The sequence below is a fragment of the Akebia trifoliata genome, chromosome 5 (assembly GCF_017979445.1).
Source record: "Akebia trifoliata isolate Shusen 1 chromosome 5, ASM1797944v1, whole genome shotgun sequence".
NCBI lineage: Eukaryota > Viridiplantae > Streptophyta > Magnoliopsida > Ranunculales > Lardizabalaceae > Akebia > Akebia trifoliata.
In genome coordinates, this window is record NC_141379.1 from 5417546 (window position 1) to 5475178 (window position 57633).

At 35.0% G+C, this 57633-nt stretch overlaps 5 protein-coding genes and 1 long non-coding RNA gene across 12 annotated transcripts; 3 read left to right on the plus strand and 3 right to left on the minus strand.

The window, feature by feature from the left end:
• Positions 1 to 3046: 3046 nt before the first annotated feature.
• On the plus strand, positions 3047 to 9575 carry LOC147401209 (serine/threonine-protein kinase PBL34-like). Of its 2 annotated transcripts, none has more exons than XM_086442391.1 (6): positions 3047 to 4066; positions 4641 to 4975; positions 5074 to 5209; positions 7277 to 7416; positions 7500 to 7623; positions 8695 to 9575. In XM_086442391.1, the coding sequence occupies exons 1-6, from the start codon at positions 3868 to 3870 to the stop codon at positions 9231 to 9233; spliced, it is 1473 nt and encodes a 490-aa protein (XP_086298517.1). In that variant the 5' UTR covers positions 3047 to 3867; the 3' UTR covers positions 9234 to 9575. The 2 variants fall into 2 exon arrangements, with proteins under 2 accessions (XP_086298517.1, XP_086298518.1); XM_086442392.1 differs by having other exon boundaries at positions 3049 to 4066; positions 7280 to 7416.
• Positions 9576 to 11926: 2351 nt separating this feature from the next.
• Positions 11927 to 18668, minus strand: LOC147401210 (plant/protein). Of its 2 annotated transcripts, none has more exons than XM_086442394.1 (7): positions 18539 to 18668; positions 17104 to 17253; positions 16773 to 16991; positions 15155 to 15276; positions 14736 to 14899; positions 13233 to 13387; positions 11927 to 12298 (listed from the first exon to the last, which is right to left on the minus strand). In XM_086442394.1, the coding sequence occupies exons 2-7, from the start codon at positions 17215 to 17217 to the stop codon at positions 12200 to 12202; spliced, it is 873 nt and encodes a 290-aa protein (XP_086298520.1). In that variant the 5' UTR covers positions 17218 to 17253; positions 18539 to 18668; the 3' UTR covers positions 11927 to 12199. The 2 variants fall into 2 exon arrangements, with proteins under 2 accessions (XP_086298520.1, XP_086298519.1); XM_086442393.1 differs by having other exon boundaries at positions 18343 to 18656.
• Positions 18669 to 22916: 4248 nt separating this feature from the next.
• On the plus strand, positions 22917 to 23750 carry LOC147401211 (uncharacterized). Its single transcript, XR_015178360.1, has 2 exons — positions 22917 to 23213; positions 23331 to 23750. It is a non-coding gene; the product is annotated as an uncharacterized LOC147401211 (long non-coding RNA).
• A 586-nt stretch (positions 23751 to 24336) lies between these two features.
• Positions 24337 to 32152, minus strand: LOC147401212 (mitochondrial outer membrane protein porin of 36 kDa-like). Its single transcript, XM_086442395.1, has 6 exons — positions 31994 to 32152; positions 31832 to 31899; positions 29234 to 29344; positions 28731 to 28817; positions 27884 to 28092; positions 24337 to 24980 (listed from the first exon to the last, which is right to left on the minus strand). The coding sequence occupies exons 1-6, from the start codon at positions 32040 to 32042 to the stop codon at positions 24674 to 24676; spliced, it is 831 nt and encodes a 276-aa protein (XP_086298521.1). The 5' UTR covers positions 32043 to 32152; the 3' UTR covers positions 24337 to 24673.
• An 8208-nt stretch (positions 32153 to 40360) lies between these two features.
• On the plus strand, positions 40361 to 50882 carry LOC147401213 (alpha-amylase 3, chloroplastic-like). Of its 5 annotated transcripts, XM_086442396.1 has the most exons (13): positions 40382 to 40858; positions 40978 to 41108; positions 41800 to 41857; positions 41944 to 42066; positions 42160 to 42280; positions 43712 to 44067; positions 44503 to 45158; positions 45709 to 45898; positions 46940 to 47046; positions 48789 to 49038; positions 49389 to 49511; positions 49916 to 50083; positions 50386 to 50882. In XM_086442396.1, the coding sequence occupies exons 1-13, from the start codon at positions 40562 to 40564 to the stop codon at positions 50542 to 50544; spliced, it is 2739 nt and encodes a 912-aa protein (XP_086298522.1). In that variant the 5' UTR covers positions 40382 to 40561; the 3' UTR covers positions 50545 to 50882. The 5 variants fall into 5 exon arrangements, 3 of the variants coding, with proteins under 3 accessions (XP_086298525.1, XP_086298524.1, XP_086298522.1); XR_015178362.1 differs by lacking the exon at positions 50386 to 50882 and having other exon boundaries at positions 40363 to 40858; positions 48789 to 49048; positions 49916 to 50086; XR_015178361.1 differs by lacking the exon at positions 49389 to 49511 and having other exon boundaries at positions 40364 to 40858; positions 48789 to 49048; positions 50386 to 50528.
• Positions 50883 to 50975: 93 nt separating this feature from the next.
• LOC147401214 (uncharacterized) lies at positions 50976 to 54243 on the minus strand. Its single transcript, XM_086442400.1, has 2 exons — positions 52045 to 54243; positions 50976 to 51722 (listed from the first exon to the last, which is right to left on the minus strand). Exons 1-2 carry the CDS (start codon positions 52178 to 52180, stop codon positions 51142 to 51144), a joined length of 717 nt encoding a protein of 238 aa, XP_086298526.1. The 5' UTR covers positions 52181 to 54243; the 3' UTR covers positions 50976 to 51141.
• Between the last annotated feature and the right edge of the window lie 3390 nt (positions 54244 to 57633).

Here is a 57633-nt window from a genome sequence, read left to right on the forward strand (position 1 = left end):
TTTGGCAGCGAGCTTATGAGAAGGATGGATCGCAAAGTGATGCTCAGGTCTCTTCTATGTCAACCCCTTGTCAGGAATGGAAAAAGCTCTGCTATAGGTAATAAATTGGTCAATTCCCTTGTTGAAGATGGGGTTAGAAGTTTTGGAATGGATTGATCATCCTTACAAAAAAATCAATCCATTCTAAAACTTCTAACTTATATATGACAAAACACGTTAACTATGTTATTGGCTCTTGAACTTGATCTTATATATGTATAATTATCCTCAATGATAACATATAATAAATGGATGATATAAGATAAATTTTATTTTTTAAGAAAAATAATTCAAATGTTAGAGATTGGAAAGGTTTCATTTTCATTTTACATATAATCCAATTCACCTTAATTTACAATAAGATTTAAATACAAATAAAATAGTCATTAATTATTATATTTAGAGAGATTCTATTGGCATACAAACTTTTACTTATAACACACCAATCCCTTAGAATTACATGTAGATGGTGTGCTATAAGTAAAAGTTAGTGCGTTAATAGAAGCTCTCTATATTTAAAGATATGGAATTTTATACTTTGAGTGTCATTTCACTCTCATTCTGTCTTATCCATTACAAACATTAAATGAAATGAATTCTTTATAATATCATAAGGTTAGTTCATCATTGTCACTATTATGATGGTAATTATTATTAATAATTGCTCTTATACATATTATTATATACATAATATGACCAGTTGATTCATAAAAAGACACAAATTTCTGATTATTAAAGTATTTAATACAACAATTGTAATTATCCTAGGAATGTAATCTATTTCTCAGACAATTTTAACCAATTTTTTTAGGGTAAATTACACCTTGACCCCTTGTGACTCGGCATAATTCCATGTTGACCACCTTTTAAAAAGTAAAAGACTATTTTACCCTTTTTAAAATATTATACTTTTTATAAACAAAATATCATGTGAAAAAAAAAGGATTTATTTGTGAATGCATAGATAAAATGAAAGGGTAAAATAGTAAAATAACATCTAGGCTTTAACATGGCGGGTGTGAAAGGGGAGGTAAGTGCAATTGTCAAAATGTTAGGGGGTCAGCATAGATTATGCCAAACCACAAAGGGGTCAAAGTGTAATTTATCATATATATATTTTTTATATTACGTCAACAATCAACATCAATAACATGAAATCCTTAAATATCAAATCCTATTGCATCTCGAGTGTGAAGATTTCGTGTTTTTTCATTTGTAATTTGTCAGCCACTGTATCCAATCCTATTACATATTAGGGTTGTCAGTAGATTAGATCTTGCATGAAATTGGATTCGTTCCATTCAGATGACTATTAGCTCAAATGAAGGATTTGAGTTCCAATAAGAAGACAATCCGTTTTGGATTGATCATCTTCCAGATCGATTTGGGTTAAAAACTAGGATCAATTCGAAAGTATTGTTTTTAGGGATTGGGTTTGCAATAATTCATTTCATATCGAATCAAGTTTGGGCTTGCAAATGACGAATCAAATCGAGTCTAATAAATTCATTATTGGATCAGTACCAATTTGCTACTAACCGGATCCAAACCTAATCCATTGATAAGCCTAATTTAACTCTCATTTTACTAGATTAGCATAAGAGTAGCTAATTAAAAATTAATATAATCAAGGAATAATGGATTCAATTTCCCTAAAAAAATTGTTTCAAGGAGTACAAAACAATTGTTATTTAAAATCTATAGTTGTAAGCTTTTTATATTATAAAACCATTATTTTAAATTTAAAATTAGTTAGGTGATTATTTTAGATATCTCACATTTTCAAATTGATGACATAACTTGATGACATACCTCCTTGACAATTGGTCTCAGCCTCATAAGATACTAATAGAAAATGACCTAAATGCCCTCATCTTCACCTTCTCGTAAAAAATGCTTGATTCTTTTCCTCAAAACCAATTACCTTCAACTCTGTAAGATTATTTTTTCCCCCTCATCTCGAACTTTAAAAACTTACATGATCTCATGGATAAAATAGGATTTTCTAAAAAGTAGAAAATGAGGGATTTTATTCAAGAGGTTGATGATGAACATATGGTGAGGCAGAATATGTTAAAAATAATTTACTTCTGAGGTTAAAAAGCTTGAAGACGACGAATTTTTGGGACATGGGTGGAGTTAGTAAGGAGATAGTGGGGGCAATTGCCCCCACAAAACTTTGAGATACCAGTGTATTTTCAGCTAATTGTATATCCCATTCTTCCCCACTCCCTCACCTCCCTCCAATTTTTGCCCCCTCCATCCTTTTTTTACTTGATTCGGCTTTTCTCATTGGCTAATTGAAAATGATCTAAATATCCTTTTATTCAACTTTCAATAAAAAAACTGATGAATTTCTCTTCAAAATCATTCATCTTCAAGCTTTTTCAATTGTACCATTAACTATACCCCTCCCCCCTCTCACACACACACACATGCGCGCGAAAACCTTGACTCCACCCTTAAGGTAAGGGTATTTATGTTATTTTATTAGTCTTCCCAAGTAGACTAAGGTAAAGGGTTATGTCATCATTTTGAAAATACAGTATTATCTTAACGAAACGTGGAAGGGTAGAAAAAATATATTGCATTTGAATGTGTCAAAATCTACTTTCATGCATTGACCAATCATCACTAAATTTAAATTTGTATATTATAAAACAAATAAATACCCATTATTTAAAAAAAGAATTAAATGAGAATTATAATTATAATATATTTATAAAAAAAAAAATTCAGAGATCAGTGAATCAAAATAACAGTTTAATAAATACAAATTTTCAAAAAAAAAACAAAAACAAATAAAACCAAACAGTGCATAGAGAAGTTACGATCTGGTTGTACATCCGAATGTATTTCATTAGATGTTCCTCGAGATTTGCACTATTGAGAGTAGTCCAAACACCTGAAACTTAGGGAGGACGACTGTCCGGCCACATAGTATCAACTATTACTTAGAGTTGTTTTTTTCTCCAGATTCACAATTGTTGAAAATGGAGCAGAGCTGAACGATCTGAAAATTAGGGAGGACGTGCTCCTGAGATAATATTAATTATGCCTTTCTAAATTCCCCAATTCCTCTGCTGCCCGCATTTTCCAATTCTATCTGCCCGGACTGCCCGTTCTTACCTTTCTCCTCGCTCTGGTTCTCACTCTTTCTTTCTCAGAAACACAGACATCTCTCTCCTCCTCTCTCTGCGCTTTATTTGTCTTCTTCTATATATTCTTCGTCAATGGCTTTGAAAGCTATTTGCACGCTCAGCTCTCTGTGTGTGGGCTCTCAGGCAGATGGATTTATCTGCCCATGTGATTTATAACAGAATTCTGGGTAGATTTCGCCTCTCAACCATCGATCCCTTTCAGTTCATTTCAAGGGTTTTTGTTTTGGAGTTTCAGAGGAGATTTTGAGTTGATTTTACTGGTATTTGGTTTGAAACAGTATTCTCTGATTTGAGGTTTTTTTTTTTTTTTCCTCCACTTGTTGATTTGGTGGGATTTGAGACTTCTCTAACTAATTTATGTCACTGAGGTCAACGGTTTTTATTGCTGATTTGAAGTATCTGAAGAAAGGGGTTTTGAAAGTGATGTTTTGATTTTTGGGGGCGATTTGAGTTTTATGGTCTTTGTTGTTTTATAGGGTTTGAGGGGGTTTCAACTCTGATTCTGTAATAGAGGATTTTCTTGGCAGATTTTGTTTGTATTTTCTGGTTATGGAACATTTTAGGGTTTAGCTTGTAAGACAGATTCAAAAAGGTGGGAACTTGGTGTTGGTTTCAGTGATTTTTGGGATTTTGGAGATATGGGTTTGTTGAGTTAAGATATTCAAAGATGGGGTTAGGTGCTGAAACTATTCAGGTGGAGGCATGGGATGTTGGAAAGTCGAAAGGGAAGAAAGAGAAGAAGGAGGAGAAAGATGGAGTGGCAGTAAAGGAGGCTGGGTGTTGGATTAAGTTTAGGTTTATAGGTAGCTGTATCTCTTCAAGATCCAAAGTTGATAGCTCTATAAGTGGCACCAGTACTCATAATGGTAATCTTTTATTTTAAAGAATATCGTTCTTTCGTCGATGTTGTCTACAATTCCCCTAATTCAGCTGTTTTTGCTTGGCTTCATTTGTTTGTCGGATGGATATATGAGTTTATGATGTATTCTTTATGTTTATGTTTGTTTGATGTTGTTTTCATGAACTTTTTTTTTTTATTATCTTTGTTTATCAGCATTATTTGTTGATGGTAACTAGTTTGTCTTTTTTCTTAGTGAAAAAGATTTCAAATTTCAGAAATTCACTCATTAGCTAGTCTTCATTTTATTGGAAATTCGAAATTCTATGAATTGGTCACTCAACAAATGAAGGTCATTTCTTGAAAATTTGGGATATTCTAGTTGTTTTACTAAACTCCTTGCAAGAAATAAATGTGGGTTATTATTAAATTTTCATATTTCTATCATTCTCAAATTTTAGCCTGTGATATATAATATAAATTATGATTCATCTACATTTTGGAAACAATGACTGCTTCACCACGAAAAATTACTGAATAATTCATTAATTATTGTGATTTGTAAGAAAACATTGTGATATGAGATTCTTCATGTGGACCAGCCGAAAGTAAATCAACAAATGACAGCAGAGACCAACCGGTGGGCCCAGTAATATCTTCTTCAACGACTAGTAATGCAGAGAGTAACCCTTCAACTCCAAAAGTAGGTGAGGAGCTGAAAGTTGCTTCGCAGCTTCGAAAATTCTCGTTTAACGAGCTAAAGGCAGCCACACGGAATTTTAGACCAGAGAGTCTTCTTGGAGAGGGTGGTTTTGGTTGTGTGTTCAAAGGGTGGATTGAGGAGAATGGAACTGCTCCGGTAAAACCTGGCACAGGGCTTACGGTTGCAGTTAAAACACTTAACCATGATGGACTTCAAGGTCATAAAGAGTGGCTGGTATGAGCTTTTCTTTGTTTATTTTTATTTTGATCTTTTGAGATTTTAGCCAACTTATATACCTTTTTTAATTCTCATATATGTCCCAATTTTGGCAGGCTGAAGTTAATTTTCTCGGTGACCTCCTCCATCCTAATTTGGTTAAATTAATTGGTTGCTGCATCGAAGATGATCAAAGGTTGCTAGTATATGAGTTCATGCCTCGAGGAAGCTTGGAGAACCACCTCTTTAGGAGTATGTAATTTCCAACTATTTGGTCCTTTGCAATTAGCTTGTTGTATCTTGAAATTCTAAATTGTTAACTTAAAACTTTCTATATTGAAGTATCTAAAGGTATGAGGTACTTATGGTTTAAATTTCATTTGATTTTGGTCTGTCTTGGCCGAGTCATCTGGGAATTTGGCATTGCTGAAAGTGAACAAGTCATGAATTTTGTTTGTTTGTTTGTGTTGGAATGTTTCTTTTTAACTCAATTTGTATAGGCAAGACTAATTGTGGCAATTGGAATAGCAAGTCATTCAGGAGGAATAAAAAACTATATAAAAAAATTTCATGGCTTGAAATCAAACAATAATACTGATTCATGATGTGTAGATGCACCAGGAAGTGGGCCAACCATTCATACTGTAGTTAATCTCAGAAAGAGCCCACTGTTTCTCATTAAACATATATATATTTTTTACTATGATAGATAAATAGAGAAGTATATCCTATGAGAGCCAATACCAAAATCATCTGATTAAAATTCATATATCTTCTCCATTATGTGATGGATATTTGGTAGCTTTCTAAGCATTAATTATATTTATGTACAACTTTTCTTTGTGTCTTCTTAGTGTACCGGTGTATAGGTGTTGGTGTGAAAAATGTGTTCCTTTTAAATAATAGTTCTGAAGATGTTAACTAACTGTAAATTTTGACCGGAATGATAAAATTGTAATTATAAAAATGCTAGATTTTGGTCGAAATATTTTAATGAACAGTAAATTTCAATAAATTTTTTATTTTTTTGAAAACTATTGTAAAGATATTCATAAATTTTAGAATAACTAGAATATATAAAGTGCTTGTAAAAGGGACTTATAAATTAACTATAATATTTATTCATTAGTAGAAAGGAATTCCGATTGATAAAGGTGCCACCTTGGTGAGGTGGTACAGTCTGTGTTGGTAATAGGCATGGCTGGGATCAAAACCCTTCCTTCACATATAAATGTATTAAAAAAAAAAAAGGAATTATGATTAGGTATTATCAATTTATTTTGTTGTATGCAAAGTGTGTTGGTAGTTTAGCATGCAGCAATAAGCATGCTTTAGACATTATTTCATGTCTAATTAGTTGGATGTATTACTGGTGTATGGATAGATATTTAAGAAATGGAAAATGAGGCTTGAATGTAGTCTTTAATTGTTACTTAAATATATATATATAGTCTTTAATTGTTTGTTCATTTAAACTAGTTTTTTGTATACTAAGGTGTATATAGTTTATGTGACATGATTTTTTTTCCCCACATAAAAATAGGGTTTTTTGGCTTTTAAGCTCTATACCCACACCTGTGTTATATCAACAAAATGTTCCTCGACATTTCCATCAATTCTACACTATTTACATCATATTCATGAACATTGTCTTAATTTCCACACTGGTCGAAGCGTTTTGTGAATTATTTACATTTCCAGACTGACCAAAATAGATGCTAAAATTGAACACCCCGTTTCCATTCTCCTCTGAATTTCTCACCAAGTATTAAGTGAAAGGCATCCACAAATTTTATTCCTGTAACCCTAGCATCCGTTTTTTTTTTTGATAAATATAAATTTTATTAATGAAAGAAAAAGGAGAATAGGAGGCTGAGATAGCCCCCAATCAACAAGACAAGAAAAAACAAGGGAAAAAAATACACGCCTGGCTTGGGGCTACTGGTAACAAACGGTTTCCCAGTTAAAAACAAAATCTTGGAAGCACACTCCCTCAAAATCTTTACTCATCTTTGACCAAAAGAAAAGAAACCCCAAAGTCTCTAAAATCACCGTGTGAGACGAGCTCTCCTTGCTATGGAACACCCTAGCATCCGTTTTATCATTCAAGTATTGTAAAGAGTGTGAACATCATTACAGGATAAAACAAAACATCGGATTTACCATTAGTCCTTTAATAATTTATTGTCACATGTGGAGTTTGTTAGGCAACCTTGTTATTTGCAAGTTGCTTGTCACATTAATGACACCGTCTGTTAGACATTTGCCTTCTACATCAGATGTTTTAATGTTCTCTGGTAACAACCATGTTATATGCAGAAGGGTCCCTACCTCTTCCGTGGTCCGTCAGAATGAAAATTGCGCTAGGTGCTGCAAAGGGCCTTGCTTTTCTTCACGAGGAAGCGGAAAGGCCAGTTATATATCGTGATTTTAAAACATCTAACATCCTCTTAGATGCGGTATGTGGCTACATCGTGGCTTGATAGTTTACATTTTTTTTTCCTTTGTATTGGTCTTATTTTTATGAAAATATGTCTTTCAGGACTACAATGCCAAGCTCTCTGACTTTGGACTTGCCAAAGATGGCCCTGAAGGAGATAATACTCATGTATCCACTAGAGTTATGGGAACTTATGGCTATGCAGCCCCGGAGTATGTGATGACAGGTGTGTGGTTAAATTTAGCTACAAGACTTTGAACAATTTATTTTACTTTCACTATTTTATTAACCTTCTTGGACTAGAGTCAGTCATGGACTGAAATTAGTTTATATCATTGCTGATAAATACTTTAATGAACAAAATGTTCAGCTATTGCATTCGCTATCAGCTAATAATAAAACCATTGGCAACAAATGAACCACAATGTTGAAGACACAATATATCATAGGAATAGCTGCAACATTCCAATTAGGGAAACCTTCCTCCCAACTGATCTTTAATTGTCTCATTTATTGAGAAAAACATTGATAAAACCAAAGAAGTACCCAATGAGGATGGTTAACCTTTGTTATTGGTACTAGGGGGTTGAGTAGTTCTAGAAGACTTCACATAAATAAATAGAAGGACAAAGGCACAAGTCTACCATGCTGTCTTGTCACCACTATGGATTTTGTTCTTACTGATGATCCAAGCAAAGAATGAAGATTGTTCTCTGGAAATCGAGTGCAATTCCATAAGGTGTAATTTGTTCCTGACTCGTTATGATGTTTCAGAAATAGAATTAGTTCATAAAATTATATAAGATACAGATGAAAGTGGTTAATTAAATTATTTAATCATAAAATTATAAAAGATACAGGTGAAAGTGGTTAATTAAATTATTTAATCACACAATTTGCAAACTATATGCCCATTAATGAATCATTATTAGTTCATAATAGTTTTGAGATAAATTTTGTCTTTACTGAGGTTTTTTATCGAGACAAGTAGTTGCCTAATGTGTGTATATAAGGGTTCTAACGGGGAATGATTCTTTAAAGAGCGCTCCATCTCATGGATCTCTTCCTTCTTGAATGTGCTGAGAAGAATATCTTCTCCAATAACTTTGACCTTCGTCTTTATAGTACCTTTTCCATCATAAATTTGAGGTTTACTATTTTTCCAACTCTTGTAGATTTGCTCAACATAACTCGATTTTCTTTACTTTCCCATTGATTTGTTTTGATATATCTTTTAGAACATCGAATGATCTCTTTGAACTTGTTTCTTTAGTCTAATCCAATCAATCTGTCTCAGGGCATCTGACTTCAAAGAGCGATGTCTATAGCTTTGGGGTAGTCTTACTTGAAATGCTGACTGGCCGTAGATCCATGGACAAAAACCGACCAAATGGGGAGCACAACCTAGTCGAATGGGCAAGGCCACATCTAGGGGAAAGGCGGCGGTTTTACCGTCTTATAGATCCTCGTCTTGAAGGTCACTTCTCGATCAAAGGTGCACAAAAGTCTGCCCAACTGGCACACCACTGTCTTAGCCGTGACCCAAAAGCCAGACCTCTCATGAGTGAAGTTGTCGAAGTCCTCAAGCCATTATTGAATCTCAAGGACATGGCCAGCTCTTCCTACTATTTCCAGACCATGCAAGCAGAGCGCACAGGGGCCAACCTCAGCAACCCAAATGCCAGAAATATGCTAAGAACACAGGGAGGGTTTGTAACAAGGAATGGGCAGCCAATGAGAAGCCTATCAATTCCAAATGGTTCTCTTGCTTCTCCATCCCCAAAGCAGGGTTACCCCCATCCATCCCCAAAGCAGGGTGGTGATAAACATCCATAGCATTCAGTTCTCGTTCGTCACCTTCCCTCGGTTCTTTTTCTATTATTTTTCTTTCTTTCTTTTATATTATATATGAATGAATATATATTTTCCACGGGGCATTCTGAGTCTTGGGAGACTGGAGAAACATTGGAGCGGTATGTTTATGTGATCATAATTTAGAGTGGTGAGAAGGGTTGGTGGGCATTTTGGAGAGAACTATTAGGCCACCTTATGATGCTTACAATTTGTCTGGAAATATGAAATGGTGGTAAATAGAATACTTGAATAACTAATGATAATGTTTCATTGCCCATCTTTTCTTCTAATTATACGAGTAATTGAACGACTAATGATGTTTCATTTCCCCGCGCACCATCTTGTTATGATAATGTATTATCATTTAGAATGCTTTATAATTTGTTGAAGGCTTGAGATAATTAATTCCAATATGTACACATTTTTGCAATAAAAATCCCTTAAGAAAAATCTTGTCTAGAGCATTATAATGGTATCTAATATTAATTTTTGTTATTATTTAAAATACATGCACTAAGTGAAAGCCAATGATTCTTGTATAGAAACTAGAAAGGGAATGCAGCTTTCATCAATGTAATTACTATTTTACTGTTGTTACTTGTAAGCAAAGTAAGCAACAAGGTTCAAACTCTAGTCTTCTCGAGTCTCTGCACAATATGTGCAAGAGGTCTATTACAAACCTTCATGATAATTTTTCCATTTCAGATGCACTATTGTCAACTAGTTTCAATCCGAATTTGGAGATTCTGCGTTGCAGATGGCTTTCTGGGTTAATTGATCCTTGAAGATGCTCTTGAAAATCTTGTCAGCCTTTCTAACATCGAAACCATCACGCCTGTGGAACTCATCAATCTGTGTAGCTCAAAAAGGAGAGGAAAACCATAACCTACTTTTTAGATAATAGTAGATAGAAACCATGTTCAGGGAGTCCTATTGAAACTAAGAAATGTATCCCTTCGTGCCATCCACACCAGAATAGATGTAGTTTTCCGAAAAAATAGGGCAAAAGAGAGCCAGGTACCGGAAACTGATTAGAGCTGGATCTAAAATGGAACCAAACCGATAGGAACCCAAACGGTTGGGATAAATCCGACAGGTACCCGGAACTGATTTATTTTGTAGTTTATTTTTTTAATATTATAGATGATTTAAGGTATTCTTTTATTTCAAAATTTAAGTTCTTCAATTGTTCATATAAACTATGGATTGATGATTAAAATGAACTCTCTTCTAAAAATTTATTACTACTAAGGTAAGAAATTTTTATTTTTGAAAAAAATCAATGTCTTATATCGAATATAACAAATTATAAATAAGTTAATTATTTTGTAGATAATATGTTAATTTTTTGAAAGTTTTTTTTTTTTTTTTTTAAATAATGTGATACATTTTTTATCATTCAATTCTTGAGAGTAGGAACCGATGGGTACCCGTGTTTTTTGGCAATTCTGATTTTGATTCCATTTATTTTGAAATTGGAATTGACAAGAATTGGAACCCAAAAAAATGTTATGATTCTAAGTGCCTTATGAATCGGACTGGAACCGGCCCATTGACACCCCTAGGTAAAATACCAATTTTGCTACTCTTAGAGGTGTCCTTGGGCACCCATTTAATCGGAGCCGAAAACCCTGGTTTTGATTCCCTTTTTGTTGGAAGTGATTAGAGTCAGGTCTAAAATTGTATAGAACAGATAGGAGTAGGAACTATTAGGTTCTATCCGATGGGTATCTGCTGGTGCTAGAACCAATTTATTTTGTCATACTTTTTATATTATAATGATTTGAGATTTTTAACATTTTTACAATTAATACATTTTAAATTAAAGTTCTTCATTTTTTTTTCATATAAATTATGTATTGGAGCTTAAAATGGGTCATTTCTTCTAAAAGTTTATTACTTGTAAAGAAGAAAGATTTTAATTTTTAAAAATTCATTAACTCTAATATTTTTTATAGAACAAATTGTAATTAAATCAATATTTTTGTAGATTATATGTTAATGTTTTAAAAGGAAAAAATGTTTTATAATGATTTGAAATATTTTTTTTTTCATTCAATTTTTGAGAACCGAAACTGACAGGAACTTGTATTTCTTGGCGATTTCAGTTCCACTTATTTTAGAATCGAAACTAGAACCAACAAAAATTGAAACCAAAAAACTATGATGATTCCGGTTCTAAATACCATAGGATCTGGACCGGAACTGACCAATTGACACCAATTTTTGTAAATATTTTTCATTAGTTGGTAAAATTTACTTATTTTAAAAAAATTATGGAAAAAGGATCAAAGTCTTTAGTTACTTATCGAAAAGATAATAATTTTTAAAAAATTACCAAGAACAACCTAAATAGTTGGCCCGTCTAGCGTTCTAGTAACTCGTTGTACAATTCACTCTGTTTTATGTTATTTTATGAAATAAATGACGAAAATATCCTTTGAAGGCCTTAATGGTAGAGGAACATTTTTGGCGATTTAGTGTAAAATCAAATTTTTTACAATCCGGTGATTTAAGTTGTTTTTGATAATTAAATTTTTTATTTTATTTTATATATAATTAATTAAGACTTTAATTTTATTTTATTTTATGTGATAATTTTCCCATTTATTTTCTATATGATTACTAAGAAGGGCCTTAATTTAATTCTGGTTGATAATTAGGAAGCAAAATCATCAGCAAGGTTCAAGTTCTTTATTCTGTTGAGCCCGTCGTGCACAATTCATACAGGAAGTATACTACAAACCATACAGGAGGTGTACTACAATTCATACAAGTTCTTTATCCCGTTGAGCCCGTCGTGCACAATTCATACAGGAGATCTAGTACAAACCATTTCAGATGCATAACTGGCTACCCAGTTTTTGTTTTTTTGTTTTTGATAGGTAAAAGTAGTGGTGAATTTATCTTGCTATGGTGAATTTAGCTACAACACAATACTCTTTCTCTCAAATGGCTTTCCTGGTCAATTGATCCTTCGAAGTGCTCTCGAAAATCTTATCAGCATTTCCAACCTCGAAACCATCACGCCTATGGTACTCCTCAATCTGTACAGTTCAATAACCCAGAAAAACCATAACCAAATAGAAAACAATGTGGGCTTTGCTGGTTAAAGCTTCAACATGAGCGTAGAACTAGGGCTGTCAATGGATCAGATCAGACCTGGATTCCGATCCGTTTCAATAACTTTGGGTCTGGATCAACCATGTCCCGATCCGATAAGGATCGGATAATATGTTAGAAAGTATATAAATTATGTTATATATTTGTTGAGATGTATGAAGTTTATTTAGATTTTGTATATTTGGGTTTGGCCCGATCAAGGTCTGATCCGATTGTTAATGGATGGGTTTGGATCTTAATATTGAGTTCTGGTTTAACCGATCCAATAAGGGTCCGATCCAAAACTTATCAGATCAGTACCGGATCCGATCTGATTCGTATTGGATCGGTACCACAAATCAACACTAATCTGATCCATTGACAGCTCTACATAGAACAAATTTACTTTCCAAGTTTATGTGTAAATGATAAAGCATACTCTGTTTTAAACTACTAAGGTAGTAAATGTGCATTTCTGGATATAAGGTCTTGGGGAACGTATCACAACCAGTATGATATATTATTGTGGATATGACATGGGTCTGATTTATCAAAATGGAAAAAAGAAATTCAGGTATCATGTCTGTCGCACTCGCATCAAAGGATCATATATATAAGTGTCCTGATAATATGACTCACCAGGTGGCATACTCAATTGACTCCCTGACGTGACAAGTTCGGGAACCGTAGATCTGTATGCCTTGGGATACACGACTGCACTTCCCCATAAAGTGTTTCCCGAGGGAACCATGTATCCTGAGGCATACAGATCTATGGTTCCCAAATTTGTCACGTCAGGGAGTCGATTGAGTATGCCACCTGGCGAGTTATAATATCACGACTATATATAAATCAAATTGTAAGTAGAAATATAGATACCTCATTTTCAGGGAGATTTTTATATGAGGGCAAAACAAGACGTTCTGCAAACTCGATGTACGACCGTGGAACAGGTTCAGTGATACCATCAGCAAAATGAAAAGTTGTCGAGTCAGCAACAGTTGAACTTTGCAACAGAAGACCATCAGGGCTCACTGTTTGCAGCAGAAAAAAAAATGTTTACACCAGTAAAAAGGAATAAAGCCATTAGATACTTGAAATAATGTTGAAATTGGTCTTATCTGACATTTAACTTCAATCAGTTAAATATGAAGACGAACAAAAGATATCTGTCTTACGCAAAAACTGGTTCAAATGTAGGAAACTGTTACCTTGCATGCCAATAAACTGTTAGAATTCTATGTCGTGTGGCCCAATTCACCTCACAGTTTTGTTTTTTTTAGTTGCACAAGGATTCTATAAACATTATAGATATCAATATTTAAAGAATCCCCATATCGTTAGAATTATGAATATTCTTTATCTATAGAAGGGGATCGGCGACCCCATATTAGAATGTAAAGAGTTCATAAGAGTGATATCCATCAATCACTAATACCTAGCCGACCTACATAGAGAAAAGGGGGAAGGTGAGTCTAGAAGAAAGAATCAATTTGATTGGGGTTTTGAAAACTTTGGGAACATATTGATCGAAAGGCACACCTCCAACGTTTTGAATCAACAATTTCACAATGGCACAAGGTAAGTACCATTAACTCAATTTATATTGAATGAATAGCATGTTTGAGATATGTGAGAGATTAGATCCTACTGGGAAAAATCAAAGTATGTTAAAGTTATGTTTCAGGATTTTGAATGCGTAAAATCTACCAAATACATGATTTCTATGAGTTCCTATTTTGCAAAATATTTCGACAGAGAGTTTTTTTTTTATCCCTTCTTTTTTCCCTAGGTAGCTGGGATTGAACCCATGACCTCATGGTTGAGGTTCAATAAGTAAGCCAATTGAGCTACACCAAGTTTATGTCTATAAATATGTGATTGGAGACTACTGAAGTCGGTAGTTCCAGTGACATTGGCTCAAGTGAGTCAAAACCAAGCCTACAACTTTCATACTGCAAGTCAAGCAATGATGTAACTGAAAAACAAATTGTACTCTCAACTAGTTTTAATGCATTTCCTATGCAATTGAAATGCTCGGGGCGAACAAAGGAGAGGATCACTGCCTTTTTAGATTATTTGCTCTTTGGGCCTAATATCTTTTGATATTGTCCTAGGTCAATATTACAATTGTCAGAGATAGGCATAGCTCACATTTTGCATTTGTATCGAAGTCAACTTAAAGTATAAAAAGTGTGTGTGTGTGATTTGGGAGGGGAGGGGGGAGTATCCTACATTCCTACCACATTTCTCAGAGAGAGCAACCTTTGTGAGAGTAATTATGATACACCATAGTTCTGGCTTTTCCTTGAACAAGTTGTCATATCTTTAAAAAGAAAAAAACTAACAGGAATTCAATGAAGGGGCAGGGTAGTAATGAACCTTTAAGGACCCCTCCTTCAGAATTCAACTTGAATCCATTTTCTTCAATGAATTGGTTGAGACTCTTGATGTTTTTCAATTGAGATTTTAGCCGATGAGTAGAAATAGTGACATGGTTCAATGCATAGCCATTGACAAGAGTCCATGCAGCATATTCACTCTCCCTGCGAACCCAAAAACCAAATAGTAAGAATCCCATAGTGGGAGTTTCTATACCTGTTGAGTGAGATATGCAGTTGGCTTAGAGCCTCAGTAATACAGAAAGAATACAGCTCAGAAGAAAGAAGAAAAAAAATGTGTCCAATTTACCCAGGACAGAAACCAACAGTTTTTTCATTCCTTTTTTAATTTTCTAATAGCCAATCAGTGTAAGTTGGATATATCACTTGTTCATAGAAAAAAGAAACTCAGAGAAGTACCTAGCCAATTCCTGGAAGTCAGAAAATAAGGGATTTCCCCATGTTAAAGATCCCAATGCACTTGCAAGAGTTGCATGTTTACTTCCATCACCAGATACTTTAGTATATTTTCTAATTATTTCCTGCATGAGTTAAATCTTTAAAACTTTATTGACGTTCAGATAAACATGCATTAGGATTATAAATACACCGTAAATGGTCTAAGTTGCTTCAATTTCAAAAAAATAAATATGTAGAGAAAACAGCATATCCTTGCATTTAGTAGAGCAATCATGTCGTACACTCACTCATAAAACTTTGAAAACATTTAGTAGAGCAATCATGTTGTACACTCACCTCATAAAACTTTGAAAACATTTAGTAGAGCAATCATGTTGTACACTCACCTCATAAAACTTTGAAAACATTTAGTAGAGCAATCATGTCATACACTCACTCATAAAACTTTGAAATATACTTGATAGCTAGGTCAAGACAAGAGAAAGCATATCATGTTAGTTGTGTCAGAACTCTTCTAATTGTGAGCTTTCTCACACACCATCTCAATCAGTTGTGAAAATTGCAATTAAAGTTATAACCAATTTGGCTAATTCCCAACCCTATCAGGTCCTTCCAGTGGTTCTGCTCATGGAAGCACTGGGGATGAGGACATAAATACAAAGAGCATCCTCAAGTTCAAACCTTTCTAAGGGAAAGCACTTCTATCAAGATTAGGATCCCTGGTGTACCATTATATGGAAAGAGATAAGAAGACATAGCTGAATCATTGCTTAGAGCTTTTTAGTGACGAATCTCAAACAGGGTTTCCAGGCTTATTATATGTAGTTTCTTACTCAGATCGACTTGTTGGGTCAAAATACTTACAATCCCCATAAAATGTTTTTTCCTACAACAGGACATAGGCCATGACACTGAAAAGCTTGATTTCCAAGGAAGGCACTAAGTTTTAAGATGTCCATTGGATTTTCCTGATGGAGTGACTCGATGAATCCAACCAATAAGTTCAAATAGTGATTTTCAGATTAAACATTGAATCTGACTCCCGAAACTAGTGGCATACAAGTCTGGAGTTCTACAGCCACATTTAAGCATCCTTTTCGTGAAAACGCTATCTAACATGACTTGAGTTGTGAATTGTGATTATATTCTACTGAAAGAATCTAGTGAAAGCTTTTGTGTCAAATTTCTCTTACTTATCATCTACCTTTGGTATGTTGGCATTAACCTCCACAAGCAAGCAATGTAACAAGGAAACAACACACTTAAGATTTTTTCATGTTGGACACAACCCAACAAACATCCTCACATATGATTGTGTCACCCATCATTTTAATGATAAAATAATTTATTAAGTTGTTCAACACAACCTTGATTTGATATCAGAAACTTACTTATATTAACTATGGTGAATAGAAATGTTTTTTGTTTTACTTTTTATAAACAAACTTTTTTTTGTTATTGGTAAAGCAGAAAATGATATTAATAAAGAGAAGAAAGGGAAGCTATACAGCAACAACTCACACCTCACATAATACAAACTTTTAATTTAAACATAGCTCAAACATTATTGGGAAATTTTAACTTCCATGGAAAGTTAGGGTATTTTAACATAACACACCTGAGCTCGAGGACTCATCTCATCTACGAGAAGCTCTGATATAAAAACTCTAGGCAGGGGCCCATTAACACCACTCCCATTATCTGCATGGATGGTAGAGGGAGGAGGAGCAAACCACAATGCTTTCAACTTTTTTGCAGGAAATCTCAATTCTTCCCGAGTTGTATAACCAAAGCCCAGGAAAAAGTCGGAAAGGGCGTTAATCCCATAACCATCCACCTATCGAGTCTCAAAAAAGTTGGGTTCAAGGCAATTCATCTTACAACATTTGTTACATAAGTTATCTTAATTTGAGAAACTAAAAGATGTGCAAAATGAAAAGAAATTATACCCCAAATGTTCTAAATGCAAGATGATCATAGCAAATTTGAGCCTCATTACTTGAGTGAACAAGTTCCAAAATGGCATTTGCAGTTGGATTCCTGCTTAAATAGACCTTCTCCATACTTGTAAGTACATCCCTAAGGAATGATTCAGCACCCTGAACAAAGAAACGTCAGGAATTAATTTTTATTCCAAAAACTTGAAATTTAAGGAAGGGGTATTTATGAAAAAGTGATCAACTTTTGACGAATTTACGATTCCGGCTCACTGTTCATTTTAATTACCAAAACATGAACGATAACTAATTCGGAGCACTGTTTTTTATGTTCAAAGTGTATCTTGTCTTTACCACGAATTATGGTCCTTGGTTAACACTAATTGTTGTTTTGCCAATATTTGCAGGTTCTTCAATTTTCTTTCTCGGGCAATTCTGATCAGTCAATAAAAATATATTTCAATGCTATTTCTTTTTTGTTTTTCCTTAGTTTAGCCAATCTATCATGAAAGGGAAAAAAAGGCTTAGCCAATCTATCATGAAAGCAAAGCTTCTTTCATTTTGTTTGGTCAATAACTAAAAATCCTAACTATGGGTCGGCTAGAATCTCAGCTTTCTTTGAATAGAAACTCTATTCATATAAGTCTTTCTGGTAACTATCCTTAATTCTCTCATTTCTTGAACCTATTTGGTATTCTCGGGATCAAAAAATGAAATGATCCTCCCTCGAATTCCTTCGGGTTGTGAGACACATAAACATTATAATAATAAGTATAGAATTCAATATCAATAGAATTCCCGAAAATGAAAATAAATAAATAAAAAAGCCAGGGAGTGGTCAAAGTCAAACTACTTTAATGAAAAATAAATAAAGAATAATAATTGGAATCGTCCTGAAGATGGCTGTAGCTACTGAATGGGTTTTGGAATCGTCCAAAAAAGGGTTCTGCTAATACTCCTGCTGGTACTGAAACGATTAAAATAACCCCTCTTTCACTCTCATGTCACGTCGAGTTACTGCAGAAGAAAAAACTGCAAAATCCGATCCAATTTTTTTTTAAAGTCACTATTTGTTATACGGCGATTTACAGGGAGAATCGAAATTCCGCAAAACAACTACAAAAATGATCGAACATATTGAAAGAGTGATAGTTAGATCTAGGTTTAAGTTCCTGTATTTTGGTATATAAAATCATTCAAAAATATTTATCTATCTAGGTTAGATAGATAGAAGCATGAAGAGAGATGCACCTGAGAAGAAGGAGATTGAAATTGACCCATTTTAGATCCAGAAATGGCGCAGATATCTCGATTTATGTTGTTGTTGTTAGAGATCGAATTGCAGGGAAATAAGTTTCTCTTGATGGGAACGAAATTTCTTGATTGGATTTGGATGAGAGACAACGAACAAGAAGAAGAAGCAAGAAAAAGCAAGGAGGACGGATACCTGGTTTTGATCGAGACTTGCATGGACAACATCGCCAACCAAATCTCTCTCTCTCTCTCTCTCTCTCTCTCTCTCTCACACACACACACACACACAGATGACAAACACGCATGGATTCTTCAGAAAACGATGACTCAGGAAGCACGCGAGCATGCAATTTATGGATGTGAGGCTATCATCACCATCAACGTGTCAAATTTCTATGACTGATGGATGTATGGATTAAGCTCCACGTAATTTAATCTGACGGTTGAGAAAGCGCCACGTCATAAAAACCAAAATCCTTAATTTGAAATATTGGAGGGCAAAAACAACCGTTCAATCATAAGTAATGATTTGCAACTAAGCAGTCAATCTCGACCCCTTTTCTTAATTTCAATACTAAAACGCATGATTAAGAAAACACCATCTCAAACTCTTGAAGGTTGCAGAGGACAAAATTCTATGAATTTTAAATAATTTTTTTTTATTATTCTTCATCGTTAAATAATAGGAGCTGTTCTCTCTATCATTTTATGGGTCTTGTTATGAACGTTAAAGTGCATTGTTTACATCTGGGAAATTGAATTTTGTATCGAAAATACCCTAAATAAATATTTGTTTTCATGAAAATACTACCCCCCCAAATGCTTGCACTTTAACTTGTGCCCCAACTAAACAAGACTCTTCTTTTGTTGAGAGATTTACGGGAAGACCTATCTATTTTATTACAAAAACTCTCTTCACTATCAACTTTGTTTTTTTTTTTTTTTTAGCAAACCTTACTTTATGAATCATATTAGCACGACTAACTTAGTAAGATTTCAAATCTTACTAAGATTTGTTGGAACCACATGAATTATTAAATTAGCAATTCAATAACACAAATTTATAGATTTTGTGAAAAAACTTAGATTTAAAATAAAATTAAAAAAAAAAAAAAAAAGAACATTTTTGAACTTGATCATAATTGTTGAAAATGGATGTCTACCGAAATCTCAAATTTAAAACTATAATTAAAGGGGGAAAATTAATTTTTTTTTTCTAATTTTTTTTTTTCAAAGTTCTTAAAATTTTATCTTGTATAATTCTCTATGCCATCAAATCATGTTTTTGAATCCGACAAATTTTAATTTTATGACGTGGATTTGGACTCCAAGGTTTTCTCTGTAACAAAATTAATAATATGAGGTTTAGTGGGTAACATACTTCATAAAGTTAGGTTCCCTTGGAGTTCTGACAACTCCAAGGGAGTTTTTGTAACAAAAATGCTACAATTTGATTTGCCCGATAAATCTCTCTATTTTGTTTATGTATAATTATTGAGTCTTTTTAATGTGTGTCCCATGAGCACACGTTAAAGTGTAATAAATACACTTTGCAAATTGATTTTCAACCAAAAATGCTTCAGAAGATTTTTTTTTTTACCAAAATTACCCCTCAAATGCCTATTTCGAAAGTGTATTTAATGCACCTAAGGGCACACGTTAACAAAACTCGTAATTATTACTTAGGGTGTGTTTGATTGCATAAAAAATCAAAATCCATAAAAAAAAAAAATAGTGAAAAAATGATTAGGATAAAAAAATTGAACACGTTGTTTGATATTATTTTTAAAAAATATCAACAAAAAAAAAAAACAAAAAAAAGAAAAAGAAGAGGGGAAGATGTAATGGTGGGGGTGACAACAAAGGTGAGGGAGGAAGAAGAAGAAGAAGAGAGAAGGATGTGGTGACGGAGGTGAAGGAAGAAAAGAGAGAGAGAAGATGAGGTGGAGGAAAAAGAAGGTGTCCAACGATAGAAATGTTGATGACGATGGTGAAGTTGAGTGCAATGGTGATTATGGTGGTGGGGAAAAAGAAGAAAAAGATATGAGTTATGATTTTAATTTGAGGATGGAAAATAAATGTGTACTTCATTTTCCCACCTTTATGGTTTGGAAAGTGAAATTTAATTTTTGTTAGACTTTTGGATGTAAGTGAGAAATGATTTTCTATGAAAAAATATAATCAAACATAAAAAATATCATTTTCCACGTGCAATCAAACATACATTTTATATTAAATTTGTGAAAGTTAGATTTTTTTTTTGTTTTGTCCAAAATTATTTGAGACACTATAAGATCAAAAGCTTTCCATCTTCATAGATTTCAATTTGTGAATTGTTAAAAATTCAATTTTTAACCATGAATTCATAACTACAAGAGATAAAGGCATTGTTTGATCCATTCGATGTACTGGTTAGGTTATTATCATATGGTACACGTCCTAGCTCAATTTTGAAAAATGGTACATCCTAGGAATCTGAAAGGAAAACTACAAGTGAAAGTTATCGTATAGTAGATCATTGTGGACATTGAAGTCTTTTTTTTTTAAAGATGTTAAGAAAGAGATGATGATACTATTGAATGATCTAATGATAATCAAATCATTCTTATAAAATTTTGATACTTAAAAAAAAAAAAAAAAATTAATTCTAAAATATTTCATAGGTTGCTAGAATTCCTCTTTACATTACATTAAAGTCGAGAAAAACATGTGAACCCCTTCATTACTAATATAGTAAGATTTTGAGACTTAAACTAAGGATCGTTTTGCTCAACTAGATTATCACATTAAAAATCCAACACCACAGAACTTTCATTGAAAAATTCAGATAAAAAAAATTTCGAACTAAATCCAAGATTTTGACAATGAGAGACCACTAAACTTCCATATAACTCCCAAACTTAAAATTGAAATAGAATGGTAAAAAAAAATCTTTTATAAATAAATTTAAAAAAATATATTAAAATTCGTAGAATTTCGCCTTCTACAATCCTAAAGCATTAGATCATGTTTTTGGATACAAGAAGTGAGCCCAAGACGCTTATTATGGGTGAAATCCTTACAAACTTATTAAGGCTAAAGGACATAAAAATAAAAAAATAAAATCTATTCAGCACACTCAACTCTATCAAAACCCACAAGATACTTTGGATAATATATCTAGTCATCGTTATCAACAAAGCCATATCCCAAAATTCGAAGTCATCCTAATAAATTATTTCCCATTCTTAAAAATTGCTGACGCTGCAACGGTCAAACAAATACTTTTTTGGAAAGTTGAAGGAAGTCAGGATTCCATTGCCTACCGCTCATTTTGTTTTTTTAAGGGTTTTTGTTAACGGCACACAAGTTAAGGTGTATTAGTTAATAGTTACACCTGTGAAATTGAATTTTGTACTGAAAATGCCCTCAAAAAATTATTTTTTTACTAAAATACCCCGACATACTTATTTCCAGGGTGTGATTAATGCACTTTAACGTATCCTCTTAATAAAACCTTTACCGTAGATCTGTGTGCTCATCGGGATACACAGGTGCACTTCCCCATAAAAAAGTGTATCTCGAGGTATGCGACTTGGGGTAATCAGATTATCACGACATTTTTTTTTTTTTTTTTAATGCATTAGAAGCGTGAAATTTATCACAATTGAGTTGGGATCCAAAGATGTACAAACGAACTCACATATGCACAAATGAGATCAGCCGTTAGACCGCAACTGATGTAATGGCTCAAATCTATTTTTTCGTTTAAATAAATAACATCTCGTTTATTATAGGGCTGTCAACGGATAGCTATCCGATCGGATACTGCTATATCCGAATTCGAATCCGAAAAAAAAAATACTATCCGAATTCGAATTCGAATCCGATCGGATATCCCTAACAAACATTCGAATTCGAATTCGAAAACTATATCGGATATCCGATAATATCCGATCCGATCCGATCGGAGTTTGCACAGTCGAAATCCATAGATTTCATCTGAAAACTCCGGCGGGTTCAGATCATAGAGAGAGAGAGAGAGAATATATATACCTGGATGCTCGTCGGCCGGATTAGACATGTCGGAGTTCGCATATTTGAAGTGAAACCCATATATTTCCTTCAAAAAATCACTTCGATTGATTAGATCGGAGGGAGAGAGAGAGAGAGAGAGAGAGAGAGAATACCTGAGGCTCGCCGGCCGGAGAAAACCGTAGTCACGGAGTTCGATCGAAATGGAAACCCACTGTTAACGTCCTCTGTTATTTGGGTTGAAGGTGGGTTCGTTTGAGAAGATAAAGATTTGAAAATAGGTTTTGTTGTATGACACGAATATTTAACACCATATATTTGCATATATAATGTTTTGTTGTACAACAGAAATACATAATATATGTATTATTTTCGGAGCGGATATTATCGAATCGGATATCGCAATATCCGAATTCGTATCCGAAACTCATTCGAATGTAAAAATGGCATCCGAATCCGAATCCGATATCCGAAAATTTCGGATAATATCCGATTTTTCGAATTCGAATTCGAATTCGAATTCGGATTTCGGCTATCCATTGACACCCTTAGTTTATTACAATGTCATCTATGAACTTGTCGTTGATTAGTGCTACTTCCCTCAACAATTTTAAACCTAAAACACAAAAACAGAGGTGTGCTCTGTTCCTCACACCTCTCTTCATTCTCATCCTCTCTGAACTTACTTTTTGACCTCTTGGCCTCTCTCGATTTCAGACGAAGCTCACTGATCTTTCAAGACGAAGCACTCTCTCAATCTCAGACGAAGATCACTGATATCTCATTTCTTAGCCTTACTTATTCTCAAACAGATTCAGCCCTTGCTGCCTCACTGATTTATCCTCCAAAATCAGGTATGACCTCTCACTCGATCTCTCCTATCACTCTCCCATTTTCGTGGTTCCATTGTTCAAGCTTAATCTTTCTAAGCCTTATTACATAATAATCTCAAATTGGATTTGTTTCATTAGGTCCCAAGCTTCCATTAGAATCTTTTCTTGGAGACCCATGTTTGAAAATGTAAATCATGTTAGAACTTGCAAAGGAAAGTGGAGACGAAAATCAGATTGTCATTGCCTTATCGTCGCCGTCACAAATCGTTGATGAGTGGAGAAGAATACGAAACTGGTTAGGGTTCCGTTTGGAGTCACACAAGAAAAGAGAGGGACTGAAATCGCAAGAAAAAACCCTTTCCCTTTCTATTCTTTATTTGCATGAGAAGAAGTAAAAGAACTCTATGCTCTGTAATAATGTTTTGGGTTTTAAGTGATTGAAGGGTATGTAAATAAATAGATAGAAGTTAAAGAAAGGTGGAGTAAAAACGTTAAAATTTATCACTTTAAGTGAAAAAAAAAATAGATTTGAACCGGTAGATCGAACGCCACTGAGATCATTTGTGCGGATGAGAGTGGATTTATGAGTCTTTGGATCCTGACTCGCCACAATTTGATAAAGCCATGAACCTAGCTAAACTGATACTGATTTTTGATCTGAATGGGGGAAATAAATTAAGTAATGTTTATTGTAGGCTTTTATTTAGAACAAAAAGATAAGAATTTACAAGGGAAACAGCAACCAAGAATTCCTACCATGGACGTTGGATAATAAAAAGAAAGATTAATACTGGAGTGACCTCGGTGGGGCACACAAAATGCGTGGGAGGGGGGAGGGGGTATCTTGATGTGGTTGCGGGCGCATGTCCGTAGATAGTTTTACTTGTTTCTTAGAGAAAATACATCTACGGGCATACGCATGCCACCACATCAAAATGACCCCCGCTGAGGTCATCAGTCATCTAACCTGATCATCATGACCCAATCAAATCATTATGCCCTCCTTTGATGACTAGGATCATCCATTCTGCTTCGTCATCAACACACTCAGATAAATGTTTTCTCAAATGGCAGCTCCAAACACATTCATTAGCAAAAGTATTCACATTCAGCAAAAAAGGATACAAATTTCAAACCACCAAAATAAGCTTCAAACTAATATGGTTTTCATTAAATTTTGGAGGGAAAACGATCAAAATAAGACCAACCGCCACTAACGTCAAGCATGTATCCTACTAGAACAAAGGGGGGAAGGAAACACACCTGTCCAAAACGGCTGGCTAAAATTATTTTTTACAGGAACATAAACCACCAAAATAAGGAGAAACTTGTAACATCACATGCGCTGAACAAAAAATTCATTCAAGAGAGTAGTTTTCCATCCTACAAACCTTTTATTGCTTGCCACTCTTTGAGAGATGGAAGGGCTACTATTCTTCCCTCAAAACCCTCCTCTCTCTGCTCGGAGAAAAAAATTCTATCTAGGGCTTAAGAGCTAAAGAAAACCCAACCTTTGCACTCTTCTCAATGGCCCTGGTGTCCACCTCCCCAGAAATAGTGAAGAGAGACTTTGGCCGCCACTCATTTTGGATGAGGGCACTAACCTTTCCATAGTTGTTAACTCGAGCCTTCACCAATGTCAGGGGATCCAACGCACGCTGTGTTCCAATGGTGAGGGTGTTGTCATTGGTTGAGAACCTATGTGTCAGCTCCACACCAACAGCTGTGTTGTTCAGAGGATTCACCGTTTGGTAGTAGGATGCATTCAGGGCATCACCCTTGTCATTCCTGGATCATCAACAGACACCACCATATGAATGAGAAACATTAGGTTCTTTTCAGTGCTAAGTTACAGCCTAACAGGGACCATTATTTAAAGTGGTTGCAAGAAAGGGTTTTCATATTGGGTTTTGTGAAAGAGTTTTGAAGACACAATTTCATATTCAAGTCTCAAGGGTTTGCAGAAATGAATTGCTCTCTAGATATATCCTTCCCACTCTTACTTTCAAGTTTCATCATGTTACTAACGTATACTCCCACACGACATATACAAATAAACGGACTAAAGGAAACTACCCCCCATAAAGGGGATTTGGGGAACTATCAGATAGATACCAATGACATGACTAATAATACAGAAGACATGTCTCCTTCCTGCCTGAACCATACACCTGACAAAATTGGTGGTACAACATCATTTCCTTGACTTCAAGGGGGAAAAAAATGGGAGAACGAGGGGGGATAACACCATCTTGGTGAGAACATTCACAAAAAGTGAGCATCAGGAGCAGAGCCAGGATGGGGGGCAAACTATAGATGACCGATAAAGGGTAAGAGCTTGAAGATGAATGCTTTTGGGAGAAAAATCATGGGTTTTTTGTTAGAGATTGAAGAAAATGGCATTTAGGTAATTTCTCATTAGTCTATGAGACAAGCCCCAACTCAAGGAGGGGCAATGTCATCAGTTTAAAAACTTATACAAGGATCTCAAATATTGACCAAGAACAAGATAAGATTGACGAATATCCCGGTTTACCTTCTATCCTTGTTCACGCTTCCTAGGTCGGTTGAAATCAGATTGGAAAGACTTATGAGAATTTTTTTGTGAAATGACAAGAACGATAGGAGGAAGTATCACCTAGTCAAGTGGAAGGTTATCTGTATGCACAAGAAGAATGGGGAGTTGGGGATTAGGGGTCTTAGACTAGCTAATAGAGCACTTTTAGGGAAATGACTTTGAAGGTTTGGGGAAGAAAGGGTTGTGGAGGAGGGTCATTTTGGCCAAGTACGTGAAAAAGAGGCTAGGCTGGTATAGAGGTGAGGCTAAAGGCTCGTACGGGTGTAGTGTTTGGAAGGAAAAATGAGTGAGGAGTTCGAGAAAGGGATTAGGTTCAAAGCGGGTACGGGTAATAAGATCAGATTCTGGTAGGACAGTTGGTGTGGCACATCGCCTCTAGCAGCTCAATTTCCGTCCTTGTACGCCTGCTTTTAAAAAAAGAACTGCTTGATCCAGCAGTGTTAAATTCGCAATGATTTCAGTTTTACTTGGGATTTGGGTTTAGGAGAAACTTTAATGATTGGGAGCTAACAGATGTAACATCTTTCCTTGATCTCTTGCATTCGTGTCCTCTCGACGAAAGTGAACAAGACAGATAGGAATGGACGAGGACTAAGGACTTGAGATTCTTTGTCAGCTCGTTTTTTAAGTGACTCAATCCTTATGCCGAGCGATCTTTCTTGGGGTCCATCATTTGGTCCAATTCTATCTCATCTAAAATCTCCTTTTTTATTTGATTGGCTTCCCTTGGGAAGATTCTTACGATGGACAATTTGATTGCTCGGGGGTGGATCACACCACCTAATTGTTGTTTCCTTTGCTTGAAAGATGGGGAGTTTGTCGACCATATTTTAATTCATTGCGCATTCTCTTATCAAATTTGGTCAATATTCCTTGGTCTTTTCCGCATTCAATGAATTTTCCCTCATAAGTTCTCGTTATTAGAAGGGTAGGCCAGTAATGTTTTCTTTTCCAGAAAAAGATTCCTGTGGGCTAATCTTCCCTCGGCTATTACTTGAGGGGTGTGGAATGAGAGAAATATAAGATGAGAAACTCTCATGCCATTTTCTTGGAGATCTTGGGTTTGTTATATCTGTGGGCGAAGCAGAACATTGAGTTCATGGGGATTACTTTTGATGACTTCGTTTTTAGATGAAACTCTTTATGTAGTCTTTGATGCTTTAGTTTTTCTTGCTTTGTTGCTCTTTTAGAGGCTTCCTCGGCCTCCTTGTACTTTGTTTTCTCTCTTTCAATATATTATACTTATCACAAAAATAAAAAAATAAAAAAAGAGAGATCAAGATTTTTGAAATATAAGATGATTTTAAAAAAAATAAAAATAATTCCAGGATTTCCTATAAAGGGAATAAGGCGACGTTGAAAACGATAGAATGAAAATAATTTTCCATAGAAATTGACGAATTTGAAGGTGACTGGTTTTAGGACAAAAATGAAGGGCTTTTAGTTACAGGTTGAAGATGAGGGTATTTAAGTTTTTTTTTTTTTAGTGTAGAAAAAAGAACAAAAACATGTCTTCGGTTTGAAAAGATAGGGGTATATCAAATATTAATCCAAATGTGAAGGGGTGTCCAAATCAGCCAACTATTGGGGGGAGGGGAACATGTCATCAGTTCGATAACATAAGGGTATCTCAAATATCCACCAAATATGGAGGGGCATGTCATTGATTTCAAAGCAAAAGGGTATTTCAAATATTCATCAAAAAATTGACGGGTGTTAACAGAGTCAAAATGTGTTTGTCATCTGTTGAAAAACACCAGTGGTATCTCAAATATTAACCAAGTGAGGAGGGTTCTAAAAGTCCAAAAAATTGAGGAGAGGTGGTAACTACCGAAAATTCAAACAGTGGGGGCAAACGCGGGGGCAAGTTCAAAACATATTAAAATTACAAGCCCTACTGATAATTTTTAAAAATTCTTGTGGGGGCAAGTGCCCCCACTGTAAATCCACCCCTGGTGAGGATTGCTTCTTTTCCTCCTCCCATCCTGAGGTAAGTATCCCAATTCATTTTTGTCTAGGTGGGAGAGGATTTCTCAAATTCACAAGAAAAATGTGCGAGTGGAAAAAAATATATGTATGAAAAAACATTCCTAAAGTGGAAAAAAATACTCACATAGTCAGGGAAGCAATTAGTTCAGCATTGGAGAAGCTCAACCCAGCATTGTACTTGGTGAAGTTCCCAGTTGCCGTGTCAAAGGAGAGATCAGTCCCAAAAGCAACCGTGTTGCTTCCCACAACACCTGATAAGTTAACAATAGGGTTCGCAGTCAACCCAATGCCCGTACTGATCCCTGCATAGTCATTCTGGTACTGAACTTCCACCTGTTACCAAATCAGAAGACAGTTTATATTTCGAGGAGTGGAAGCCTAAAATTAAAAAAATGTCATAAAAGCACTTCAAATTTTCTAGAGGTCATGTGTGATGTGCCATGAAATGAGATGACCACGCAATAGCACAAACTGGTTAGGCACGTATTTTCTTACAGTTATATGCACAATAGATTATAGCAAAATTGTAGTTAGAACATATTTTGTTGCAGAACTACATTGGTTGCCAAAAATTGTTTCCATACCAACTAACATCTAAGCATATATTGCTATATATCTACTCGTTGATTATAGACACAACAAATCGCCATTAAATTTATACACATGTATGGAACGTTTTTGAACAAGTTTCTCATAGTTATTTATGTACTACATCAGTGAACATCTGCATCAACCACAGAAAACCCTTGTGGGGCATTCATCAGCCACAGCAGAAGATTGGATGAAATTCCTCATGTAAGATAGTCAGAGAATTTAAGCATACCACAGAAGTAATGCATACAAATGAAATAAATCTACATAACAACAGCAAGAGTCATGGGTTGTCCACAACTCATAGCACAAACCAAGGTTTTCATTATGACACTTATAAATAAGAATATCAAATGACAAGATACAGAGATAGTACATACCTTGCCAGACCTTTGATCTGGAATGATGAAATTAAAAATCGTCTTGAGTCCAGGTGTAGGCTCATCGACCGTAATAGTTGTGAAAAGCTGGAAAAAAAATCATGCATAATTATTAACCAAATGAGAAAAGCATCACTAAAATTGAAATTCATGTTTAAGAGTTAACTTTAGACTGGCCAAGAAACTAGTGATGTACTTCATTGTTGATGGATATCAACTAGTAGACAAATAAAATGCAATAAGTGAGAGAGAAAGAAAAGGTGCATCCATGGTCACATGTAATTGATTTATAATATTTTACCATGTAATTAATTGATAATCCAACACAAAAGTCAGAATAAAATGTTCATTAACATAGTACAGCCACTATAAATCACACCAAGTGCAAAGGTGCATGCATATACATAAAAAATATTTATATGTTCAACCCTAGATCCAAAAAAGGGGGCTAAACCATTAGCTGCATCACAGTCTAACAAAAGAAAATAAATAAAACGAATTACCTGAGAGTTTGTGTCCACTTTGATATCAGTTGTAACATTCTTGTTTTTCAGCTGGGTGTTTATATCTGCTAAAAGCAGCTCACCTTTCTTTGTTCCTGATGTAGCAATAGCCTGTAATGTCAAATAAAGGAAAATATCAAAAGAAATATCAAGTCAAATAAAAATAAAAAATTCATATCTAAAATGTAGGATGGCAGACAAACAGGATAAATCCAATATCAATTCCATAAAATGATGATCACTGAAAATTGTTGCTAAGATGTAGATGGTGTAATGATGCTAAATACATATGTGTAATGATGTAGATGGTGTATGTAATGATGCATACAGTTTAATGACCTTAATATATATTATGACTAGAAATTATGGTCTATTTGGTGGCGGCAATATTTTTCAGAGAAACAACATACAATTTTTAGAAAACTGGTTAAAAAAATAGTTTGGTTAACACTGGAAATTATTTTTCTAATGGGGAAATAAACTTGGATGAACTTAATGGAACAAAGAATGTCTAGAATGCCGACGGGTTGTACCATGTTAAGCAATTCTTACAAGGAATGGGGAATGAGGCCTATTTTCAATCAAAAGAAGCTATTCTTTCAGAACTTAGAATGAAATTTAATAGTATTTATATATAATAAAAAAAAAAGAAAGAAAAGAAATTATAAAACTGTAGTGGACTGAATTTCCATTCAAGTATAGTCAAAATGTATCACCACTGAGAATTTTCTAGTGGCACCACTGAAAATCTACATTATCTTAGCCACATAGCAGAGCAAAATACTATGACCTAATTTGTAAATTTAGATACAAAATATTACTATTAGTCATCTCTTCTAAGAAAATCAATTCTCCTTCCATGTATTTTTCAGGGAAAACTCTCGATCCACATAATAAATCAAATATCCATCCCCGGTACAAAGACTATAAACTATGACTCTGCTTGGTACACTACAAACCATTTGCATTTGCAAATGTTTTGCGATGAAAGATTTACTATTGCTTGGTAACCATTGGGAAGAGTCTCCTGCAAATCTTTTTTTTTGGTGGTGGGTCGATGTTTGCAATAAAAAGTTTTGTTGTGATTTCTTGTTAAAATAAAACGTGGAAACAATTTCAACTTATTCAACCTCATCAAAGAAATTATTCAAATTACAAATATACCCTCAGTACTTGCTACAACAACATACAAATAAATTTGCAAAATATACCTATCAAAAGGTATAGTAACCTACATATTGACATTATAAAAATAACCGCGTCAAAGAAACTATTCAAATTAAAAAATACCTTCCGTAATTGTTACTATAACATGCGTATGAATTTACATTAATACCTGCATGATGAGGGCTATTTTTGGAATAAATCTTACGATGAGATGTGAGAATTCATATTGCAAGTTACTGCAGTAAGTATTCAGTGTAATGTTTATAATTTAAAAGTTTCTTTGATAAGGGGTACTTTTATAATTTCCATATGCAATTTAACATATCTTGAGGGGTATTTTCATAAATTTATGTGCATACTAACGTACCGAGTACAAAGTGCATTTTTATAATTTGATTAATTTCCTTGATAAGAGGTATTTTAGTAATTTTGATATGCATAGAGTAAAATAATTTGCGACACTTTTTTTTTTTTTTGCCACAAATCATTTGCTGAAATTTCTTAAGAATTTAAAAATGATCCATGCAAATCTATTAGCATTATTTAACCAAGCACCAATAAAATTGATTTTAGAACATACCAAGCAGGGCCTACAAGGCAATGTCTACTTTTTTGAAAATTTCAAGACAGTAGACAAACCTTTTAAGCATGAACAATGATGAATGCACGCGGTAAATCATAAGCAGTCTGTACACGGCTAATATGGAAAGGGCACAGAACCGCAGATCTTTTTCCTTGTATTACCAAAGAAAAAGATCTATGGTCCTGTGCCCTTGCCATGTCAACTGTGTACAGACCGCGTATGATTTACCATGTGCATTCATCACGACTCTTTAAGCATTTGTTTTTAAGGAAATTTTCATAACTTTCGTAGAGGGCCTAAGGTAATCAATGCCAACCCAACCAAGCACCTTTAATCCAACATGGCTCCATGAAAACCCATTATATCCAAATATCCTGCACAGCCGACCCTTACCTCTACTCATCAAACACTAATAAGACATCAAATAGTGGCACCCCACCAAAATTCAATCGAGTTTGCACAATGAGAAAGGATTAGATCATTATGAATCCCACCAGCATTGTTATAGTTCAAAATCATTCATTATTCCGCCAGAGAAGATAAAACAAATACAATCACACAAAAATATGAGAATCTTCCGTCTACAAAAATATCAATTAAAAAGCTCTCCTTATAGATCCGAAGAAGAAAATAAATACAATGTAAACCGACAAACAATTTACTGATTAGGAACCATGAGATCAAGATCATAATTATTTACATGGAAATTCAAATAATCAAATTAATAAGATCGAAATTAATAAATTGCATGGATCAATTAATCCTCAACAATTTAAAAAACACAGATACCCTACTCTCTTCAATCGATTAAGTCGATATAAATAATAAAATTTTAAAAAGAAACTTACAACTCCAGTGGAACTGTAGCAAGAAATGATGAATTTCTGATCGGTATGGTAATCCTTGTACAGAAGATCTACAGATTTAAAAAAAAAAAAAACAAAATCGGGATAAATAACAAAAAAAAAAATCAAATATGAGAGCTACGAAGCACAAACGATCGATCAAACCTCTAGCTTTCTTGCCAATATCAGAGTAGAGACCAGGACCCTTTCCCATTGTTTCTTTCTTGATTCGTTTAATCGAAGAAGATACTCCAAATTAACAGATACACTGAGAGCGAGAGGTCAAGAAAGATGAGAAATACTTCCAAAATAAAAACCCCAATTTGATGTTATATTTTGTCTGTTTTGTTACATTTTGCTGGAAGGTCACGTGTCATTTTCTCCTTCCGATGAATTTGAATCGTTGGATTGATAAGATTGAAAATGATTCACTGTGTGGACCGTCGATTTATGGTTTAGGAGAACGGGCGAGCACGTTCTCAGGCATTTCTTGTAGAGAAAGTAGCGTGCGACGTGGTCCCAATTTCAGAGTCTCCAGACTTTGCACCAAATAGCAAATTATTTTCGAGAATATCACTGGTATCTCGAGGTCAATCAATGGTTTGAATACAGACTTGTAGTTCAGCAATCGATTTGATGAGATTAATGGCGGTAAATGGTAACATGTTTTAGGACGAGATTTTGAAAATCTCGGCCTAGTCAACAGGGATTCTTGTAGATTTTATTAAACTAATAATGTTTTTAAAACTTAAATATTTATTATATAATTAAAACATGACATCATAACTAAACATTTTTCTAATCTTTCTTATTTTATTAAAATATTTTAATTATTTTAATTTAAATATATGTAAATCAATCATTGTAAATCGAGTTAAATGGATTAATTCATTTACGAAACCAGACGTGAAATCATGGTTGCAATTTCTATAAGAGTAATGCTGACATGAAGGTGACAAAATGATGTGGTGTCACGTACATTACCATAGATATTTTTTCATAAGATACGACTAAAATACATCTACAGTTATGTGCGCGCCACCACATCATTTTTGTCACTTTTGTCTCTATTTGAGTCATTTTAGCACTTTCCTTTATCTATCTTTTGGACTTGAATTTGCATAAAGAAAAAGAGGAATCAGAACAAGGGTATTTTAGTCCCAATTCCAATTGAACTAGCACCTATTGATGTCCCCATACAAGAATATTCATCTTCATGATATTTGAAACTTGGAATGGGGACATTACTTAGATAACCATGTATCTCATAATATTAGTAAGATAGCGTAATTTTTCAATAATAACTCTCTAACTTTATTATTTTTCCTATTTTATTCTTTTCGGTACAAAGAGGATGTCATTGATGTAGGCATGAGCAAACTCTTGTTTATATAAAGAAACATGACGCTCTCTTTATCCTTTCCGTAAAGAGAGATTAGGATTTAATCTCTTTACAAATTTCGAGGACAATTTTAATTTTATTGTCATTACTCTTTCAAAATACCATTTCAATTTTATTGTTTTTTTCTCTTCTAGTCCCTTTTAAAAAAAAATTTATAAAATATTTAATTTGCCCATCTTTTGTAATACCTTGGTGACAGCTCTCTTATAGTTACAATTAAAATTCGCCATGCCACAATATTATTGAAAAACGGGTAGAAGAATGAAGGCAATAAAGTTTGAAAGGGTATTATTGAAAAGGAGTATAAAAGAAAAAACAATAATATTGAAGGGATGTATTCTTAAAAGTGGGGAGAGAAAATAGAATATAAGTTAAAATATTCTTCAATATACATGTAAGATTAAATATGAACTACTCTTTATGGGAAGATAAAAATTGGGAGAAGGCAATCATTGTATTTATTATATAGATTTTTGATACAAATCAACTTTAAAATAAAAGATTACTACATTCAAAAAAATATAAGCTAGTCAATAATTACACTTTATAGACAAAGTGAAAAAATTGAGACACGTGAGTAGATAGTCTCAATTTCTTAACGAGTAATAAGTTGTATAAATTTCCTAAATAATATTAGGGTTTGATTCATCCAAATGAGTCAAAAAGAAAAGATGGGATGATTATATGGATATGACGAATAAGTAAGACAGTAGATCTCTCCTAAAATTAGGTTTTTTCAAGTGTATGATTGCACATTATACGTAAAATTTATTTTATCACCCAAAGTAATTTTCTATGAAAAATATATTTTTCAACCCTAAGAAAATGAGATTTTCTCTCTCTACCTTGAAATTAAGATCATCTTTTTCAAACATTTAGAAGGTTTTACTGGATGACAAAATTTATTTTTGGGAAAGATTACTTAATAGACCATGTGGAAGGGTTGTCTTCTAAATAGTCCCTAACTTTTGGGTGATGCCTTGATAGTATTTTTGAAGTGCCCAAATTATCATTTTCTCATTTTCTTCACAGTCTTAAGTTTTTCAACAACGATTACAATCACTTTTTACAATTTTTGATTGTGAACGATGAATGGAGAATGATTTTACTTCTAATTTGGAATAGTTAGATGTATTTTTTGATTAATTTTAACGATTTATAATTTAAAAAAATGAATGAATAAAGGTGAGGTTCTAAATTTTGATAGAAATTTGGGTTGAGCGTCCAATTCGCAACTATTATATAAGCAAAATGGGATTTCAAGAAAATCTATCAAGTTTTGAAAACAAAAAATGGAAAAAATAAAAAATAAAAATTGGATCACATTTACAATGCCGAGTTACCTACCTTTTGTTATCAAGTTCATCAATTTTAAAAAATTGTTGAGAGCTAATGCATTGGAATTTTCGATATTATAGCTCAACAATAAAAATTATTGAATTCTGTCAATTTTTAAAAACTATTGAGTTCAACAATTTATTATTGTTTAGTATAAATTTTCAAACCCAACAATATTTTTTTTTTTAAATGTCAAAGTCGACAATAAAAAATTGAACTTAACAATAAAAAGTAGTGAGCTCAACAATAAAATGAATTAGACGATAAAAAGTAGTAAACTTGACACTTTAAATGTTGTCTAGATTTTTTGTTTTTCAACATCGTTACTTGATAGGTATTCTTGAAATACCTGATTTGCATATATTATAGATGTGAAACAGAAATTCAAATAAGAAGTTACGAAGAAATTTTTAGAAATTTAAAAATTCAAACCTTGTTCATCATTTTCTTGTTACAAATAATTGAAAAATACATGTAAATGTTTCAAAGTGAATATCATTTTCTATTTGTCATTTATTGGAAAAAAAAATTGTAATCACTTGTGAAAAATCTAAGCATGTGAAGAAGATGAGAAAATGGTAATTTGGGTATTAAAAAAATTATAATGGGAGATCATTTAGATATAAAAAAATTTACTAGGACTATTTGATTGTAAGAAAAAAATGAAGATGGAAAATGGGTAGGATTGGAAAATCGATTTCCGTTGTTTGATTGCATTTATAAAAAAAAAAAACTCAACTCAACTGAGGAAGAAGAAAAAGAGAGAGAGGGTTGAGGTGAAGGGAGAAGGAGGAGGGGAAAGAAGAATGAGGGAGGGAGGGTGGATAAAGGTCGGGTGGAAGGAGGAAGAAGAGAAAGCAGAACAAAGAGAGAGAGAGAGAGAGAGAGAGAGAGAGGAGGTGATAGTGACGACAAAGGTAAAGGAAAGATGAAGAAAAGAAAAGAAAGAGAGGAGGAGAAGGTGGCCGACGATGAGCAAGAGGATTAGGATCAAATGTTATAATGACAATGGTGGTGGTGTAGAAGGAGGATAATATATACGATTAAAGGTTTAATTTGAGAGAAAAATTGTGGGTAAATTTTAGTTTTTCATAGTTATGGGTGGAAAAAAATGCAATCATACACTTGGACACTTAAAAAATGTCATTTTCCATGCCTAATCAAATACATCCCTAATGTTAAAAAGTTGAATACTATTGGGAAAGAAATTCGAGAACTAAGCAACATGGTGAAGGATAAGCATTCATTTATATTTTGAGTGCTGATAATTTGATGTATTTTTGGCGCATGCACTTGACGCACACTGATGTAAAAGCATATAACTTATTAAAAAAACAAAAATGAGAAAAAGAGAGTTTCTCTCTCATGCCCTTGGTAAAAAAAAAGAAACTTTCAAATCTGATCACCCTGCGACATTCAAAATCATGATCCGATAAAATGGAATTGTAAAAGATGAAAATTATATGAACTTAAAAAAAAAAAGTCATTTTTCACCGTTGATTTAATTTTTTATTTGGGTGCTTGATAGCCACCTATTTTAAATACCTTGGATCAAACTAAAAAAATAATTGCTTTTATTTTAATATGAATATTTTCATGAAGTCTAGATGGTTGTGTTGTTAGATTGTCAATGTGATACTCAAAGTGGGCCGAATGATCCATTTTAAGATTTGAAATCTAAAAATATAAATATGTGAAGTAAAGAGGTAGAGAACAAGTAAGAGGGAAATTTTCTTAAATATATATATATTTTTTTAAAGAGTTTTGATAAATCTCTATCCCAAATGGCAAACTCAATCGACGTATGATAAGTTTGTGAATAGTAGATCTACACTCCTCGGGATACATGATTCCTAGTAGATATATTTTTTTTACGTGGAAGTACACTAGTGTATCCAAAGATTGCAGATCTATGATTCTTGAGTTTGTCAGTAAAATAATCGATTGAATTTGCCACGTAAGATAATCAGAGATTATCATGATTGTCTTTCTAAATTAATTATATACTTCCACGTCAGCATGCGTCAGGTGGGTGCGCCCAAAGTACGTTTTTCTCCTCAATTCAAGCTTTTGTCTTACTAGCACGAGAAGTTAAGCACGTAACATGTTGTACGTCATTCCGCACATGATATCCCCAGATCTATTTTGTACTTATTTATGTTCAACATCGTATCAAATTTAACACCACCGTTGGATCTTCCTACTTTTTTGACACTTTTCCCAATGAATATTCTCCTATGTAACGTTTCGCCACGTGTTTGAGTTTCATCCGCAACTTTCCCATCAGCATTGCATCAATATTTTGTAGAAACCCGTCCCCTTGCGTGACACGTGTTCGTTTCTGCTTAACCTCAATATTCTCTTCTATATGTAATAATAGTAATCATCGTCAAAGCTAAAATCATTAATCTATAAGAAAAGACCGAGGTCAAAAGCGTGTGACGAGTTTGAATCGTTCTTATCCCAATAACACGATGGGTTGGCTCAGTGGTAAAACAAGTAATAAGAATTTTTTATTTTTTCTAATTCTGTGTACAAGATTGGTTGACCTCTTAAAATGGATCAAACTTAACTCAAAATCCTGAATGATTTGATAAGATTTGGATTTTAATATCCCTTGCCACACAACCCAAAACTAGGGATGATCTCTCCGAATCCATGGATGTTTCTAATGTAATCCATGCCTATTAATTGACTCGACGGATTTGGATATGGTCATTGTTATACTGATTCTCCATAAGGATATGGGAAAACCTTGGGATAAAAATAAAGAGTAAGATCGACCTCATTAATTTAGTAAGATTTCAACTCTTACTAACTGTTGTTGAGCTCACATTCGAACACCCAAACCCTCTAGATTTCATTGAAAAACTCATATATATATATATATATATATTGGGTGGCGTTCAAGGGCCAACTTTTTAGCAAACTTTTTGGCAAAACATTTTTCAAAACATGGGTTAGAGGTTTTGGAATGGGCTGATTTTTGGTGAGGATGATCTCTACGGTGAGGAGATCATCCTCACCAAAAATCAGCCCATTCCAAAACTTCTAACCCATGTTTACAAGCTGAAAAATCGTGGACCGTCCATTTTTTGTAAACTGTTTTTGATGAGGTTAGAAGTTTTGGAATGGGCTGATTTTTGATGATGATGATCTCCTTGCCGTAGAGATCATCCTGACCAAAAATCAGCCCATTTGAAAACCTCTAACTCATGTTTTGAAAAATGTTTTGCCAAAAAGTTGGCCATTGAATGCCCCCCATATATATTTTAAGCTTGATTTAAGATTTTGAAATGGATGGTTACCAAACTCCCAAGTTTAAAATTAAAATCAATAGTAAAAAAATTAACTTATTTCTTTGATTTTTTTTTTTTTTTCAAAATTCATAGAATTTTTTTTCTCTACAACCATGTGATTGTGGCTTCGAATCGTGTATTTGAATGCTAAGACTTGAAATCTTACTAAGAAAAGTGTTTTAAAAATGGAGAGATTTACTTGGCAGACTCAACCATTACATTTTTATTACAAAAATTCCCTTCGAATTTTGACAACTCCAAAGGAACTTCCTTTATTATGTTTGTTACCCATCAAACCTTGTAACAGCTATCCAAGTCATAAAGTTCAAATTGATGGAACTAATTTGTTACTTAACATATATTGGAGTGGATCCTAACCACATCAATATTTGAAATTCAAAAATATGATATGATGCTACAAGGTTATAAAAGACAGAATTCTAAGAACTCTAGAATTTGTTTTTTGAAAGAAGTAAACATTTTAGTTTTAAATTTAGGAGTTCGATAAGACTCCATTTTTAACACCTTCGATCAAAATAAAAAAAGATTTTTTTTTGAATCTTGTTATGTTGGATATGAGTTTTTCCATGAAATCTAGAAGACTATGGTGTCGGATTTGCCAATTTGATAATCTATTTAGGCTCATTGACCCTTAGTAAGATTTCAAATCTTACTACGTTAGTCATGCTAGCCTAATTCATAAAGTAAGGTTTGTTAAAGAAACATTGATAAAGTAAGGGAGTTTTTAGTAAAATTGCAACAAATTGGCCTGCCTTGTAAATCTCTTGAAAAAATAATACATCAACGAAAACACGTGCAACTTGTCATATAATCGTATGCTTCATCCTTCTGAAGGTGGGAGACAAGATAAAACTAATTTTGAATCAAAATTTAAGTTTGAAACTCATGTAAATGTAATTAACCTCTTTTGGTTAACCCAAGAAACAAAAATGAGATAAATTTATAGGAAATCTTAGACATTTAGATAGGGTAGATTAAGAGGGAACACCAAAATAATTGACTGCTGAGCCACATGAGGTAGGAAACTGCTTTTTGTGATTGTATGGCGAGCGGCGCACTTTCATGATGGTCCGGAGATAAAAAATTCAATATTTGAATGAAATTTCAAGACAAGGTTATTATATAAATAAAGAAAATAAAAGAAGCTCAATCTGATCTACGAGCACCCTGCGGACCCTCTACGAAAATCAGAGATTTCATAAACTGAGGTAGCTGCCAGAGAGTCATCGATCGATAGGAATCGTTGGACCCCGTAATTTCTTTCTCAATGTTACCATTGATAGGGGAAGCAGCAACAGAGACAGATTTAGTGCTAAAGTCTACTGTTCCGGTCCCCGGTCCATATGTGGGTCATCCAGTGGACTCAATTACATCGATCCTCATATTACATTGACCCTTTACTAAAAAAATGCAATGAAGGGTCAATGTAATATGAGCTGATGCTGCTGTTCAAACTCGATCAGTTGGTTCTAGGACTGGATATGTATCCTTATTTGGGCGAGATGAAGGTAAGGATCTTAAAAAAAAATAAAAAATACGAAATTGTTTAGGTCAAAACTGAATATTTGTGAAATATCATTTGAAAATGAGTAGTTCAAATAAAATTGAACTTTCGATTGATCCGGGCACTTGGGATGTTATGGATGAAGGATTCTTTGAACTCAGTCTTCTCGGGTGCTTGCAGGAACGGTGCTTCCTGTAGGGTGCCTTCACTCGGCTCCTTTAGTGGTCAGCCCTGACCTTCCGTAATGGGGGGCATACAATGAGGCAAGTAGGATGCCTGAAGCTAGGAGCGAATAGGTCTCTTGAACTGGCACCTACGGTTGGAACAGCTTATGGAGAGACGGGGCCATAGTGAGCTTGGCTTGTCGAAAAGAGATTGGGTTCGTGTGTGTCAAGCGTAACACATCGATATTGGGTCAGTCTTCCGTGATTGTCCTGGGCCAGGCCTTGACTTTGAAAAGGAATTGGGATCAGGGTAGAGCGAGTCGGCCAGAGCACGCCTTCGAGCTGATACAGGCGACTACGATGAAGCAATTGTTGATGCCTTGTAGTTGGCAAGAGCTTACGATGTCCCTATGTCCCAGCCTTCCTTTCACTTCACACTACCACACTCGCAACGGAATAGTAGAGCCATTCCTAAGACTGACGATTTCCAAGCCGTAAGGTGGACCAACCGTGATTGGAGCGCATCTCATCTTGGAATCGTGTAGGCCAACTTGACTACAGCCGAATGCTTGTTGATAGGGTGCCATAAGGTAACAGATGAGAGGCTCTCCACGGGTCCCTTACTGTTTTGATAACATTGATCACACCCTAAGATCAAAGTACTCTTATAAAGTGCGGATAGCCGATGGAGATGAGCCAAGCTATAAGAGATTTTCCATCCGCTTTACCCGGTCTACATTTCCGAAAGGTTAGGCCGGGTTTAGTTCAATTCTCTGAAGGCGGGTGACGACATCAAAGTTTTTTTCCCACGTGGCGGACCGAAAAAGTACAGCATCCGAAAAACATTAGAGGAATATTGTTCTGCTGCTTTGTTCGATATAGAAAGGTTGATGCATTTCCGTGACAATGACTCGTGGGTTCGTGTCTGTTTCTCTCTGTCTGAAGCTCTGAATCCGCGTAAAGAGAATCTGAATATGAATATTCGACACTCAGAACTATAAAAATATGGATTCTCTCTCTCAATTGTGCCTTTCGATCAAAATGTCTACGGTTAGACTGGAACCTCTCATGCATCTCTATCGCAGAGAAATCCCCAGTTTTTGTCTCCAAACTTCTAAGAAAATCAAGCAAGATCGTTTGAATTCTTCCAAGCTCATCTTCAATGGTGGTAGCTTCTGCACCTTCAAACCTCATAGGAGTCATGCTGTTACAGCTAGTTTTAATGAAACGGTTCTTATGGATATTTCTGAAGCTTCCGAAGTGTCGTTTAATGAGAAATTTCCCTTGAAGCGAACTGAAACCGTACGAATTTTTTATTATCTTGTCTTTCTTGTAATATATATATATATATATTTTTTCTAGGTTTGAATCTTGTTTCGGAATTTAATGTTGCATGTTGTTTGATTGATTTGAAATGGTAGGTGGAAGGGAAGATTTCGGTGAGGTTAGATCAAGGGAAGGATGAAGAGAAATGGCAGCTCACTGTGGGATGTAATCTTCCAGGGAAGTGGGTTTTACACTGGGGTGTAACTTACGTTGACAGCGTCCACAGGTTCGATTCGATTTGATGTACTATGTTTTGAATTTAAATTCGATTTCTTTGTTCTGCAATTTGAGCCAAAATTGTCTATTTGGATGAACATAGAGGAGAGGAGCTTGAACTTGGTCTTTTATGACTTTGAATTTAAATTCTATTTCTTTGTTCTGTGTTTTGAGGCCAAAATTATCTATTTGGATGACCATAGAGGAGCTTGAATTTGGTCGTTCTTGATTTTGAATTTAAAAATTATATTCTTTGTTTTGTGATTTGAAGCCAAAATTATCTAGTTGGATGAAAATAGAGGAGAGGAACTTGAATTTGGTCTTTCATGATTTTGAATTTAAATTCTATATTTTTGTTATGTGCTTTGAGGCCAAAATTATCTATTTGGAAGACCATAGAAGAGAGGAGCTTGTCTTTTGTCTTTCATGATTTTGAATTTAAATTCTATTTCTTTGTTCTGCAGTTTGAGGCCAAAATTGTATATATGGATGAACATATCACATAGAAGATCTTGAACTTGGTCTTTCATGAGTTTGAATTTAAATTCTTTTTCTTTGTTCTGCATTTGAGTCCAAAATTAGATATTTGGATGGGCATAGAGGAGCTTGAATTTATTCTTTTATGATTCTTTTTGGCTGTTTTTGTTTCATTATCTACACCTACTAGTAATGATGATTGCTTTTTTTTTTTTCACCTTTAGTGGGGATTGGGATCAACCTCCACCTGAAATGAGACCTCCTGGTTCTATTGCGATTAAGGTATAGATGGATCTCTTACATTGGAATATCGGCACTTTAGGTTTCCGTGAGCTACCTGTGTAAAAAAATGCTTTTTCTATCTTCAGGACTATGCAATAGAGTCACTCTTGAAGAAATCATCATCAGCCATTGAAGGGCGATCACTGCATGAAGTCCAAATCACTTTTAACTGTAACAGTTTGGTTGCAGCTATAAATTTTGTTCTAAAGGTTCTGATTTTCACACTTGGCAGTAAAAAATCTTATTGGTGGATTCATTTTTCAGTTTCAGATTAATTTCGTTTCCTGGTTTTGGTGGTGTAGGATGAGGAAACTGGATCTTGGTATCAGCATAGAGGGAGAGACTTTAAAGTGGCACTCATGGACTGCGTTCTTGAAGAAGCCAACCTTGTAGGTGGAAAAAAAGGCCTCAGTATATGGTCAGGTTGTAGTGATGATTTTTTATAATGATATACTAGAATCTGAAATCTAATTTTCTGTGTCTCCATCAGTATTCGATATTGCATGGTCGATTCCACTGTTAAAGGTTATAGTTGATTTATAATACCTAATTTTTTGTTGTTTTGATACTAAATGGAGTACTATTCTCATTCCTCATGTGAATATACATATCTTCTGAGCAAGAAAGCAGGATTATGTTAGCTGAATATAATGTCCATGATCATTGGGGCCACACCCCAAATGTTCACCACCCTAGGTTGCCCAGCTCCTTTTAGGGCATTGCAAAGAAGAATCAAGTCACCCACCAGGGGTTGGCTGAGTTGGTACGAGGCGACTGGGTTTGCTCCCCAGGTTGTGACTTTGAGTCTCTAAATGCTCCTCCATGTAAAGTGGCTACTTACCTGCTGTAACATGTGACGGTGGGATGATGCGTGTTGCCCCAGGTAGACTAGTCTCACCAAAAGTGGGGACACTCCCTGGGTTACAAAAAAAGAAGAAGAATCAAGTCCGACTTGATGGGTACATTAAGCATTGAGGACTTTTCCCCTCATTTGAAGCCCTGAATTCTGTAGTGTTCTTTGTAGTATTGCGAAAGAAGAGACTGAATCCAATAACTACTGAAGCATTAATAGATATGATTTTAATGATCCTCCGCTCGGCCCTGGATTATCGCTCAATTAATCTGTATGTAGTTTACTACTACACAACATAAATGAGGGATGGAACTTACATTTTGCTAGCACACAATTTGCCTTCCTGTGAGACTATGCTGCATGGAAGCTTCCATTATCTAAATTGTAGGTCTACATTTTTCCCATGATGTATTCACATTTTATTTGTCTGTCACACCTTTTACGCATGACTCACCTATGATTCAGGATAGATAGTTCTGTTTTGGGACCACCTCCGAGATCTGCCTTAGGGGCCAACTTCATACCTATTAGAAGGTCAATCCTATCTCAATCTACAATTTATAGTTACTCATTGGAAACAGGGGATTATACACCTGTAGTTCGATTTATGTCTTTCCAACCATATGATTTTCAAGTTAGACCTTCCAGGGGTGAATAATTGGTTGAACTTTCTGAGTTTGATGACCATTAAGCTGTGTATAGGATATGGGGGAGGAATTTTTTCCCGTCTTGGGCACAATATATCATCATCTGCTTGTTCCAACTATTTGTGTTGGCTACATGATTCCTGTTCTGTTATTTCGATCCATCTTGGTCCGCATTGATTGGATTCAATACACTTTCCACATTTTTCATTCCCTGTATTCCATTTCATCATCTAAAGGTGGCCAAACAAAATGTTTTATTCATGTAGCTGGTATATTTTCCTATACTAACTGTGTTTCAAAATTTTCAAATGAAAATGTTTCTAACATCTGCCAGTTTCTCTTGAATGTCGTCAGGGGCTTTTCACCAAATATCTTCTATTTTTCTCAAAGCAGAAGGATCTCAAACTAAAGGCCTAGAGAACGGTGGTCAATCCAAAGACCCTAAGCGGCATCGTGGACATTTGAAAGTGTTCTATGAAGAATATCCCATCCTAAAAGAAATTCTTTTTCAACATGTTCTATCTGTTTCTGTTAGAAAACTCCCTGAGAAGAATGAGAATCTCGTGCATTTAGAAACTGATCTACCTGGAGAAATTATTGTTCACTGGGGAGTCTGCAGGGATAAAAGTAGGAGATGGGAAATACCAGCTGCTCCACATCCTCCAGAAACCAAAATCTTTAGTAAAAAGGCTCTTCGGACTTTGTTAAAGGTACGGCTGTGAAGCTCTTTCCTTTTTTTAAAATCTATTTTGAATCTAACTGTGCGGTATCTAAATAAACACATTATCATTGAATACCTTGTGTTATCATACAGGGCTGCTTTTTGGTAAAGATGATCTTCTCACCATGGGATCATGTTTACGAAAATAGCTCTTTCTAAAACTTCCAATCACATCAAATGTGTGTGAAGAAATAAACTATTTGATTGGACACATCCCAAAATTCATGCTATTTTTATTACTCTACTTCTACAATCAAGGCTTGGAGGTCACTCATTTACCTTGTTTTACCTGTTTAATTTTTGCTCCTGTTTTGCATGTAGTTACGGCAATTAAAGAATTTTCCATTTTGTTTCACTTATTTCATTGTTTGTTCTGTTTTACTTATTTCACTTACTGAGACCTTCTCGACCTTCTCTTTCACAGCCACGAGGTGATGGATGTGGAAGTTGGGGATTATTCTCTTTGGATAAGGAAATTGTGGGGTTGGTTTTTGTGCTCAAGCTAAATGATAACACATGGCTGAACTGTATGGGTAGTGACTTCTACATTCCACTTCAATGGAAGCAGTATGCCTCTAGTTCTCCTAGTGTTGAAGGATCTGAATCAAGTTTGGCAGACACATCTGGAAAGACTGTGGAGGGAAATGAGGTAGTTACGTTTACTGATGTAATCACTAAATTTATCAGTAATTTGATAGGTGGCATTTTCTCTGGAAATAGTTGGAAAACAAAGTCAAAAGAAGCTCATGAAAATATCCTTCAAGAAAGTGAGAAGTTGGCTGAAGAAGCCTATAATAGTTTCAGAAGCTCAAGTCCAGCACTTTCGGTGGAGGTTGTTTTAGATGCTGACACATTTAAATTCCCTGTGAAAATACGCCAAGGGACAGGCTCTGGATATGAAATACTGTGCCAAGGATTTAACTGGGAATCTCATAAATCCAGAAGATGGTACATGGAGCTCAATGAGAAAGCTACTGAATTATCTTCACTTGGTTTCACTATGGTATGGTTACCACCACCTACAGAATCTGTATCACCTGAAGGTTACATGCCAAAAGATTTGTATAACTTGAATTCCAGGTAATCCTGCATAACACACAAAATGGATTCCCTATGAAGAAATTGTTTTAACTTTAGTTAATTTCTTCCTACAAATATTCTTGGGTCAGACAGTTTTATTTAATCTTCAGTATTTCCCTGCGAAGCACAGTGTGCCTACTGCAGCCCGGCATCCCATACTGTGGGTTGGTGTATTCTGGTTCTGTGACACAGGTCAATTGCCAAGAATTTGCCTGCTTACACAGACACTCATACACAATCTGCAATTAACACTAAGCTGTGAAGCGCCAAGGCACTAAATACCAATGCCATTCTTTTCAATGGATGTATTTTGGGTTTTTTTTTTTTGGTTGATTATTTATATATCGTTCTTAGATGGGCAAGCTGGATTTGAACCCACGACATCAATAATCAATGTTTCAATCAGTTGAGTATTTTAAGAGACCAGATACTTGTTAGTCTACGAAGTTCATTGGTCGGTTGTCATTATGGAACTGAAATTAGGTAATGCCACTCTAAAATGTGAATTCCATTGCTATGCTTCTTATTTTGATATATGTATATACACTAGATATGGAAGTATGGAGGAACTAAAGATTCTTGTGAAGAGATTCCATGAAGTTGGCATCAAAGTTCTTGGTGACGTTGTCTTGAATCATCGGTGCGCTCACTATCGGAATCAAAATGGTGTTTGGAATATTTTTGGCGGTCGGCTGAACTGGGATGACTGTGCAGTTGTTGTGGATGATCCACATTTCCAGGTATGATGTCTTTGTTATGTAGGGTTTCTTCAATAAGGACCTTTATTTTTGTTTTTGATAGGCTTCAATAAGGAAGTTAAAGATTTTAACCAGTGGAGGTTCTAGTTCAGTACGGAGATTACATGACATGAATCTGTTTTGAAATAATTTGGTGCTTTCCCCTGTGGACCTCTTCTTTCATGTATCTAAGAAGTATATAGTTCCAACACTTGATGTTGCCTAGTAGTCTCATTAGATATATTTTGATATTCCTTTCAAATAAATGTGTTATTGTCATACAGCTTTTTTCCCATCTATACAATGTCAGGAACTTATATCTTCTGTTGGGAATTTCTTGCAGTGGAAACTCTCTTAAAAAAATCTCTACATTTTTCTGCTGCGACTCCTCTTCACTCAATAAAATCTTTAGATATGTTGTCTCTTGCTCTCTTAACATAATGGAATTTGGTTCAGGTGCAGTTTGATTACTTTGACAAACAGCGTAGATAAACATTCCTGGTTAGCTATCACTTAGTTTTATCGATTTTAGTCAACGTTGATTGAGCTTCTCCTTGTGGAAGAGTATGAAGGGAAAAGTACTGAAAAAACGGAGGGCATGTCATGATTATCAAATATGCACATTCCAATATTTTAGATGCAGAAAAGTAATGCATTTTAAATTAGAAATATGAATTTTTTTTTTTTTTTTTTCTGTATTAGGCTGGTCTTCTTGACCTCCCTCCTATTTTTTTTGTTAAGATATCATTATATCTATCAATTTTTTTTTGGAGCTATGGATTTTATAATTGCATTGTTTTGAATGATCAACCTTGTCACATAAAATGCTTAGATAAAAAATTCTACTGATCAGATGGCTAAGGTTATCTGCGTAAAACTATTTTTAGGAATGCATAATACAAGAGGTGGTTCATCAATTGGATGGTTTGGATAGATGAGCAAATCATTATTTTATTCTTTCTTTGATTTTCAGTGTCCAAACTTTGGAATTGCACATATTGCTTACGGTTTATGTATACTCTAAAGTACCTTCTTGTCCTACAGGGCAGGGGAAACAAGAGTAGTGGAGATCATTTCCATGCTGCTCCAAATATTGATCATTCACAAGATTTTGTGAGGAAAGATCTGAAAGAGTGGCTCTGTTGGCTGAGGTTCGCCAAAGTCTACTTTTCATTTTCTGTGGGATGTGTGTTGATACTGCATACAAATTCATTTTCACCTTCATTTTTATCTGTACTAAATAGAAAACTTATCCAATTAAGAAATAAGGACAATTAGGGTAACGATTGTTTGAAAATGAAAAAAAAAAGAGAGCTAGGGGAGATGATCCCTTATATACAAGACTTGCCTGCATGCACACTGGATCTTCCTTTTCATTTTATCCTTTTTTTTTTTACAAGTTGAGGTCATTGAAAGCTATTGGAATGCGTATTACAAATTATTGATTCCTGAGCAAGGCTAGACACATTTTGGTATTTGCTTGAAATGGTTGCAGATAGCGAATTATAAAATGTCAGAGAATAAAGTTCTAGCATATCTAGGAATAAATTAAAATGAGAAACCTAGGGAAATTGGGACTAATTTCAATTGCAAGGAATACTCTAATGCTGCAATTGTTAGATTTAAAACATACAAAACCTTTATTCACATAACTATTAGTCTATAATTCTCAAGCATCAAGAATCATTCATATATCTCAAGAAACCTATTCATGTTCCTAAGAATTAAAGTTTAGGGTACTTACCTTGTGCCATAAGTCAAATCAATAATCCAAGATTATGCTGGAGGTGTGCCTTTTGTAATCCACATGCCAATGAACCAATGTGTCTAAATCCCCAATCGAGGTCTTCAATTTCCAGACTCACCTTCTCGCTCCTCTCTATTTGGATCGGCTAGAGTTCTAGTGATTGATGGATATCACTAAAATTCAGAACCCTATGTGTATGTTGTGCATCTCTCACTATTATGAGGTGCCGATCCACTTAAATAGATGGACATAGAGGGCCTAGATATCCTCTTTTAGTAAGATTCCTATCCATCAACGTTTCCTACTAAAACGTAAAGAGTGTATTTCTAATTCTAATTATATTGGGAATTATCCTTTATTATTGACGTCTTTAATACATAGAATCCTTGTGCAAATAAAGTACTAAAAACGTGTAGGTCAATTGGGCCACATGAAATTGGGTTCTAACAGCAATATGAGATGATGATGACAGCAATGTTTGGCATTGACGTGGAAAACCTTAGGACAGAAGCAGAGAAGAAAGTTTGGCAGTTGTGACATCTCATAGTGTATATTATGCGGGAGGGTTAGGAAAGATATGGCTGTTTGTTTACTCCTTGGTCCCTTTCCGATTTATTCGTTCAATTATTTATTGTGCAACTTCTAAGAAGGCTGTATAAAATGGGATCTCTATGTCTAGAATTTGTATTTTATTATATTAATTAACTGAATTTATATTTTATTATATTCATTTACATAGTTTTGAGGATCAAGGTATTGTTGCTGATATGGTATGTGTTGGCAGCAAAGCATGATTTAAGAACTTATTTACTTCCAGAAATTGCTTATTTAGTTGTCATGATTTCTTCAACACGCAGAATATAGTTTTCGTGCCTGTGTAGGAGCTTGGTTTTTGAACAATGCTACATATCCATTTAGTATTTAGGTAGCATGACCCATTGCAGATCAAGTTCTACATATTTTGGTCTAGCATGAATGTTTTATACTCTTAAACTTTGACAACATATGGATGAGCAGAAATAAACGACAACTATTTTTGAGAGGAAGGTTTCTGTATGTACATGCTTTGTTTATATGCTTATGCAGTAATGCTTTTATATTCTGAAGTTTAGTTGTCATGTAATTGCTGTAACATGTCGAGTGCAGAAAAGAAATTGGGTACGATGGATGGAGACTTGATTTCGTTAGGGGATTCTGGGGTGGTTATGTCAAGGACTACTTGGATGTTAGTGAACCTTACTTTTCAGTAGGCGAGTATTGGGACTCCCTCAGTTACACATATGGTGAAATGGATCCCAATCAAGATGCACATAGGCAGAGAATTATTGACTGGATAAATGCTACAAATGGAGCTGCTGGGGCATTTGATGTCACTACTAAAGGGATCCTTCATGCTGTAAGAAAAAGTTAGATTATTCTCTTTTAAGTTATTTTCTCCAATTTCTGTTGCTCATTAACAACTTGACTTGTAAGATAGTCGCATGTTCTTGGACTCTTGGAGAATCATCTGTAAATTAAAACCAGTTAGTGGCATATTCTTTGATTGATTTTGAAGTAATAACATAAAAAAGACCTAGTTAGTAATCTCTCTCTCACAAACACACACACACTATATATATATATATGTGGATACATTTGTTTGGCTCATTTGTATGGTGAGAATGGACACTTCCATGTTCTCCAGTTTTTTTTTGTAAACAAGTATCAAAGATATGCTCACAGTTCAAATAAATTCTTTCAAAATAGGCTCTGGAAAGATGTGAATATTGGAGATTATCAGATCAAAAGGGAAAACCACCAGGGGTTATGGGGTGGTGGCCATCACGTGCTGTTACCTTCATAGAAAATCATGATACAGGTTCTACTCAGGTGTGGATTGTTATCACTTCTTATTCCCTAAAATTAATGCTGCCAGTTGCCTTTAAACATGTTGAATTATTGGAAGAAACTATAATTTATTTCTAATTGAAACTTTGATTGCATCCCCTATTCTAAGTGTAGAGGATAGACCGGGACAGAGAGCATCAATGTCTACTCCTTGTGCTAAGAAGGTTGTTTGCAGAGTTTTAGAAATAGCATCATTCTTTGAAAAAATCTGCACATAATTTTATTCTTCCAATTAGTTTTTCTTATGCAGGACGCAACATATCATTATCATTGCTTCATTTATTTTTACTTGTAAATTAGACCAACAGAAAGTCTGTTAAGATATACAAGACGATTGTTACTGTTTGATAGAGGACTTCTAACTTAGCCTTCTGTTTATTCTGAAGGGTCATTGGAGATTCCCAGGTGGGAAAGAAATGCAAGGGTATGCCTACATCCTGACACACCCTGGAACACCAGCAGTCTTCTACGATCACGTCTTCTCTCATTACCAGTCTGAAATTTCAGCACTTATATCACTTAGACACCGAACCAAGATTCATTGTCGGAGTACTGTACGTATCTACAGCACTAAAGTTTAAGTTCATTTGCAAAAAATGCTTTGTGATATTTAACAGTATTATGCTTTTGTGAGTGTAAATTTAAGATGCATGTTTAATGATGAAGCCGTGCATGCGATAGAAGACAAAACTCGTAACTTGTGTGATCAATATGAAGTTTCATACCTTCTCACAGCACACTGTCCTCTTACCCGTGCCTACGATTTTTCTCTGCCTATGTTCCTCTTATTTTGCCCCATAAATGTTATAAATGCAAAATTTTGCTCTAACTCTATAGTGTTTGATGTGTGATACAGGTTAAAATAATCAAGGCCGAAAGGGATGTCTATGCTGCCATTATTGATGGCAAGGTGGCGATGAAGATCGGACCAGGGTATTATGAGCCTCCCAGTGCATCCCATGGTTGGGCTATGGCCGTTGAGGGGAGAAACTATAAGGTCTGGGAGGCATCGTGAAAATAATACAGCATTATATCACATAAAGTACGGCAATTTCATTGCTGCTTAGATCTGCTAAATATTTATCAACAAAACTAGCAAAAGTTACACCAGAAATAACAGTTCTGTCCCCATTATAGTAATATGGGCATCAATTTAATAATCCCACTTGTTTTCGCAAAAGTGAAGGGATTAACGTAAGAGCAACATGAATAAGGAAAAGGTTATATGCAAAATGTAAAGAAACTATGGTTGTGAGATATAATATATACGAGAATAGAGACTTGACACATTATATATTTGTGGAATTTGTAGAAATATTATTGAAATTAAAGGATGCTATTATTCTTGTTCAATTTCAGGGACATTTATAACATTTTTATTAGTTATCCTTTTCTGAAACCTGAAATCTAGTGCAATCCTTTATTTCTATGATAGAGAAGAAAATATATCTGATGAGAACTTCATTAACTACCAGAAACCCAATAAAGAATATCTGCCCAAAGCCACATTTTATAGTTCTTACAACTTTTTCCATTATTATGTACTTGTGTTGATGTCCATTTCATATTATTACATGCAGTGCAAAGAGAGAAGGGCAATTCTGGTGAGATATCAAGAACTACTATTATCAGGTTGAAGTATTCTTTCACTCTCCACGGTCATTTTCCCTAAATAAAACCCAACTGAAAACGCCAACACCGTTGTTAGAATAACTGTCTTGTTCCTGCTGATCTTCTCCATTGCACTTTTCATCAAAACCTCCAAGTCTTCCTTTCTCCAGCTCTCTTTTACTCTCTTTCCTATTTTCTCTCCATTCAATCCTTCTTTCCCACCGTTTCTTTTGCTCTCATAATGAAGATCATGACCATGGTCATGTTTATAAGTATCATCCTCCTTCTTTGATTTCTCTTCGTTGTTGGACTTATCATCTCTCTTACCTTCCTTGATTTCATTTCCAGTTTGATTATCCTTCTTGGATGGTTCTTCCATTGTCTTTGTTGCTTTCTTTGGGATGATTACGAAGAGATGTTCATTGTCCAATCTAGCGCTAATCTTGTCGATATCTGAATCTTTAGGCACGTCAAAGACCTGCTTGAAACGGCTATATTTTTTCTCATCGACTTGCCTCTCCCCACTGACTGTCACTTTCCTCAAGTCGTCAACTTGCACCTGAAGCTCTCCCCTTTTAAAACCTTAGGAGAAGAACAAAGAAGACTAGCTTAGCCATGCACGATTATCTATTCTTATAGGAAAATGCTGCAATGATACAAACGGAGACACAAGGGTGACAAAAATGATGTGGTGGCGTGCACATAACCGTAGATGCTTTTTACTCGTATCTTGCGGAAAAGCATCTATGGTAATGTGCACAACACTACAAGTTTTTGTCGCCCGTGTGTCACCCCAGCACGACTCATTCTTATAACATAATTCTGCAATTTTCCACATGAATCGAGGCCAAATATTAAACCAAAAAATTGAAAATAAAAATAAAAATAAGAATAAATTTAATACCGGGAAGATCAAGGAGGAGAAGATGGGAATTTGACTCATGGGTCCAAACAGGGGATGGTTGGAAGTCCTCATATATGAGTTGTTGAGTTTGAGTTCTCTCTCCAAGCTCGCTTGGTCGTCTCATTTTCTCCATCATGATTGATCACAAAAACAAGACTGGATTAGACTTGATTTTGAGTTGTTAATACATTGCAAAGGGAGATTGAGTTATTTATATAGATTATAAGAGGCAAAAATATGTTTCTCTTTTCAGAGATGATCGAATATCTTTTCTTGTAGAATCATGCATTCCTATTCCAAACCCTTTTTGTGAGGTTGGCTAAGGTGGTGACCTCTCTACTCTCTCTAGTCCTTCCTCGAGGAAAAAGTACTATTCTTTGCTTTCCCAAGGTTGAAATTGGCCTTTTTGGGCTTAATGGCCTTTTTGGGCTTAATAGATGATGGGATAACTAGTCTGATTTTTCAAGACTTAAAGAGTACTTTTATTGGCAAACCAACTTTTACTTATAACCAGTCAATTAATAAAATTATTTATTACACGCCAAATAAAATTAAAGAGACTAACTAAATTATCTTCTAGAATTTCTTAAGAAAATCTAAGAGAAAAAATCTTAAAGAGAGATGGAGAGGGAACAAGATAAGAGAGCAAATAGGAGGGATAAAAAGAGGAAGAATGAATTTGATTGCAAAAAATTAAATTTCAAAAACTCATTTAAAAAAAAAAAAGAAAGAAAGAAGGAAAATTACTTAAAGGACCCTGGTGGAGTAACTTTTTTCTGAATAGTCCATAAGTTTTGGACAGTTTCTTAATAGTCCATTTAGTAAACTTTTCTCTTTCTTACCAGTCACTAGAGCTCATCTCCCACATTTCTCACGATTGAATGTCCTATCCATTCAAACTCATAATTTTCATCAAAAAAATAGGATTTTTGACATCTCAATTGAATTTTGGAGACTCAATTCTGTCGGAAAGAATTTTAGAAGGAAGAAGTCATTTTCTAGCATCTTTTCACTTTGTTTTCTTAATTTTTAGATGAAAATTGATCAAGAAAGGTTCTTTTGGGGTGAAGTCATTGTCTTTATCTCAAGTTTTTTATTTTTTTATTTTTTTATTTTTTTTATAGGTAAGTTGGATTTGAACCCATGACCTTAAAGTTGTTTTGCATTGTGTCAAACCATCTGAGGTATGGGTCTAAGCCCATCTCAAGTTTTTAGTCTCTTTCAATATATTTTAGTAAAAAAAAAACTCAAAAATTGAAAATGGGTGAGTTTTACTAGTGTCAAGTTCACCACTTTTTATTTAAAAATTGGTGAACTCAATAGTAAATAAAAAACGTCGAGTTCGACATTAAATAAAAAATGGTGAACTTGACTGTAAATAATGATGAGTTCGAACTCGACACCAATAAAAAAGTGTTGAGTTTAGCACTAATAAAAAGTGGTGAACTTGACAGTAAATAAAAAAACGATGAGTTCGCCAGTAACGAGGGACCATTAAGAAAGAAAATGTTTACTAAATGTCCTATCACATTACCTCCCAAAACTTAGAGGCTATTTAAAAAGAAACCCTTCTGTGAGTGTCCTTTAAGTAATTTTCCCAAAAAAAAAAAAGTTACACAAGAAATTCTAGATTACAAAAACCCTCCATGGAGGGTAAGAGAGAGAGAGAGAACTGCATTCAATTGGTTTCGAGGATAAGAAAAAATGGGGAAAAATAAAGAACAATCCACATCTCACAAATCATTTGTGTGAAAAAGGTTTGTGTGTTATAAGTAAAAGTAGGTGTGCCAATATAAGCTCTCTACGTCAAATATGGCTGTTTGTACTGTAAAATCAGGGAATATGCTTTTGATGAGTGACGTGGAAGAAATTCCTTCCATGGGTATCCATGGAAGATGAGATTTAAAACATTCCATTGGTGGCTCCTAGCCTAGGCCCCAAAATCAGTTCAATTGGATAATTGTACTTATGAATGCAATCCATCAAAACTTGGCATCTGTTAAGTGCACTTTATGTGTATATGGACTTCCACGATCAAAAGAATCCAATTAATTTTTTAGAGATACTATTGCCAAACCAACTTTTATATGGGAAATGTTCAGCAACAAACATTTTGGCAAAACATTTTTCAAAACATGGGTTAGAGGTTTTGGAATGGGCTGATTTTTGGTGAGGATGATCTCTATGATGAGGAGATCATTCTCACCAAAAATCAGCCCATTCCAAAATTTCTAACCCCATAAAAAATGGTTTACAAAAAATGGACGGTCCATGATTTTTCAACTTATAAACATGGGGCAAGAAGTTTTGGAATGGGCTGATTTTTGGTGAGGATGATCTCCTCACCGTCGAGATCATCCTCACCAAAATCTCCTCACCGTCGAGATCATCCTCACCAAAAATCAGCCCATTCCAAAACCTCTAACCCATGTGTGGACACGAGATTTTCAACATTCTTCAAACATCCCTCCACTTTGGGGTGTTTTGGAGTCGCCACCATTCAAATATGGAATTGGGTGTGAATGGTCACCCGATGTCTCATTTTTTGAAAAATTAAATTATTTTTGATGTGATGACTCTCGTAGGATAATGCATGTGGTCCCACCCTTGATTCAAGGTAAGGGGGTCCATTTATGGAGTAGGGAAGGTGTTAGGCACCCTACTCCACCCACCATAGGTGGTAACCTCGGATTCGGTTATTTTTAAAATAAAAGAAAATAAATGAAAAATAATTTGATGTGTACCCTCAAGTGTGAGGGGCTTTGATATTGATTTAGTCCATTGAGGGCACCCTTATTGAAAAAGGGGCCCTTGAAGGACTCAAATCATTGTGGTGTGTGCAAGGTGTAGAGAGAGGGGAGAGTTGAAGTGGGGGTTAGAGGGGATGGTCCTTTTTCAAACCCACCTTGTCCCAATCTTGATCTTCAAAGCTTTTCTTGATATTCTTCTTTTGAGTTGACTTGGACTTGCTTGAGGTTGTAGAAGATTGAGTTGAGTTAAGAGTGAGGTATTGAGAGTAGAGTAGAGTAGAGTAGAGGGTTGTAGTTTTGGAGGATTTTTTATAAAAATTTCATTAGTTGTTGTATGGGGAGAATGGAGGGGTTTTTATAGAGGTTGAGAGGTTTTTTTTTAAGGGTATAATGGGGTGAAAGATGAGAGTAGTGGTTAATGGCATGGGTTTGAGAGGAAAATGGTATGAAATTTGAGATGAAAATGAGGGTATTTTTGTAATGATGGAAATGGGTTGTGTTTTAACCCAAATGGTTTGGATCTTACCCAAATCCATTTGGGTAGAGTGTTTGGTGGGGTGAGATGAGTGATGGTTGATGGGAGGAGTGGTGGTGTAAGGGAGTTGTTTGGAGAAGGAGTGTTGAGATGGTTGAAGAAGTATGGTGTTTGATTTGGAGAGATGAGTGGTGATTGGTTTGATTTTGAGAGGATTGAAAGGATGATGACATGTGGCAAATGGGGATGGAGAGTTCGTTGATTGGTGCTGGTGGTTCGATGATTAAAGAGAAGCGTATGGAGGTATGGGTTGAGGTATGGGTTGAGGTGCTTTTCTGAGCGTTTTTAAGGGCCCGTGCTGGATAGGTATGGGTTGTGCTGTGGGTGGTTCCCGAATGACGCTAGGTTCGGGTGTATCGGGTGGGTTGCGTTGTGGGTTGTTGCTGCTGCGCGGCTGGGGCTCGGTTAGGTTCGGGTCGGGTTCTGGGTTGAGTTTTGGGTGTGTTGCTGCTGCGCGCCTGGGGCATAGGTTCGGTTCGGGTCGGGTTCTGGGTTGCGTTGCTTCGCTGCGGGCGGTGGCCGGGGATGATGACCTGTGTCATCTCTTGGTGCTTGCTTTGCTGAGCTTGCTCGGTTGGGTTGGGTTTGGGTCGTGGATTGGGCTTTGGGCTTTCGTCCTGCTTGGGTCGGGTTGTGGGCTTAGATAATGGATGGTTGGGTAGGGTTTACGTTGAATTGGGGTGTAGGAAAATCGTTTGGGTTGCTTTTAAGGCTACTGCGCGTGGTGAGGTGTGCGGGTCCATGGGCTACGTAAATGGCCTCGAACTTTATTAATGGAAAATGCAATGGGTTTTGTGTAGGTTTGGGTTTCAGGGCCCATTCCAATTTTCGATTTTTGGGGGCATCTTACGTAGAGGGCCCGCTCAAATTCGGGTGTCTACACCATGTTTTGCCAAAATGTTTGTAAAAAAAGAGGAGATCATCCTCATAAAAAATCAGCCCATTCCAAAACCTCTAACCCATGTTTTGCCAAAATGTTTGTTGCTGAACGGGACCCTATGGGAAATGTTCAGCAACAAATATTTTGACAAACATTTTGGCAAAACATTTTTCAAAACATGGGTTAGAGGTTTTAGAATGGGCTGATTTTTGTAACCCCAGTTTACAAGTTGAAAAATTGTGGATCGTCCATTTTTTGTAAACCATTTTTGATGGGGTTTGAAGTTTTGGAATGGGCCGATTTTTGGTGAGGATGATCTCACCATAGAGATCATCCTCACCAAAAATCAGCCTATTCCAAAACCTCTAACCCATGTTTTGAAAAATGTTTTGCCAAAATGTTAGTTGCTGACCATTTCCATATATATATATATATATATATTAACAAACGTTTTTTGTCCTACATGGGTTAGAAGTTTCGGAATGGGCTGATTTTTGGTGAGGATGATCTCTATGGTGAGGAGATCATCCTCACCAAAAATCAGCTCATTCCAAAACTTCTAACCCTATCAAAAATGGTTTACAAAAAATGGACGGTCCACGATTTTTCAACTTGTAAACATGGGGTTAAACATTTCGGAATGGGCTGATTTTTGGAGAGGATGATCTTCTAATCATAGAGATCATCCTCACCAAAAATCAGCCCATTCCAAAACTCCTAACCCATGTAGGACAAAAAACGTTTGTTAAAGTGTAGGGTAAAACTTAGGGTGCTGAACATTTCCCACATATATACATATATATATATATATATATATACATACATACATACATACATATGGGGGGCGTTCAATGGCAAACTTTTTAGCAAACTTTTTGGCAAAACATTTTTCAAAACATGAGTTAGGAGTTTTGGAATGGGCTGATTTTTGGTGAGGATGATATCTACGGTGAGGAGATCATCCTCACCAAAAATCAACTCATTCCAAAACTTCTAACACCATCAAAAATAGTTTACAAAAAATGGACTGTCCACGATTTTTCAACTGGTAAACATGGGTTAGAAGTTTTGGAATGGGCTGATTTTTGGTGAGGATGATCTACTCACCGTAGAGATCATCCTCACCAAAAATCAGCCCATTCCAAAACCTCTAACCCATGTTTTGAAAAATGTTTTGCCAAAAAGTTTGCTAAAAAGTTTGCCCTTGAACGCTACCCTATAATATATATATATATATATATATATATATATATATATATATATATATGGGAAATGTTCAGCACCCTAAGTTTTACCACACACTTTAACAAACGTTTTTTGTCCTACATGGGTTAGAAGTTTTGGAATGAGCTGATTTTTGGTGAGGATGATCTCTATGATTAGAAGATCATCCTCCCCAAAAATCAGCCCATTCCGAAATGTTT

Coding starts and splice junctions, on each gene's coding strand:
- LOC147401210 (XM_086442393.1), bottom strand. CDS start 18,570: ATGTTGTCCATGCAAGTCTCGATCAAAACCAGGTATCCGTCCTCCTTG. Junction 17,254..18,342: donor TTCAATCTCCTTCTTCTCAG/GTGCATCTCTCT, acceptor TTCTTTGTTCAG/GGTGCTGAATCATTCCTTAG. Junction 16,992..17,103: donor TTGCATTTAGAACATTTGGG/GTATAATTTCTT, acceptor GAGACTCGATAG/GTGGATGGTTATGGGATTAA.
- LOC147401209 (XM_086442391.1), top strand. CDS start 3,868: ATGGGGTTAGGTGCTGAAACTATTCAGGTGGAGGCATGGGATGTTGGA. Junction 4,067..4,640: donor TGGCACCAGTACTCATAATG/GTAATCTTTTAT, acceptor CATGTGGACCAG/CCGAAAGTAAATCAACAAAT. Junction 7,417..7,499: donor CTAACATCCTCTTAGATGCG/GTATGTGGCTAC, acceptor TATGTCTTTCAG/GACTACAATGCCAAGCTCTC.
- LOC147401214 (XM_086442400.1), bottom strand. CDS start 52,180: ATGATGGAGAAAATGAGACGACCAAGCGAGCTTGGAGAGAGAACTCAA. Junction 51,723..52,044: donor TCTCCTCCTTGATCTTCCCG/GTATTAAATTTA, acceptor TCTTCTCCTAAG/GTTTTAAAAGGGGAGAGCTT.
- LOC147401213 (XM_086442396.1), top strand. CDS start 40,562: ATGGATTCTCTCTCTCAATTGTGCCTTTCGATCAAAATGTCTACGGTT. Junction 41,858..41,943: donor CTGGTTCTATTGCGATTAAG/GTATAGATGGAT, acceptor TTCTATCTTCAG/GACTATGCAATAGAGTCACT. Junction 45,899..46,939: donor TGGATGATCCACATTTCCAG/GTATGATGTCTT, acceptor CTTGTCCTACAG/GGCAGGGGAAACAAGAGTAG.
- LOC147401212 (XM_086442395.1), bottom strand. CDS start 32,042: ATGGGAAAGGGTCCTGGTCTCTACTCTGATATTGGCAAGAAAGCTAGA. Junction 31,900..31,993: donor TATTGGCAAGAAAGCTAGAG/GTTTGATCGATC, acceptor TTAAATCTGTAG/ATCTTCTGTACAAGGATTAC. Junction 29,345..31,831: donor GCTACAGTTCCACTGGAGTT/GTAAGTTTCTTT, acceptor TTGACATTACAG/GCTATTGCTACATCAGGAAC.